Source organism: Plecotus auritus, assembly GCF_963455305.1.
Source record: "Plecotus auritus genome assembly, chromosome: 6".
Classification (NCBI taxonomy): Eukaryota; Metazoa; Chordata; class Mammalia; order Chiroptera; family Vespertilionidae; genus Plecotus; species Plecotus auritus.
This window is the reverse complement of record NC_137773.1, coordinates 35,709,243-35,779,774: the sequence shown is the minus strand read 5'-3', so window position 1 is coordinate 35,779,774 and position 70,532 is coordinate 35,709,243. Positions and strand designations below refer to the sequence as shown.

The window sequence follows — 70,532 nt, the reverse complement described above, 5'->3', positions numbered from 1 at the left end:
GCAGTTGGAATGATGACCACATAGAGGTGGATTGACCCTCTCATAACTAGGTAATCACCACCTTCCAGAAAGAAAGCTCAATGTTTGACAAGTCCAAGTCCTGTAGAAGCCCCTGCCACCACCCAGGTCTCCTGAGAAGCAACAAAGGGAAGAGCAGGATGAAAAACCCAGACCAGGGGCCTCTGGAAGACCCGACTACAGCTGGGAGTCATCTTCCTGCTTTGTAACATTTCTGTAGCCAGGAAGCCAAGAATATCCAGGTCCTGGCCACACCTGGTGGGGACATGTGGCCTGCAGTGGGCAGAGCCCAGGGGAGCCTGCTCAGGAGGGCTCTGCACACAACCTCCTCCCCACTTCCCGCTCCCTGACCCAAGGCATGCTCTGCCAGCTGGAAGGAGCCCTGCTTGTGGGAAGACAGAGTCCGCGTGCTCTGCCCCTCACCTACAAGCCATCCAGCACCTCCCCAGGCACCAGTCTCCTCTTCCGTGAAATGGGGACACAATGATGGCCCACCCACCCCACAGACTGGAGGCTGTTTTGAAAAATTTGCTGAAGTGTTTTGTAGGGTGCCGTTCAAATTCAGAAATTGAGAAATCTGGTAAAACTTTGTTTTATATTCTTAGAACTGAACTTTTATTTCAATAAAATTTACTTTGATATACGTGATTATGGTAAAAAGCATTAAAAAAAATTGGTATCCTATACTTTCCAGTCTTTTTTCCATACAGGTCCATAGAGTTATGGCTTTAATTTAATACCAAGAGCATTTCTCGTAGTAAATATTCTATGTCCGTGGTCCGCAAACTGCGGCTCGCGAGCCACATGCGGCTCTTTGGCCCCTTGAGTGTGGCTCTTCCACAACATACCACGGCCTGGGCGAGTCTATTTTGAAGAAGTGGCGTTAGAAGAAGTTTAAGTTTAAAAAATTTGGCTCGCAAAAGAAATTTCAATCGTTGTGCTGTTGATCTTTGGCTCTGTTGACGAATGAGTTTGCCGACCACTGTAATCTATGTCATCATCGCTAATGCTTTGGAGTCATGGGTTTTTCCCTCGGTATCTGGCCCCTGGTACTAGTTGATGAGTGAATACAACCAGTCTCTGCTGCTGGTGTCCCCCGCCCCCCGCCCCCGTGCTAAGCAGCTCCGAGGTGCTGTGTGTACAGACGCCTTTGCACACCTGTGTGTGGTTATTTTCTTAGCAGCGGTGGGCTCGCCTGATCAGGTCTGACGGTTTTTAACCACTGGTACAAATATGTTGCCCAAATGGCCGGTTGAATGATCCTCGAGGACTAGTCCCCGCACCCCGAACCCACTTCGGTGCGTAGGTCCCGCCCAGCCACGTCCTCCGGGCCCAGAGGAACCTGTGGGGCTCTGACTGTCGCGCCCTAAGTCCAGAGGTTTGCGGGGCTGACCCTACATTCCTAGGCGCTGCGACCCCAGAGGCGAATTACCCCGGAGCAACCCCTGGGCCGGGCCTTCCGGGGGATGAATTTACAAAGGGCGCCCAGCGGGTGCCTCGAGGCCCATTCCCATGCAAAGCGCCGGCCACAAGCCAAGGTGGGGGCGCAGCAGGGGCGGCGCCCGCGCTGGGGAGGGGGCTGCAATAGCGGCCACTTCAAAGCGCTCCGTTTGGGGCCTCCAGGGGAAGGGGCTGGGCTCGGAGGCCCACCCAGGGAAGTCACCTGGGGCTGCGCCCTTCCCCGCCGTCCGGGAAGGGGCGCTCGAGTCTGGGGCGCGCTGGGCAGGGGCACATCCTCTTCCCTCGGCCGGGGCGGGAGAGGGTGGGGGGAGCGGGAGCCGTTCTCCGCGACCCCTGGCTCAGCCCCACGCAGGGGCCGATCCGCAGACCTCGGCGCCCGCTGGCAGCCTTGGGCCCAGCCTCACCCAGATCAAAAGTAACACCCTGAGCTTTTCCACCAAGCAGAATTCCCCCAGCCTCGACTTTCGATTTTTGGGTTGGGAGCCAGTGTCTTGAAAGAAATGAGAAAGTTAAGTTTTGAGTCTGAAAGGGTTAAAATTGTCCCTGTCCCTCCCCGCAGTTCCACTATTACTGCAGAGTGCGCGAGTGCAGGCTGGTGGAGGCGTGGGTGATGGGGTCCTAGGCAGAGCGTGGCCTTGCCCTGAGCTGGAGACGCCCGACCTTGGGCCCACTCAGATCCACCACAGCCCCTCCTCTCCACACTCCCGCCCGCCCCTGGTAACCCCAGCACAGGAGGCAGAGTTTCCCCCCAGGTCCCCTTCTCAGCGGAGGTTGTGCAGAGGGTGTTCCTGGTGGGCGTGCAGTAAGGGCCTCAAATGGCTGAATAGCTGGCTCTAGGGCAGCCGTGGGCAAACTACGGCCCGTGGGCGGGATCCGGCCCGTTCGGCTGTTCTATCCCGCCGTGGAGCCGAAAGAGCGGAGGGTTCTCTTGCTCTCCCCTCCGCTCCTTTACTTTGAATTTATATTAGTTCACACAAACACTCCATCCATGCTTTTGTTCCGGCCCTCCGGTCCAGTTTAAGAACCCATTGTGGCCCTCGAGTCAAAAAGTTTGCCCACCCCTGCCTAGGGTCTAGCCTCCTTACCTCCTTACCCAGGGCATGAGCAGCCCCAGCCCATCTTGCAGGCACCTTCTAAGATATTTATTTGTTCATTTTTCATGTATTCAACAAGGGTCTGCTAGATTCTCACTGTGTGCTGGGTGCTGAGATTACAACCATGAACAAAAGTCAGATGAGACCTTCAAGACTTTAGTGTAACCCAAAAAGAACAGGCACAGCAGCCTGCTTCAGACATTTCTGCACCAGATTAGAGCTGGATCCAAACTTCGCCCTCGCTGAAGGAGGGGCCTGGAGCAGCTCTCCGGAGGCCAAAGACACTGCCATCCCCCCCACCCCCACCCCACTGTGGCCTGGCCCCTGAGGCTCCCTCCCGCCTCCCTTCTGATACCTGCCACCCAGAAGCCAGCAGTCCAGAGGAAGCTTCTTTCTGACATCAAGCTTGCTTAGGTTCATGGACAGCACCTTGGGGATCAAAGGGCAAGGAACCTGGGGAGCTGCAAGGTGTCAAAATTCAGCTCCTCCTGGGGAGGAGGCATTGACCAACTGTCCATTGGGGTCTGACCCTCAGTCTGCAACTGGACCATCCTCAGGTACAGAAGTGTCCCTCTCAAAGCCACCGGGGGATGTGTTTAGGTACCAGGTGTCCAGGTTCCCCCACTCCCACCCCAGCAATGCTCTCCCCCAGCCTCGGTGTGACCTCCTGCAGCCCAGCTGGGAACAAAGAGTGCCTCAGGGTCCTGAAACCTCAAGACCTTTAGGACCCCCTCTCTGGGGATGTGGTCTCCTGTCGTTTCTTTTATGAAAACCCCAGAGCCCTTCCCAACCACACTGTGTAAACAGCTCACCACCAGCCTCAGAGCCCTTCCTTAGGCTCCACAGGGAAGACTGGGGTGAGGTGCAGGGTGAGGGGTTGGTGCGCAGAAAGGCTGGTCCTGCAGGAAAGGCTATGTCTAGAGTCAGCTGGCTTCCAGGCCCAGCTGGAATCTCTGCCGAACAGACCTCTGGACCCATTGCTAGCCAGGCCTCTGGACCCATTACCAGTGACCTGTAGAGCCCTACCTCCCAGCAGGATACCCACTCCTCAGCAGAGGGAGGAGCCCAGGGTGAATTCTCCTGCACATTGTCTCCCAAGGGTCAGGTGACCCTTCAAGTAAGTGGAGGCTGAGCACTGATTCTCACAGTGTGGTCCCTGATCTGGCAGCCTCACCTGGGAACTCTGAGGCCCACACCAGCCCTACTGAATCAGAAACTCCAGGTGTCTGGCCCAGCAACCTGTAGCTTTAAAAGCTTGCCAGGTGATTCTCACACACAATTAAATTTAAGCATCAGCGTTCTGAAGGAAGGAAGACATTCTTTGCCCTTTGACTTCAATGCCTCCTATCCTTGAGTTGAACTAGGCTGAGGGTCATATAAAAGGATTTGCTTGTGATGGTGACAATCTGGAAGCAATGTGGCTCAGTGAAGGGATGAGTAAATAACCTATGGGAATGTATCTACTTGGGAATACTATGCAGCCATTAAAAAGAGTAAGGTGGGCTCCTCCCTTGAGTTAGTGTGCAGACGGCGCCAGAGCTGAGCCCCGCTGGTCGGGATGATTACAGACGTGCTGCTCACCATCTTCGCCAACAAGCTGGGCATGTCGCTCTTCCTGCTTGTCACTGTCTATTACTACATGGCCGTCAACAATCCCAAGAAGCAGGAATGAAAGTGGCACTTTCTCCACCCCAGGGTTCCAGGGCATAGTCGAGGCAAGACAGAGGGTGTGAGGGGCCTTCACACTTCACTTCATCCCTTCTACCCATCACAGCATATAAAGTAACTACACCTGGGTTTTTCCAAACAACTTTTCTGTCTTCAAGTCTTCCTTAACCCTATGGAACAAGAAGCTGCCACCAAGTAGGGCCCAGTATAGCGCCTGCTTTCTTTTCTACTCCTTCCCCCCAATATAAAAATGTAGATTTTTTTTTTTGTGGTCAAAAACAAAAAAAGAATAAGGTGGGTTTTCACACATTGATGTGCAAAGATCTCCAAGATGTGTACCATTAAATAGTAAAGGAAGTTGCTGAATGATACGTAGAACTCAGATTTATGTAAACAGAAACATATAGCCCTAGCTGGTTTGGCTCAGTAGATAGAACATCCGCCCTCGGACTGAAGGATCTTGGGATCGAATCCAGTCAAGGGCACGTACCTCTGTTGCAGGCTTGATCCCCCGCCCTGGTCAGGACAGATGGACTCAGTGTTCACTCGGGGTGGGGAATGAGGGAGTAGAAAGGCTAGACAAGGCCTCCAGTGTGTCTGGCCCAGGGGAGCAGGCAGAGGTGACATTTGTGAGCCGGGAACCTAGGAGGAGCTGCATCTGTCTGGGAACATATCACATTTCAATTTGGAGCAGTTGAACAAACACGTAGGGAAGGCCTACTATGTGCCCGGCCGTATGTTCCCTTTGTTTTCAGAGCCATAGATGAGTTAGCCGTTTTCCCAGCTGCTGCACAAAACAGTCTCCTAGGCCCTCCCAGTCGAAGGGTTCTAGCCAAGCATCTGCTGGTAAGCCCCACAGGCCACTACCACCCCAGTCTTCACCCCATGAAACCCACTCAACAAGAGACCCAGAGGCCAGACTAGAAAGAGAAATAAAGGCTGTTGTTGACATAAGAGGAAAAACCAGGCTTCCTGTTTGAACTCAAGCAGGTACTGGAAGCTGTGAGTAATGTCTGAATCTTGGCCTGCCCTTAAGACAGCCTGCGGTAGGGGCTTCTCACATTCGCTGTGAATCACTCACTTGCAGGGGACATGGGGCCCAGCAGGGGCAGGCTGTGTAGAACCACGCACACAGGCCTCAGGGTGGGCGGCGACAACTCAGACACCTCAGGGTGCTCACAGCTCTCAATCATCCTCGATAAGGACCCAACATCAGGTGATAAGGCATTCTCCAGTCCCAGTGCCCAGTGGCCTTGCTCCCGACAGCCAGACCATTCCCAGGTCCTTGGAGGCTGGGATTTTCCCCTTTTGTCCTGCTTGGGGTCAGGCCAGTGCAAGATGGCACAGTGCTGGGGACTCACTCAAGACTGGAAATGCTGACCTGCCCTGCACTAACTCCCTGGGAGACCCGGGCAGGGTCCTGGACCTGTCCCAGCCCCAGGCCCCTGTCTGTAATGGGACCTCATATTGGAATAAAGTCTGCAAGCCATTTACAGACGTAAAATACCAGACACCCAGCTAACGCCTTATCTCATTTCAGCCTCAAAAGAATATTCCTGGGTCACAAGCAAGGAAACCCTCCTATTCTAAAATGCACAGAGTTTTCAACTTCATTGAGGAATAATTGAAATATACTAAACGACCCAATATTTAAAGTGTACACGTAATAAGTTTGACATGTTTGTAGCCACGCCATCATTGCCACAAGGATTCCTATCACCCCCCAAAGTTTCCTCATGCCTCTTTGTAATCCATCCCCCCTCCTCCCATCCCAGGCCCAGGCAACCTGCTTGCGGTCCATATACATTCCTTTACATTTTCTAGAGTTTTATAGAAATCAAATCATACAATATGTCCTCTCTTTCGTGGAGATTTTCTCTTCCAGCATCATGGTTGTGAGATTTATCCATGTTGTTGCAAATAGCAATTGTTCATTCCTTTGACTCGCTCAGTACTACTCCACTGTATGGGACACAATGCGGTACAATCTGTTTATCCACGCACTTGTTGGTAGACATTTGGGTTGCTTCCTGTTTTGGGCTATTACAAAAGAAGTTGCTATAAACATTTGTGTGCATATGTTTTCATTTCTCTCGGGTAAATGTCAAGGAGCAGAATGTCTGGGTCGTATAATAGATATTTGTTTAACTTTTCAAGAAACTACCAAACGATTACAGTCCTATCAGCAGCTCAGTCACTTCACATCCTTGTCAGACACACCAGGTTTGGTCAGTTTTTTATTTAGTGGTTCTGATGGATAAGGTAGTGGTATCTCATTGTGGTTTTCATTTGCATTTCCCTGATGACTGCTAATGTTGAGCATCTTTTCATGTGTTTATCCGTCATTTGTATGTTATTTTTTGTGAAGTGTCTATGCAGATCTTAACACCTGTGAACTGGAGATAAGTCTTACAATTGATGGCTTAGTATAGTTTAACTGACAGGGAGTGTTTTTCTTTATGGGTGGAACCTTACAAGGGATGGAGTCTTAGATTCTCAAAATACATGAAGTCACTTGCCCTGGGTCACACAATGGATGGGGGACAAAGTTTCCAACCCTGTGCTTTTATTTATTTATTTTTATTTTTATTTATTGATTTGAGAGAGAGAGAGGTAAAGAGAGAGAGAAATCAATTTGCATTTTCACTTATTTACCCATTCATTGATTGCTCCCTGTATGTGCCCTGCAACCTTGGTGTAGTGGGTCAATGCTCTAATCAACTGAGCTACCTGGCCAGGGCTCTGACCCTGTGCTTTTAAGTAGTACATTATTCTACATGCTGGAAGACTTAGAAGTTTGTGGTCAGTGTGAGAAAAACAAACTGGGTCGTCCCACAGCACTGCTGCGCTCCAAGTGCCAGAGAGCCCTGGAATGGTCAGGAGCTGGCCCTGTCGGACCAGCTGGAACAGCGGCCGCCCCCAGGCTTGTGGCCCAGGCCTTGGCACCGCAGGTGTCTTCCCTCACTGAGCCTTCCTCTAGCAAGGGCTTACCGAGACCGACTATGTGCCAGGCAGGTGTGCGGAGTGGATGATGCCAAACAGGATACAGCCTCTGAACTGCAGGACTCAGCGCCCAGAGAGGGATGAGAGAGCCCCATAGAACACACTCCTCTGAGGCTGGGAGTGCTCAGGAAAGGAAGGGGCAGACCCCAAGTGCTTTGTGAAGGGGATAGAGGAATCAGTGTCGGGTGGTGCATAAGGTCTGGGCTTTTTAGTCAGGTGGTTCAAACCCTGGCTCCAGCCCTGACCAGCTGTGTTCTCAGGCACATGGCTTAACCTTCGTCGCCTCAGTTTCCCCCTCTGTAAACTGGGGGATAAATGATGTTACAGAGGGGATTGCTATTCCCATTTTACAGATGAGGAAACAAAGAGGGTTAAATACAATGTATGGCCCTCGCTGGTTTGGCTCAGTGGATAGAGCGTCAGCCTGCAGACTAAAGAATCCCGGGTTCGATTCCGGTCAAGGGCACATGCCCGGCTTGCAGGCTCGACTCCCAGTAGAGGACGTGCAAGAGGCAGCCGATCAGTGATTCTCTCTCATCATTGATGTTTCTCTCTCTTTCTCTCTTCCTCTCTGAAATCAATAAAACTATTTTTTTAATTTTAAATAAATAAATACAATGTATGCAGAGCACTTGGTTCAAAGGAGGGCTCCTTGACCCAGGCTTTAAGGATAGCTAGGAATTTGCTTGGCTATAGGAATAAGGAGATCCCGGAGGGGAACCTGTACGATCCATGGTATGGGGTGTGGACACACAGGAAAGGGCTGAGGGGAAAAGAATCTGCTGGGACAGTGATTCCCTGCCGTCACCTCAGAAAGCCCATCTCCTGGAATGCTGCCAGGAGTCCCTGTGTGTCCTAGGGCCTGGCAACTGGAGATGCACATGGTAAAGAGGCCCAGAGGACCAGGCACTCCAAATCAAGTCCTGAAGCTCTGGCCGGCATCTCAGTCCCCTCCAGGATGGCACAGTATGGGTCCCTGGACCAAATGGGCTGCCTACAAGAAACCCCCACAGGTCTGCTCAGGTCCTCGCCAGCACCAGCTTGCTAGGGTTTCTATGGCTAGCACTTCATCCTTTTGTACCTCGATTTCTCCATCTCTCAAATGGGGATATGAAAACATGACATGCCTGCCTGCCCACCCCACAGAGCTGTGGCCAAGATCAAATAACTTGCTGAAAGGTATGTGAAAGTACTTTGAAACCTATACGATGTTATGCTTATGCAAATCCAGGGTAATTCATAGAATCACAAGACCATGGACTGTCATGTATGGCAGGGATCCTAAAGAGCTTTTACTATGACACCTGAATTTTCCTGATGAAGAAACTGAGGCCCAGAGAGGTAGAGTAACTAACTGTTAGTCACACAGCTGGTAAGCCAGGAGTCCCCTGGGGGTCCTAGGGCCTGACAATTGGAGATGCACCTGGTAAGGAGGCCCAGAGGACCAGGCACTCCAAATTCAAGCCTAAGTTCTGATCCAAGCCAGCTCCAACATCTCTGCCCCACAGGCTGGGGATCTCAGGGGTCCCAGAGCACAGCCAAATCTAAACATGGAGTCAACAGCCAGCATGCTGTCTGCTAAGAGACTTGGGAAGCCACCAATTTTGGTCCAATGCTTAGAGGTCTTTGCAAACGCCTGGTCTCTGCAGACTAAATTATGGGACCTCCACTGAAAACCCCTCCCTTGGCCTTGGGGTATTTTCTGCTGCTGCTGCTGTAGTCACTCTTCCCTTATCCGAAAAACGGACGTTGTTCACTCCTGGGGTTTGTGCTGGCCGCCACATTGATACCAACCTTCTCCATCGAATAGGAGATGAGATAATGGACCTGAAAGTGCTGTGAAAAGGCAACCAACGCTTACACACGTGAGGGTCTGCTCCTATTGTGATGTAATGACTCCGGGTGTGGGCAGCCCTTGGTAGGTTCTAGAGACACTGATGAGCCAAAGGGACAGCTTCGACTCGACCACAGGCGACGCGGCGGCGATGGCTGCAGAGCCGCCAGGCCTCCCCAGAGAGCCAACATCCCCAGGTTGTTGACATCAGCCTCACAGAGTCTCTCCTTTTTTTGTGTTGTTTTTTTTTTCTTGCAAATTGGTTTTTATTTGGATATAGGAGATGGGTCAGGAAGTGTCACTGTGGGTGGTTGTACTCCATCAGGCTACTGTCCATTCTAACTCACAGAGTCTTTGCAGCTCAAGAAAATAGACGGACGTGCCCTGACCGGTTTGGCTCAGTGGATAGAGCGTCGGCCTGCCGACTCAGGGGACCCAGGTTCAATTCCGGTCAAGGGCACGTACCTTGGTTGCGGGCACATACCCAGTGGGGAGTGTGCGGAGGCAGCTGATCGATGTTTCTCTCTCATCAATGTTTCTAACTCTCTATCCCTCTCCCTTCCTCTCTGTAAAAAATCAATAAAATATATTTTTTTAAAAAAAGAAAACGGATGGGCATGAATGCAGACTCCCAGCAACTTTTGCCACCGGGAAAACTCTTTCTAGAACGCTGCCACCATTTTCTCCTCTCACAAAACCCCCTCCTGGTACGTGCCTGGCTCTCTTTCCTCACCTTCTCTTTTCTATGCAAAATCTGTAATACAGGCAGCAGAGCGAATTTCACAGACTCAGCACATCCCTACCCAACTTCTCATAAGTTCGGGCACCTGATTTTCCCTTGTGGTGCGCATCCGAATGGTGGGCACGAGGTACAGTGAGTGGTTTTGAAGGCAGTTCCTTATCATGGAGCGTTATCTGAGCCATCAAAGCACACTTTCAGAAAAAAGCAGTTTCAACATTAAACTTGAAGGTTTGACTGTTAAAAGTAAGAGCCTAAGAGCCGGGACAAAGCGACCACAGCTTTTATCGCACATTTCTGAGGGCGGCATGCGGTGGGAATACTATATATTTGGGGCTTGCTGCTGAGAATGCCTCCCTGGCCTTTGAACAAAAAACAAACCATGCTATGGAAATTGCCGGTAATTGTCTTTACCTACAGTTTCAGAGGGCGCACACCGGGCCTTGTGGTTGTGGGCGCCGTTTCATGCTGGGGTTCACGTCCCCTGCTCTGCTTGGCACAAAGAACGGAACAGATCAGAGCCTCAGATCTGCGCGCACCTGTGGTCGCTGCGAGGAGCAAGGCGGATCGCCATGAGATAAGGCGGCAGTGGAAAATTTCTCACCTGAAAGGAGCCAGGAGGCCTGGGCAACGCATCTGCCCCCAGAAACAGGGAGTGAGGAGGAAACCAGCCCCGCCCCCTAGGAGCCGCCCACCCCCACTCTGCACTGTCTCCCACGGTTTCTTCAACATCAACATGGAGGGATTCCTTCTACCCATTAAAGGGTGATACCCGCCTTCATCTATCGATATTCTCATTGAAGAAATGAAAAGAGCAAACAGAACTTTGAAGATCAGAGTTTTTTCTTTTTCTTGTTTTATTTGTTTGTTTTGTGTGTTTTTTTTTCAAAAAATCTTCATGTTCTAAAGATAGGCCTTTCGGCCCTTGTCGGTTTGGCTCAGTGGATAGAGCGTCGGCCTCGGCCTGTGGACGGAGGGTCCCAGGTGTGATTCCGGTCAAGCGCACATGCCTGGGTTGCAAGCTAGATCCTCAGAGGGGGGCGTGCAGGAGGCAGACGGTCAATGATGCTCTCTCATCATTGATGTTTCTCTCTCTCCCTTTCCCTTCCTCTCTGAAATCAATAAAACATATTGTTTTTAAAAAAATACATAAAGATAGGCTCTTCTTTCTCAGGAAAGGTGCTCCAGGGCGCCCCTCGGAGAGAGCTGGTATTATCAGGGCAGGCCTCCTGCCTGAGGCCCCTGGGGCCGTCCACAGAGGTCCTGCGGCCCATTCCCTTAGCCTGCGGGCAAGTCCTGCAGGAACCTAGGAGAATAAGTCCAAGCAGCTCTGGCCACTCCTGGCCTGAGGAGGGATAGTGCTGAATCTCTATGAGCCAGGGAACTCGTCCAGGGGTCCAGGGGGCCCAGTGCTGGGCTCAGCCCAGAGTGGGCCAGGGCCACTGAGAAGGGGGACCCACAGCCTCCTGAGCTTCCAGGCTCTCTGAGGGTCAGAAGCCCCCTAGCTTGTGATTCTACCAGCACCAAGGAAGGCCTGGCTGAGCCAGGCTGGTGGACACTGGGAGGGGCTGACCGGGCACGAGGGAGGAGAAGGAGAAAGCTTGCCAGGGACCTGTGAGCAGCAGTGAGCTGGAGAGAAGAGGCAAACTGGGGAAGCAGTGAGTGTCACGCTCAGTCTTTCAACGTCCCTCTGGTTTTATTTCCTTGGCTTTTTTTATGGCGAGAAATAACACATTCAGAAAAGTACATAACGTGTACAGCCTATGAGTGATTAGGGTGAATGCTCCTGCAGCCGCCTCCAGGATCAAGAACTAGGACATGGCTTGCCCCCTAAAAACACCAACACCCCACCCCATCCCCTCCTCCCTTCTCACTCACGGTTACCACCAAGCCAACTTTTAGGGTGATCACTTCCAACTTCAGTTTTATCCCCTAAGCTTACCTCCCTAACACCACAGCATCGTGTTTGCCTAGTTTTGAACTTGACATGAATGGAATCAAGCAGATGTATTCTTTCAGCTCCTGTCACTCCACACGGTGTGTTTCAGACCCAGCCGTGTTGCTGTGTGCAGCTTTGGTTCACTCATCCTCACTGCAGCCTGCCTCCTGGCTCACGTTGATGCACGGCCTCTGGGTTTGCAGGAATCAGTGCCTGGGGGTGTCCAGAGTCCTCGATCCCTGAACCAGCCTGGGGCACCAGGCCTCCCACGGGCCGTGCTCAGACCCAGTTGTTTCCAGATGGCTTTGCTCTGTGGGGACAGCAAGGCAAAGAGCAGTGTGCTCCCAACCGCCTCCGCAGAACTTGGCGTGGGGCACGCTGGAGGCCGGGAGGGCTCGCAACACAGGCTCACCCCAGCCTCAGCACAGACGCCTGGCAGGGGTAGTGATCCGTGGCTGCCCTGCCATCTCTGAAAACCAACCGGGCACTGGAAACAAACAATAAACCCAGGCCCATCCCAAATGAGAAGCAGGTGGCTTCCTGGGACCAGATTTCTTAACATTCCGCCCTCTTGATTTACCCCTTCTCCAATGTGGTTCCCATTTGAAGGAGTTGGAGCCTTTGGAGCCTATAACCCATATGAAAAATGATATAAATTATAGCTCACCATCATAGCCTGGCTGTTTGACATCTTGGCATAAACATGAAGGAAGGGCCACCCTGATTATAAGGTAGAGGCACTGGGGAGAGGTGGGGAGGGCTGGGCAACCCCCCAACGTGCCTCTCCCCACTCCCGTCTGGGTGCAGGGAGCAGCAGTTCACCTCTCCCAGGCACCTTTGAAAATGATGGTCCATAGAAGGCAGCGAGGCAGACTCCAAAGCACTGGCAGCAGAGGCAGGTCACCTCCTGTCTCAGCAACTCCCATTGCTGCTACATGTCTCCCATCATTCCCCATGGGCAGGCCCAGCTGGTTCCCACGTCCTATGCTGCTGGGCATCCTCTCACCTACCCACGTTTTCCAGACCCCAGGAGCTATTCTAACTCCCCATGGGCTATTCCCGGGCAGCTGGTTCAGAGACCCACTGATGTCCTGCCCCCAAACGCCTGGCAGTCCTCCTCCTCCTCACCACACCAATTAGCCCTGATTACAGAATGCATGCATTGTTCTCTAAGGGTTTCATGTGTGCAAGTCCCAAATTCCCACATGGAGAATGGGGAGGGGTCGGGGGTGGAGGTTGGCCAAGCCTCTGCCCCTCTCGGGGCCTCAGTGTCCCCATCTCTGAAAGAAAGAGATGGAGCCAGAGGCCAGGCAGCCCCACCCCCACCCCCTGCCTCCTTCTTGGCCCTGAAGTGATGGCCTGCGGACTCTGGTCGTTGGGCAAAGAGAAGTGATCATGGACTCTCCTCCCACCCTCAGCTTCCTCCCTGGGCCCTCACTGCCCAGAAACCCACTCCCACAGATCCTCCGAGGGAGGTTGCAGCCTCCACCCCAGCCCACTCCCTGCCACTGAAAGGCAAGCATTGGGGCAAACATCCTAAACCACCGAGTGCTTCTAAAAATATGGTGTTTTTGTCAGAGAGCAACCTTCCACTTCCTTCAGACTTTGATCTCCATGCAGCCCACGGAGGAGAAGACACACTGACAACAACAGTTGAAAGCCTTTGGGGGCTACCTCTCAAGAGCTTTGAATCCCAACTGCGGGGTGGTACCCCGCAGTCCTTCTGAGCATGCTCAGATCCGTGGGCCAGAGACTGACACAGCTGCCCCGGGTGGGTCTGTGGCGGGGAGAAAAGACCAGGACAGAGATGCTGCCAGGGCACAAACTGGCCGCCGAACCCTCTGCAGGTTTACAGGCCCCTTACTGTCTACAATCTAGAGAGAAATTCATGCTGCAGGACAGGGCGGAACAGATGAGTGAGTGCTCACGTACAGAAATGGGCTGGGAAGGAAGAATGGAGAGGCTAACGCCAGTGTGGTGCTCGCACAGAGTAGGCACTCAGTAAATATCTGTGAACTTTCAATGAATGTTTCTGACTGTGCGCTGGGCCTTGGAATGCGGTGGATGGGGATGGAGTAGTAAGGGATCTCCTGGCAAAGGAACAACATGGACAAAGGCTCGGCCGCGTACTAAACAAGAAGCGCACAAGTTCACACCATATTTGGCAGAAACAGGGCTATGGAAACTCTCCCACCAGTTCTGCAGACACATGAGCAGTTGCCACCCTGCCGGAAACACAGGTACGGGCAGAAAGAACGGGACCGTGATAAAATGATCATCCCTGAGCACCAACCGTATCCCAGGCACCATTCCACGCTCTGGACACACAGGTCCTCGCTCTGTGGCTGTTGTCATCTGCATTTATTTTTCCTTCAGGAAAACAGCCTCAGAGCGGGACGTCCTGCAGCCCCAGGTCAGTGACAGAGCTGGATCTGAACCCGGGAAGTCCAGTTCCTCATCTGTCTGAAGCCTCCGTTCAAAGTTCAGGCTGCTTCTGTGCTTGCCGAGCAAGACCCTGGCCTTCCTGCTTGATCGGGTGCCCAGGGAGTAACCCCAGTGCACACTTCCTCAGGCCAAGCACTCTCTGTTACCTCATTCAGTCCCCAGCAATCTTCGAACCAAGTGCTGGTGTGAGTTACCAAAATCAGGTGAGGAAATCAAGGCCCAGGGCAGCTAACTCACATAGTACGTGGCAGAGTGGGGATTGGAACTCAGATCCATCTGACCCGGAATCCTATGCCCTGAACTTCCTCAGCAGCCTCTCTGGGTCTCACCCCCTGCCTGGGAATTCCAGACTATGAGTAAGTCAAACATGTCTGAAAAAATCAAAATCACTATAATTTCCTAAAGACTTTAATAGAGGCAGATCTTCAAAACAAACAAACAAAAAAAATCTATCAGCAAAACTGCCAAGGGCCTCTGAGTCACTGTCTTGGGCTCTCTCTCTTTGGAAGAGGGAACTGTGTGTGAGAGGCTCCAGGCCAGGGACCAGGCTCAGAAGACTGAGGTCGGGGTCCTGTCTTCCCCATCACGTGCTGTTCAATCCCGGGGGAACGTCTTGACCGTTCTGGATCTGTTTCCTCAGCCGGAAGATGTGCAGGTTTCTCTGGGTGAACTCCAACACTGCCTTGAGACTCCCCCACTCACGACAGTTCCTCCCACTGACCCCCCACACGCTCCACCGGAAGGGCTGGAGGTACTGTCCTTGTAACATGGATACGCAGTTCAGTAAATTCCCTACCAGGGTTTAGGTTACCACAGATTTCCATTCAAGTCTACTTTCCTGGTTGCAGCCCTTGCCTCTTCTTGGGGACCAGTCCTGCTGGAATTTCCTCGACTGATGGTTCACAGCTTTGACCAGGGATTGCCAAAGACACCTGCAGCAAAGGCCTCTTTTGAGCAAATGCACAGTCATCTTTGCAGGGGATAAAGGTGGTTTATGATTCCTGATCCTGAGTCATAAATCTACTAGTGATCTGCCGGAGTTGGGAACGGCCGCCGCCTGGCCCTTGGCAAGCTTGAATGTGTCTGTGAGTCACTGGGGCACAGGTGCACCTCACTTGATAGAGCTGGATATGGTCCTGAAAAGTTAGATGTAAATGGAACCCACTTCCAACACCCTAGGGCAGTGGTCGGCAAACTCATTAGTCAACAGAGCCAAATATCAACAGTACAACGATTGAAATTTCTTTTGAGAGCCAAATTTTTTAAACTTAAACTTCTTCTAACGCCACTTCTTCAAAATAGACTCGCCCAGGCCATGGTATTTTGTGGAAGAGCCACACTCAAGGGGCCAAAGAGCCGCATGTGGCTCGCGAGCCGCGGTTTGCCGACCATTGCCCTAGGGGAAGCCATTAGCTTCTGCGGTGGGTAAGGACTTGTATGCATGCATATAAGCATAACCAATGAAGGCAAGACACTGGGGTGGGGGGAGGGTGAGTGCATGTGCAGGGCGGGGGGTAGGGGAGGCTGGGGGAAGGTCAATAGGGAAAAAAAGGAGACCTATGTACTACTATTTGTAATACTTTAAACAATAAAATAAATTTTTAAAAAAAGATCACTGCCTATTTTTAAAAATATATTTTTATTGATTTCAGAGAGGAAGGGAGACGGAGAGAGAGATAGAAACACCAATGACGAGAGAGAATCATCAATTGGCTGCTTCCTGCACGCCCCCGACTGGGGATCGAGCCTGCAACCCAGGCATGTGCCCTTGACCGGAATTGAACACGTGCCCTTCAGCCCGCAGGCCGACGCTCTACCCATTGAGCCAAACCACTTAGGGCTCACTGGCTATTTTTAATCAAGTTGGATGTTCATGTGTTGGGAGCATTGAGGCATGGTGCGGAAGATGTGCGTGGTAACAAGACTGACACACTGTGTGCGTCCCCATTAGGGCCCCGTGTGTCCCATGTGAGTGGTGCGCCCGGACTTGTGCTGAGGTTGCCCTGTGTGTGGGCCTCGGGCCTCCAGGCGGGGGCAGGCTGTCCCTGCACGAGCAGAGTGTGAATCCCATCTCAGCCCAAGCCCTCAGACCTCAGACCTGTGACTGCCAGTTGGCGGGTGATGTTTCTTCACAGGCCTGCCCAGGCCTCCCCGATAGGGCTGTAGACCTCCCAGATTGGCAGAAGGAAGCATTCCCAATTTCCCATCTATATTCCCCATGCCAGGCTCAAAGCAGTGGGCTGGGGAGGAGAGCACAGCCTCATGCAGGGCAGAGATCTGCACCCCCAGAGTTCTGGGAGGAGCAGGGTGAGGGCACTCCTTCCTGTTACCCAGAGAGGACGAAGCCTCCCCCCAACCCCCACCCCTGGAGAGGCCCTGCTGGCCACAGCCCTCCAGGAGGGGTAGGAAGTGCAGCTCCTCTTGTGCGGGCCATTTCCTACTCTGGGAAGCGCCGTGGGGCCCCTCAGAAAGTCCCCAGCTGCAGTTCCCTGCCTCCCCTGAAAGTAACTGCTCCTTTCTGCAATCCACAGCTCTAACCCCACTGGGGAGCCCCACAGACCAGGGCTGTGTGATCCGGGCCTGCCTGGGCCGGCGGCAGGTGGGTGAGCTGCAGCTGCCCCATCGCCGGCTTAATGCAAAGGTGGACAGGCTGAGCGCCGCCTCCTCCCAGCAAGCACGCAGCGTTTCCAGTTGGAGCTCCTGGATCTCCCTGCAGGCCTGCAAGTCCCAGCTGGCTCTGGGCCTCAACCTCCAAACTGGCTCCTGGGCAGGTGGAAGGTGCACTTGACAGATCCCTGCCCTGCCTCTCTTCTCTCCTCAGCAGGGTCCAGTTCACACCCTGGAGCAACAATAGAGCTCCACCCAGTCCAGCCTCTGTGGCCAGTCAACCCTGTGGAAGACTGAAAAGGGGGCAGCCGCCTCCACACCCCCCACCAAGTGGCCCATGTCCCCATGTCCTGAGCCAATGGACAGAGCAGGGAGGAGCTCTGGCCCCACAGCGGCCATGTCCAGGGCGGAGCACACAGTGATGGGGCTAGCAAAGGCCACCGCTGCGTTCCGGGGAGGGCTGGGGCACGAGAGCCCATGCGGAGTGCAGCGAGGCCCTGGGCCGGTGGAGACGGGTGTGGGTGACTTTCTGTAAGCAGCGCACTAGTGTGAGTGGGAGCCAGTCCCCACAGCACACCACCTGTGGGTGATGGACCATGCGGATCCCTGGACCCTTAAGGCTTAAGGTGAGACCCTGGAGAGCTCCACTCCTCTCCTCCAGCCCTCAGCCAGCCATTCCCGAAGGGGGGTGCTTCTAACCCTCAAAAAGGGGTACAGTGCAGTCGATCTGGCAATGAGGGGCAATGTCCACTGTGCCAGTTATAAAACAGCATACTGTGCAGCCTCCGTTTTATGAAAAAGAAAAAATGCACATATGCGTGCAAAAGAGGGTCTGAACGAAGTGCACCAAAAGCTTAACAGGGGTTACTCTGGATCCTGGAATTAGAGATTATTTTTACCTTATTTTCTACAATGAATATGCATTGTTTTCACCCAGTGGTTCTCAATTGGGGATAATTCTGTCCCTAAGATGGCATTCGGCAACATCTGGAGACACTGTTGGTGTTAGAACAGTGGGGGAGGGGTGCATGTGCTGCTGACATCAAGTGGGTAGAGGTCAGTGATGCTGCTAAACGTTCTACAATGTGCAGGACAGTCTTCGTAGCAAAGAATTATCCAGCTGAAAATGTCAATGGTGCCAAGACTGGGAAACCCTGAGAACAACATCAGAACTTATTCTAATGGAGAAACAGGGCTGGGAGGCATGTGCCACTGCAAGCAGCATTAGCCTACCCCGCCCTCCCCCCCCCCACCACCAAGTGACAACCCCTCTCACCCACCTCACCATGTGTGGATAGACGTTTTATGGGCTCAGCAGCAGGCACACTGAGGCCTGGCCAAGGGGCTTGCAGCTCCCCCCAAGGAAGCTGTGAGTTTCGGGGCCCCGCCCATAACAGGCTCACCGCCCCAGCACACATCCCACCAGCATGTCCCATCTCACCTCTTCCAAAGCACATCCCCGTTTAATAAGAAGACATCAACACCGATTAGTGCTGTCAGGTTCAGGGTTCACATCACTGCAATCAGTGAGACCTCCAAGTTCTCAAACATCCTGTTCCCAACATTTTGACAGTGGCATCCTGTTTTCTTTAGGAAGGAAATACAGGTTGGATTGATTAACAAATACAGTCATTATTTAACCTCAGAACTGGGTTTCAAAATTAATTTACAATAAGAGAAAAAGTCCATGCTAAATAATCTAATTATATGTTCAGGGCTCAGAATGGAAAACATTCAGGAACACAAAAGGCCCAACCAACTTCATTAGCTCTGTTTCGCCTCTAAAGTATCTCTATGGCAACTCGCTGAGGTCCAGGGGGGGAAGGCTTTCAAAACCAGATCATCAAAAACTTCACCCAGAATAGCCACAATACAAAACTCTCTTAAATAAACCTTCAGATGATGAAACGGTGAGCCTGTGTTCCCAGTCGCCGCTGGGCTCAGGCACAGGGAAGCCACCTCTTCCTGGAAGCCCGGGCCCTCGGTCATTCCATTGGCTGCAGGGTGCTTGGTCCTGCCGCTGTACACACCCACATCTATGGTGGAGGGGCTGCTGGTGACTGGGCCTCAGGGAGCGCCTCTGGGGTTGGGAGTTGGGGATGGACAGGAGCCAAAGTCTGTGCTTGTGCAGAAGGAGGCTGATGCCATGGGAGGTCCCTGTCTCGCTTGCCTGGCAACTGTGGGTCCATTTCCTGGGGGCTTTCCCATTGGGACCCTCACAAGACAGGTCTTGCAAACACGAGGGTTTCTTTCTCTTGGACCAATCATCTGCCAGCCTCTGACACAGCTCCCCTCTCACCCTCCAACCCTCCACGCCTGGACAGGTGGCGGCGGTGCCCTGTGTGGGCCTGCCCACAAGCCCCATCTTCGTCAGGGAAGACCCTTGGTCCCAGGCTCCGGAGGTTTCCTGCATAGCTTTTCCTGCTTTCCCCTTACCTCTTCAGCTAGGTCTCCTGACATAGAGCAGATGAACTGGAGAAAATAAAAGGTTGATACACGCACACGGGGAATTCACACAAGCATGAAAATTCTAAATATAGTGAGGCATAACTGGGAATCGATGTCATTTTGTACAAAGGAGAAAAGTAGGGAAGGGGATCTTAGCTCTTAAAAGTAGAAATGGGCAATTGCAGGCAGCTGAGAGAGTGGCAAACAAATTCCTACTGGGCAGCTCAGCAACAAGGGGACCCGGGGACTCCAGCTAACAGGCCCCTGCCTGGATCCTTCCGTCTAATGTTGGGTGAAAATGCTTAAGGTGATTATATACCAAGTACTCCTACTGAAGCAGGGTTTTCCACCTGAATCTTTAAAGAAGAAAAGGGGGCTTTAATGGATTTCTATTAGAAATAATCTGCATGTCTGGTGGGGGGGGGGCACATTCTGGGGATCCTTGTTCCCAACACCCCCACCCAGGGGTCAAACTCTGCTGCAGGGGTGAAACAGAGCCTGGGAAAGAGGGGAAGGAGGGCGGGGGGGAAGTAGACAGGCAGGCCAGAAAGACAGAACTCGTTGAAAGCTGGTATGCTTCAGGTGAGCCCAGACTCTTAGAGCGAGGGCTTCTCAGGGGAGTGCACTCGGGGCCAGCAGAAAAAGCAGCTTATGACTGGGCCTGGCTTGGGACAGTCTCACCTGCTCTCTAGTCACCACAGAATTGCCCCATTGATGGGCCTAGCCCTTTAACTTCTCAGAAGTTAAGTGCTCCCGCTTCTCAGGAATAAGGGTTCCCTCTCATCCCTCTTCTTGGCTCATCTTCTCATCTGAACAGCCTGGCATGGCCTGGCATCATGTCTGGGGAGTCTCTAGGAGCTCTGCCAGGTGTGAAACAGCCCCCACGCTGCCTCCATAGAGTCAGCTATTCCCAATCACCTTCCTGGTCGCCCCGGAATCCGTGGTCCGGGCCCAGGGTTGAGACTGAGTGAAAAGGGAGATGCTCATGTTTCCCAGGCTTTGCTGGTACATACAGCCTGGCCCCTTGGCTCACCCTGGGCCCATCCAGCAGGCCGTGTGCTCAGCCCCGTGCAGAGGCCACAAGTGGGGAGAACAGAAGTAGCTTTTTATTGGTTAATTTAGACTTTCCACCCCACCCACTTGTGAAGGATTTTGAGGCCCCTCTGGGAGTAGAGGAGGACTAAGTGCCCAGGGCACAGACCCCACAGTGGCCCGGCAGGTTTCCAGGGCGAGGAGAAACCCGACCTGCCTGAGGCCAGGGCTCTCCCAGGGGGTGAGCGGGTTGAGCATTTTCTGGAAGGCACAGAGTCAAGGCCCCTACGCAGCTTACCCATCTGCTGGGCTTTGAGGGCACCCCCTTATTTGCATACTGTTTGCATTCTATTTGGTATGATGCAAAGGATGGAAAATCACCCCAACAGTGGGCCCCAAATTACAGTCCCTAGCGCTTTGCTCGCCTTGCTGCAGCACCCATTGCAGAGGGAGGTCCTGCCCATGGTCTGGGGACTCCTGCCTCGAAATGGCAGCTGCTGTGAAGGTAGCAGCAGCAGGAACAGGCCTCACAAAACAAGAGACTTTCACATGTGACTCACACACCGAGGGCCAGAGCGAAAGTACAGTGTGAAAGCCAGAGCCGGCTGCGTCTTCTCTGGGGAACCCCCTCCAACTCCCTCTCCATTTCACCTCTGTAAAGTCCTGGCATGGCCCAGCACTCTGGAACCGTCCAAAAAAGGGCCATGCTCTCCTGCGATGGTGGGCCGGGGCCATGCCACCCAGGCTGAGTCCCTTGATGCTGTCTCCGAGGGTTCTAGGTCTGGGAAAGTCTGTCTACGCAGAGAAATAGGCAGAAGAGGATTCATCTCAGGGGAAGCCCTGCTGGGACCTCTGAGCAGTTGCTGCCTTCCAGGCCCCAGGTCTGCTTCACACTCATCTTTTCCCAGCTTGACCCCCTCCTTCCAGTCCATTCTGTGATCCAGTACATGTCCTTTCAATACACTCTTATTCTGCCCAAGACCACCAAAGCTCGTTTCTGTTGCTTGCAAGCCATAATTTCAACTGGCACATCCCTGGGATGACAGGACGGCCCAAACCCTTAGCAGAGCCACATTCAGCTCCAGGCACGCCCAGGGTTCTCTGCCACCCCCAAGGGAGCAGCTTGGCTCCAAACCCCTCTCCTGTTGGTGAACAGTGGCCTGACCTTGGGGAGACACGTCCTCCCTTTGAACCCCTGTTTCCTCACCTGTGAAATGAAGCTGTTAATTGAGAAACATAGGATTGTGGTAAAGATGAAATGAGATAAAGGAGAGCTGACATGGGGATGCCGAAGACGTCCTTTGAATTGTCATATTTCTTTGCAATTATGCCGATTTCTATTAATTGTTCTGATTGCTTTATTTTACTATTATTTTATTATTTTATTATTTTTATTTTTTTTATTTTTAATAAATCTTTATTCAGATTATTACAATTGTTTCTCCTTTTTCCCCCCATAGCTCCCCTCCACCCGGTTCCCACCCCACCTTCTGCCCTTACCTCCCCCCCACTGTCCTCATCCATAGGTGTATGATTTTTGTCCAGTCTCTTCATGAACCCCCCATATCCCTTTCCCCCTGAGAATTATCAGTCCACTCCCTTTCTATGCCCCTGATTCTATTATATTCACCAGATTATTCTGTTCCTCAGGTTTTTAATTCACTTGATTTTTAGGTTCACTTGTTGATAGATATGTATTTGTTGTTCATAATTTTTATCTTTACTTTTTTCTTCTTCCTCTTCTTTAAGAATACCTTTCAGCATTTCATATAATACTGGTTTGGTGGTGATGAACTCCTTTAGCTTTTTCTTGTCTGTGAAGCTCTTTATCTGCCCTTCAATTCTGAATGATAGCTTTGCTGGGTAGAGTAATCTTGGTTGTAGGTTCTTGCTATTCATCACTTTGAATATTTCTTGCCACTCCCATCTGGCCTGCATAGTTTCTGTTGAGAAATCAGCTGACAGTCGTATGGGTGCTCCCTTGTAGGTAATTAACTGTTTTTCTCTTGCTGCTTTTAATATTCTCTCTTTGTCTTTTGCTCTTGGCATTTTAATTATGATGTGTCTTGGTGTGGTCCTCTTTGGGTTCCTTTTGTTTGGGGTTCTGTGCGCTTCCTGGACTTGTAAGTCTATTTTTTTCACCAGGTGGGGGAAGTTTTCTGTCATTATTTCTTCCAATAGGTTTTCAGTATCTTGCTCTCTCTCTTCTTCTGGCACCCCCATAATTCTGATGTTGGTATGCTTGAAGTTGTCCCTGAGTCTTCTTACACTATCTTCAACTTTTTGGATTTTTTTTTTTTTTGCTTTTTGCTTTTTCGGTTGAGTGTTTTTTGCTTCTTTGTATTTCAATTCTTTGACTTGATTCTTGTGTTCCTCTAGTCTGTTTTTGGGTCTCTGTATAATATTTTTTATTTCAGTCAGCATATGTTTAATTTCTAGTTGGTCCTTTTTCATATCTTCGAGGGTCTTGTTATATTTATCGGCCTTTTCTAGGATATTCTTGAAAAGCCTTATAACCGTGGTTTTGAATTCTATATCCAGTCGTTTGTTTTCCTCCATTTCTTTCGTTTGTGATCTGTTTCTTTGATGCCACATTTTCACTGCTTCCCTGAGTTGGTAGGGTAGATTTGTGTGCTAGGTTTCCTATATGGCCCAGTGGGTCTGCCTCCCCAGTTAACCTGAGGTGGACACTCTTGGTGCACCCCTTTGTGGACTGTGTGTACAGCCTTGTTGTAATTAAGTCTTGATTGTTGTTGGTATCACTGGGAGGAATTGACCTCCAGGCCAGTTGGCTGTAAGGATCAGCTGTGTCTACGCTGGGAGAAGTTCGGTGCTGGAGACAGCCTTATAGGATTAGACTTGCCAAATTGTAATAGCCTCTGTGCTCAGCTTGGATGGGGTGGAGTCTCAGGGCGGAGCAGACAGTCTTGGCTTCCCGTCAGCCTTGCCCTTGTGCTCACGCGCGCGCCTTCAGACCTCTGTCTTCCCCAGTTCCCGAGTCTCCGCCCGAGAGTCCAGATTCCCCCCACAAGAGTGTGGGTCCCCAGGGGCTCGCCTGGAACTGGGGTTCAGTGCAGTCAGAACTGGGGCTCAGTGCAGTCAGGAGCCTCTGACTCCCTTCCACTAGGGAAAGCCTGTGGCAACCTCCGCAGCCTTTGTGCACACTGGCACGCACGCGCCTTCAGACCTCTGCCTTCCCTGGCTACCGAGTCTCCGCCCGAGAGTCCAGATTCCCCCCGTAAGAGCGTGGGTCCCCAGGGGCTCGCCTGGAACTGGGGTTCAGTGCAGTCATTTTACTATTATTTTAATAGTTATTGTTAGGAGCAAGAATAGCATGGTACACTCATGCATTAGCAAAGCAGTCATTACTATTCCCCACTTTACAGAGAGGGAAACTGAGGCCCAGAGAGAGTGACTTAGAAGGTGAGCTCGCAACTCGGACACCCTGGGTTCAAATACCATCCCCAGCCCTCACGAGCTGTGTGACCTCACGCCAAGTTGTGTGTCCTCTCAGAGTTTTTGCTTCCCCATCTGTGAAATGGAGGCAATTAGGGCAGCTGCCTCACAGGCTGGGGGTTAAATAACACCAAGGAATTGTTAGTCACTCTTTTTGGATACCATGCTGGCTTCGCAATTATGCAATTATGTAAGAAAACGTCTGTATTTTTAGAAATACATACAAAAGCATGCAAAGGTGAAATGACATGATGTCTGGGATTCTCTTTAAAATATTTAACTAAAAAGAGAGAGAATATCAATTGAAAAATAAAAAAAGAGAGATGAAGACAGAAAGAGAAATAGAGAGAGAAGGGAAGGAGGGACAAATAAAACAATCATGACAAAATCCTGATAATTGTAAAATTGGGAGAATGAGATAGATGTGGGTTCATCATACTATTCTCTCTACCTTTGTTTGAGATCTTCCATTATTTTTTTTCCAAAGATCTCCGTCTCAGCACTGTTATGAGGCTCTGCCCACAGAAGGCCCTCAGTCAACATGAGCCAGCATCCTCACTGGCATTATTGTGTGTTGTTTTTTTTTTTTTTAATATATATATTTTATTGATTTTTTACAGAGAGGAAGGGAGAGGGATAGAGAGTTAGAAACATCAATCAGCTGCCTCCTGCATAGCCCCCACTGGGGATGTGCCCACAACCAAGGTACATTCCCCTGACCGGAATCGAACCTGGGACCCTTCAGTCTGCAGGCCACTGAGCCAAACCGGTTAGGGTATTGTGTGTTTTTTATCCTCCCAGCTGGGCAGCTGTGCCAGGTCAGAGCCTGGATTCCTGACCCCAAGTCATTGTCAGGGACACCTTGCCCTGCCCCTCACTGTGGGGCCTCACCAGCTGTATGTCACAGCTCCGCCACCGACACTGAAGGCTCAAACATGAAGCTCAGGAACCACTGGAGGCTGCCAGGCTCTCATGAAACCTGTCAGCCCCATTAGGGTCCCTGTGAGTGACTCTGTTCTAAAAGATCTCTTCAGTGTTTCAGTTGAACACACACACCTGGCCACCAGGCCTGCTTCAGAGCCCAGGTGAGAACCCTCTCACAACTCCCTGGTGACTGATGGAGAGTAATTCTGCCAGTGACATTCAGTGCCACCATCTAGCATGCAGTGTAGCAATTATAGGGGAGATAGGGACCCAGTGCCTAAGCATCACTTGCCTCCCATCCCTGCAATTCAGATAGAGCCTTTTCCAGAGCAAGCCACTAGGGGGTGCTCTCCCTCTGAATCAGATCCTCCCCAGGACTGAGTCAAAGGAGGCTTTGCAAGGAGCCATCCTGGTCACCCTGTGAGTGAGTGAGTGAGTGAGTGAGTGAGTGAGAACTGCTTGTAATGTAACAATCTCCCAAGCCCCACCCGGCCCCCAAAGTTTTTATTTCCACCTGCATTATAAAAATAACATGGAATAGTTAAAAAAATTTATTATAAAAGCAACTTAATACACTAGATGGGTGCTTTGGAATTTTATCTGTTTTGTTTTGCTGCATGTTTCAAGGTTTCCTGAGCTTAGGACAGATGGTTTTTAAATTCGTTGGGCCATGCCAAAACCGGTTTGGCTCAGTGGATAGAGCGTCAGCCTGCGGACTGAAGGGTCCCGGGTTCGATTCCGGTCAAGGGCATGTGACTTGGTTGCGGGCACATCCCCAGTGGGAGGTGTGCAGGGGGCAGCTGATTGATGTTTCTCTCTCATCGATGTTTCTGACTATCTATCCCTCTTCCTTCCTCTCTGTAAAAAATCAATAAAACATATTAAAAAAAAAAAAAAAGTAAATTCGTTGGGCCATGGAGTAACGGAAGGAGCTCAAATATCCTCTGAGACCCAGGCAGGTTCCTGCCTCTCTGGGCCTCAGTTTCCCCTGTTTGCATGTTTGGGGTCCTGGCGATCTCCTGACCTCCTAAGTCTGAGCTCTAGTAGTCAGGCTTTCCAGGGCTGGGCAGGGAAGGTGGGGCAGGGACCACCCCCACCATTCTCCACAATACCCCTAGCTCCCTGGCTCCCATCTCACTTGCTCTTCAGGTGCAACCCTGGCCTCTCCTCCAGGAACTCTTCCTGGCCACTCTGGTCCTCACTGCTCGCCTCTGACAAGGAGAAAACTCGGAGGTGTCCTACATCAAATTACTGCAGGCCAGACGGAGCAGGGAGAGACAAGGGGTTACTCAGTTGACAGGACCAACAAAACACTGTACTCCTGGGTGTATGTGGAACTCTGAATTAGCTTCCAGGAGACTAGTTCCAGGATTACCTGAGAAGAGCCAGGCGGCCCTAAACCCCAGGCCACTGCTTCCCACATATGCATGAACTTTCAGGACTGTTGCCCACTACTAATCCTAAAAAGCAAACACTTCTTCCATAGGAACAACTGTTAAACAGAAAAACATGAACTCCAGGCTGCAAATCTTTTTTAAAAGAAAGGGTTTGTTAAGCATGGCTGGAAAAAAAAAAAAAAAAAAAAGCCAGTCTTGGGGCATGCAGTCTAAACCCCCAGCAGCATGTCCAGGTAGGAAAATAACATGTCTGTCACCCTGCAGTTGTGCAAGCACGTGTATTCATCAGGTAGGGGGAGAAAGATGTAAGCCATTCTGCAAGGATTTACATTAGCTGTAGAAAGAAGGGCCTGGAGAAGGTGAATTGGAACCAGGGTTAGTCTTGGGACAGGAGCAGAGAGTCACCCAGAAGAAGTGTCGGCCCCTGTGGATTAGCTATGGGCAGCAGATCGGGACGTTCATGTGCAAATAGGAAGCAGAGGATCCTAGGGTTCGAAGGCGCCCTGCTAGTCTCTCTTTTGGATAATCTTGGAAATAGCCACCTGGAAGTTAATCCTAAATTCCAACAGATATACAGGAATGTGAGCAGTCTTTTGCCAGAGCTGGTCCACAGCGATTAACAGGCTAACTTTTCTCTTTCCCTCACTAACTGGCCGCTGTAATTTTAATTTAGAACACTTTGGAGTTTTTTTCTTGTGAAAACTTACATCTTTCTTCCCCCTACTTGGTGTACAAAGGAGCCTGTCAGCACCATGTTGTCTTTTCCATCTGCTGGCGATTTAGACCTGGTCCCTTGCCACCAATGTGATCCAATAAATCTTTTTTTTTTTTTTTTTTTGAGAGAGAGAGAAACATCGATATGAGAAACAATCATTTGCCACCCGCACCCACGCGCCCGGACCCAGGATTGAATCTGCAACCTGGGTATGTGCCCAGACCCGGAATCGAACCCATCGCTTCTTAGTGTACAGGATGATGCTCCAACCAGCCAAGCCACACCGGCCTAGGCAAACACTTTCTTTTAAAAAGACTTTCCACCATGAAAGTTAATTTTTTTGTTGAGCACCAACCTCTGAGGGCCTGGCATGTAATTGCACCAGGCTCTTGTCCATACAGTGCAGTCCGCTAACTTCCTCCAACGCTCACTCAGTCTCTGGGGCTCTGACACCAACAGTGAATAAGACAAGCCCAGCCCTCCCTGCTGGAACATCCCTGCTCAGCTCCCCGACCAGCCTGAGAACTGGTACCTGGGGCATCTTTGGGACTTTCTGTGGGTGCAGAGGAAAGGCCAAGACAGCATTTCCCACGCTGGGGAGCAGTCGTGCTGTGGGTCTGTCTCATGTACAAGTTCCAGCAATGAAAGGGGTTTTAAGTGCTTTCCCCCTGCAGATCGGAATCTCATCCTCTAACACAAACTGTGAGAGCTCAGCCCCACAAACATGAGTAGTTCGGGTACCAGCCAAGTCCCACGCCTACTATCTTGTAGGGGGAGGAGCTTGGCCTTCTGTCCCTCCCCAGCTTGAGGTCCTGGTGCAGGGCTGAGCTGGAGACAGACCATCTCTCTGGCTCCCAGGCAGAGGCAGGAATTCAAGTTAACCTCTGAGATCTGGTGGTTCTCAGCTCTGCAGACCTGCCCTCCCAGAAACCAATCCAGCACGATCCCCACAGTCAAGATGGAAGGACAGCCTCCGCTCAGCCAGCGGCCGGGAATCCATTACCAGTAGCCCATCGTTGTGGCCCAGCCTATGGCAACCGAAGAAACCCCCACCCAAACCAGAGGGGCTGTGAACTTCAGAAAGAAAGTTTTTGGCCACAGACCTACTCCCACAATGAATCAGGAGGAGCAGAGACCCCATCCCCCACCTTGCCAGTCTCTGCCATGTTTCCCAGGGCACTACAGGCCCCCTAAAGCGAGGGGATTTGCTTGACACAAAAATAGCTTGGGTGTGAAGGGCGAGAGGCACCAGGCTCCCCCTTAGAAAAGCTGCCTACAGAGATAGGTCCACCCTGGGGGGTCCCTCAGCCTTCTGGGGGCAGGGGCAGGGAGATGAGGGATGTAGGGCAAGTTGCTTTTAAAGGCACCCCGATCCATCTCCTGCTTTAGCATCTTCCAAAACCATGGGCTGAGAAGAGAAAGAAGAGATGAGAGAGGAGAGAAGTTCTAAAATGATTCAAACATAAAACAAAGCTTGACCAGAAAGGGAAGCCCTTTAAGATGTCAGTAATAATAGAGCCGTGAGCAAAAAGTAAAAACAGCAAAGCTGACGAGGAAAACCGCAGTCCTCAGCAGCGGCCCCCAGTGACCCAAAGGTGCGGAGAAGCACTTTCACCCCTGCAGCCGGCAGGCTGGCCCCGCAGATCCAGGGACAGCAGAGCTGGGGACATGAGAAGGGCATCCCCAACAGGACAGGATGTTCTGTCTTCAGGAGCCAGAGTGCTGTTCCCCCCAGTGAGGCAGAGCTCCCAGGCCCCATCTGGGACAGTGACTTGAACCCCTGGCAGAGAGAGCTCCTGAGGGCATGGGCCTATCTCTCCTGGCTCCCAAGAGGTTAGGGGGAACTTGCTTCTTAAATCAGTGACCCTCAGCACCCCAGATCCCCCTCCCCCATCAGAGGCCCTGGAGGGTGTGGCTCTGTCCCCCTGGTGGCCAAGAGCACTACCTCCCCTGACCATCTCTGAGGAGCACTTCTGTGCGGAAGGAGGCCGGAGAGGCCTCTACCAGCTCAGGATTCCTTCTGTCCCCTCACTGTCCTCACAGAAGGAAGGGGGAGACATCTCCACAGGCGGCAGAGCTAGAGTTAATTTGGAGCCCTGAGACCAGGGTTTGAGCTATGTGACCTTGGGCAAGTCACTTCCTCTCCTCTCTCAGCCACAGTTTCCTCATCTGTAAGACGGGGTTAAAAGACCTGCCTCTCAGGGTTGTTGGGAGGATTAGATGAGATAACTGATGGGAAGGAGTTTTGTAAACAGTAAAGTGCAGTGTAAGTGTCTGGATACATTCTTGAGCCCAACACATATTTATTCAACATCCGCTTTCTGCCAGGCTCTGGCTTGGTCCAGGGGACACAGCCATGAGCAAGACAGAGGCTCCTGACGGGACAGAAGAGGGAATGGGAGTGAGGACACCCTAAGCCCACAGCGCCCAGAGAGCCTATACAGGGAACCCAGCTCCTGTCCCTTGTCCCCGGAAGCTGCCAGGAGCCGTCAGCTCTCTCAGCAGTGTCACCGCCAAGGCAAACACAGCCTGCCCAGAACTCTGGCTGCGCCCAGGACCCCACGATGGAGATTACTCAACTGAAGGAAGCAGGATCGCAGTTTGTAATTGGAGTCACCCAGCAACATTTCCACAAATTAGTCAGAGAAATCTCTCCCAGGCAGCCAGGGAGAGGGGATTCCAGCCTGAGTCAGTGGGGGTGGGGAGAGGGGTAGGGCTTCTCTGACGCCCTCTTGCCTGGTGGTCTGCGTAGCCCTGCTCCTGTGGGCACTTGACCTCCCTAGAGCTGCTGCAAACTCCTGGGGCGGTTGAGAGAGTGGTTGAGAGAGAACCCAGTTCAGGAGACAGACCATCCTGAGTTTAAACCTTAGCTCTGCCTCTCACCCGCTATGTGACCTTGGGCAAGGAACTTGACCTTCTCAGATTCATTTCCCTAATGATAGTATTTTCAATCTCATTAGGCTTTTGTGGGGACTGCACAAGGTGACTGATGTAAAGCCCCTTGCATATCACTAGGCTAGGCATAGAGGAGTTGCTCAATTAATTTTTGGCCACAAACTGTTCCAAGTATTTTACGAACACTAATCGCTTAATCCTTACAAGAAGCCAGCGAGATAGCTATCATCATCATTCCAGCTTACAGAGAAAGCTGAAGCACAGAGAGGGTGACTTGCCCAAAGTCACAGAGCTACCTAGCGGCAGAGCCAAAATAGAAACCCAGGCACTTTCCGCTCCTGCTTCTTCCCGTCGTTCTCCTTCCAGCCTCTAGTTTTAGAAGTTGAAACAAGTGAGGGGAGACTGATTTAAGAATAAGCCCCTCCTACTGCCAATCTCTGGCCTCCCCAACTCCAGCAGGCCTGAGCAGGTGCCTGGGCACAGAATGGGCTCAGGCTCCAAGCTGCTAGCCTTGCACTAAGCTCCTTCCCCAAAAGGCAATGCTGCTGTTATTGATGCCCTTGAAAGCAGCCTCTTACAGCAAACCTCCCCTCGAGCCCCCAGTTCCAATTAGGAGCCAGAGAGGCCCGAGCCTTTACCCTCACACTTACCTCAGAGCCTGTCGTTGCTCAGACACCTGCAGCGGCTCAAGTGGATCAAGTGAGGGGCAGAGCTGAACAGGAAGTACAAGGGACTGCCCACAGCCTTGGAGGAGCCTGGAAGGTAGAAACCCCCTGAGTGGCTTCCCTCCCTTGGGATCCCCCCGCTTCTGCTCTCACACGTCTGGTGACAGAGACCTCACTGCCTCGCGGCCTGGGCAGGCCACGGTTGGCCAGCTTGGACTGGTAGACGTGCTTCCTCAAGCCGAGATGAAATCTCTCCGTGTAATTTCCTCTTATTAGTCCTGTCTCTGCCCTCAGGCCCCACAGGCCAGCCGGCTCCCTCCGGCTTGTAGGCATCTGGAGATGGCCATCTCTTGGCAAGAGTTTCCACTTGGGCTGAATGCTTGGTGGCCTCAGCCTGGTCTCAGATGGCAGGGTTCCTGGTGCCTTCCCCACCCAGGTCCCGACTCTCCACCTCAAGACTAGCAGGGCTGCAGGATTGTAGGGACAGCCTCTGCTAACCAATTCTAAGGGCCTGGTCCCAAGCACAGCCTTGCTGGCTGGGAACAATAATAATTGACACTGGTCACCACTTAGCAGATACCTACTCTGCACTAGACACCACACTAAGTATTTACCAGCAGGAACTCATCCCATCTTTCCAGCTCTTTGAGACAAGTATTATTTTTGCCCTCACATAGCAGATAAGGAACCGAAGGTCCCAAGAGGGAGGGGACTCGCCCAAGGCCCCACCCCCAATGAGTAAGAGGAGAAGGCCTAGTTCACATACTGGCTGTGAGTTTCAAGCCCAGCTCTTGACCACCAGATGACAACAATAGCAGCAGAAAGACAGGAGACTTACTCACAGGAAACAGAGACCAAAGGGCTCATGAAGTTGAGTGGCTTCAATTCTAAAGGCAATGAGAGTCTGGAAAGGAGAGAGACCCCGTGGACCTGAGCAGGTGGAAAGGCTTCCTGGGTGAGGGAGAGACCAGAGGTGAGCTCGACAGAACAAGGCATCTCGGACCCTGCACAATTCCCAGCTAACAGACCTGTGGGAAAACCCTGCCCCCTGGAAGTTAGGGAACTGACTTGCATTGGACCCTTACAGAAGAGCAGCAGGCATTTATTTATGTTTGTTGTTGTTGTTTTTAATATGTTTTTCATTGATTTTAGAGAGAGAGGAAGGGAGAGGAAAAGAGAAACATCGGTGAGAAACATTGATCAGCTGCCTCCTGCATGCCCCCTACCAGGGATCAAGCCCCAAACCCAGGCATGTGCCCTGACCGGGAATTGAACTGGAAACTTCTTGGTGCATGGGAAGACCCTCAACCAACCGAGCTACACCAGCCAGGCCAGCAGACATTTACTAAGCACCACGGTATGGTTGGTTCATGCTAGCACTCAGCAAGGGCACAGATAAACTTTCCATCATCCCAAGAAGCTGAGAATCCAGCAGGGCAGGAGCGAAGCCTTATTAGAGCTGTGATGACCAATTTGGGAAGCAACTATTGCTAATTTTCTCCATATCAGGGACACAAATTGGAATATGTTTGGGGGTAAGGAGTGCTTCTCCTTGCCTCTTGAAACCAGGGACATGAGCATTCCTCAAAGACATTCAGAAGAGCCACATTCTTTGGAAAATCATATATAGGAAAATAGTTTTATGGTCAAATAAGTTTGGGAGACACTTGGCTGAAGGAGGCTAGACAGGATTTCTCTGGGGTAGGACTTCCCAGAGTCTTTAATGACTGTATACGTTGGGGCTGACAGTAACTACAGTATCTGGCACAGGTTCTCTTGGGAACCAGAACACAGGCCTCCCACTACCAAGCTCTTGGGAGACCAGTGTGCCCTGGTGGCACAGTGCTTGTCATATGCCAGCCATTCCTGGCTTACCTTTGTTCTGATACCTTGGTGCCTTTGACTCCAGACCCTTTCCTGTGGAAACCCCGGGGCTATTTATTTCTCTTGTTAAGTTAGTCCTAGCCCCAGTCATTGGGAACAGTGGCTGGCACAGTGGGAAATTAGCCCATGGGAAATTGTCATAACAAGCCCTCTGAAGCTGTGGGCAGCTCTCTTTGCCTTCTTACTACCACCACCCTCAAACCAATTTGGCCAAACTTCCTTGGGGTTTCATCAGGAATAGCTAACATCTAGTTTTATTATTAAATTTTTATTTTAAGAGCAATTCTTGGCTATGGTACAATTGGGGGTGGAGAGGTGGTAGGGGAGAAAAGCCATTGAAGATTACAAAGAGAGAGGACTCCAAACCGTTTTCGCCTCATTCTAAGGCAGCTGCCTGGTCCCTGACCCAGAGCAGTGGCATCATAGCAATTGTGTGTCTTTGCCATTCTCAGGCCAAAACCACCCACATGCACACACACACGGACACACGTGCACAAACATGCAGTGAAACTACACAGAGTCTCCAGGGAGCAAACTGTGTTTCTAGTAACAAACCACAGTCTGCCTCTAGGATGTGTGACCAGGCTTTGCTCTGAGAGAGAAGGTTCCGCGGGAGGGGAAGTGTTCCTGCCCAAGCCGGCAGCCCAGCCTCCAGGCAGCATTTGGCAAGCCCCAACAGGATGCCAGGTTGGCTGGTGGGCAGGACAAGACGCCACTCTGAACCTCTCCCCATTGTAATTTACCAAATCTATCTGGGGCTCCTTTGAGCCATCTTCTGGAAATGCCACATTTCAAGGGTCTCCCTGTTAGAAAAGGTCAGAGTTCATATGGGCCTTTCATGTTAAAGGAACTTGAAAGAAAGGCAAGGAAATATATATTTTCAGCCTTAGCTGTGATTAAGTGGGCTCAGGCCATGAGAACACTTAGATGATTTACATGACGTTACACGAAGAGCCAATTAGCCTAACAACTTCCGAAAAATTTCTAGCTCAAGAGCACCCGTTTATTAGAGCACTTGGAATGTGCCAGGCGTTGTGCTAAGTTCTTTCTTAGGATATATGATTCATCTCAGCCTCGCTCCCACAGTGTGAGGCAGGTTCAGGTGTCATACCCATTTTGCCCACAAAAACACGGAGGCTCAGTGATTTGCCTGGGGTCCCCCAGCTAGTAAATAGTAGGACAGGGATGAAATCTCAGGTCTGCCTAAATCCAACGCCAGAGCTCTCTTGCTCTAACCCTCAACCCTTGAGAGCTCTTTGTCCTGCATCCAACATCTGAGGACAGCACATGCCCACCTGGTTTATTTGCATGAAGATGAAGCCTTGTTAAATCTCCAGCTCTGACCTGGGCTTCATAAGTCCAGAAGACTCTGGGGCCTCCCTGCAGATTGCCTGGTCCCAAAACTCCCCTGGCCACAGCAGATCTTACTCACCTCCCCATGGAAGAACTCCAGGGCCCATCGCTATGGAATCTGAGTCCCTGTCCAGAGCAGGCAGTCTAGAGTGGGCCCAGGGGTGAGATGGTACTGACTGAGGTTGCTCAGACTCTAGGAGACGCTCTGGATCCTCTTACCTAGCAAACAGTTGAGCCACCCTACACAGACCGGCCACAGAGATTCCCCAGTCCTCCTGGCGGCCCCTCCAGGCAGCATGAGTCAGCCAGAAAGTAGGAACTCGATTAGCAGCAGCCCACTGACATTTGTCTGCAAAGACCACAAAGCAGAAAAGGACCCCGCTGAATTGTAAAGGTCGTAATGGAACACCAGTGAGGGTATAAAAGGGTGTGGCACAGGAGGTAGACTGCCTGGGTTTGGAATTCTGATAACCTCACTTCCAAGCTGTGAGACCTTGGGTGACTTATTCAACCTCTCTGGGCTTTGGTTTCCTTATTCATAAATGAGTACAATAGTCCCTATATCATAGGATTGGTATGATGATTAAATGAGATAATGTGTGTGAAGGTCTTGACAGGATGCCTGGTACATAGCAATCACTCAGTAATATGAAGTCACTGTGTGGATGATGACAAAATCAGTGCTAACCAGACAAGGAAGGGGCTGCTACAGGGCCTGCACTTGCCTTTTAGGGACAAGCCTGAGCTCCTTTTCCTCTATCTCTCCAGGCCCAGATGAAATCTTTCTACTCCAGGAAGCCAACCTGACCACTCTAGCCTCATTGATCTCACCACATTTCAGCTCCTTCTACTCATGGTTCATATAGACTAATCCAGCAACGAACTTGGCTCTAATAATTTCTCAGCTTCTTAACCTGCTAAAGTGGTCTCCTGAGTCCCTCCCCTCTCCACAGCCTGAGTTTAGGGCTAGGTACTCAGGTTTTCAGGCTGATTTCAGTGTGGATGTGGATATCTGAAATCAGCCTGTCTCTCCCTCCCTTACCCCTCCTCACACACCTATTTCCCTCTCACCTGCCTGCTCCCTGTTCCACCCAGCAGGGCAAGAGGTTGGAGCCATGACTCCACAGGGCAATGGTTCCCAGACTTCAGGATTTCAGAGTCCTATAAAATGCCCAAAGAAATTTGGGGGTGGGAGAGTGAACAGAGAGTTGCCAAGTTTTTCTTTTGCCAAATAAGAACATTTTTTAAAAAATCAATTCTCACCATCATTTCAGTAAAGAAAGGCTGTTTTCACACCATAAAACGAAGTTCATAATCTCTGATTAAAGGCTAATACTTTAAGCTGAAAAAAATTAGCCCTCTTGAGAAAAACAAACTCACTCACTGTTGCCTGACTTCTCTCCTTTCTCTATGGACTGGAGAAAACTTCAGCCTGTGTCTTCATGAATCTGGGCAACTTTGTCCGGGAAGAGACTCCTGCTAAGTTGGGGTCACCTGAAAATGCAGGAAGACCCTCAAAGCCTTTGGGTTAGGCAGATCCTATTCCCACTCAGCTAGGACAGTAGAGGCTCATCCCAAAGCCAGACCTTACATCTTCAGGGGTTGAGGTGGGGAAGGCCATGGGCCCCTCCTCCTGAGCTCTCCCCTGAGACTGGACCAAGGCGGGCTGGAGCCCCTCCCCCTACTCTAGAGGGGATGAGGTGAGACTGAGCAGCAACTCACACCAGAAAAGCTGACTGGTGGGACCTAATGGGCAGGGTCTTCCACTCCCTTCCAAGGCCATACAGAGCACTAGTGCCCACCCCCCACCCCATCCCTCCTCCGGAAGGGAGGAAAAGAGGGCACTCCAGCCCAGAAGTGGAGGGGGCCGAGGCGCCCCGCTGGGCGGGCGCAGATAGGATCTGAACTCGGAGAAGGACGGCCTAGCCTCTTTGATCCGCAGCCAGCCAGGCTGAGCCTGGACCCCGAGGGGCGGCGCGGCTCTCTTCCGGCCCGACTTTGCACCGTAGCCAGGGGTCCTACGAGGCTCTGAGCCAGAGAAGCGTCCAAGGCACCCTCCCTTTCCAAATATCCTCTGGCCCAGTTGTTCTTGGGAGAGGTGGGAACGTCTACACTGAATCCAGCACAGAAACCTGCTGGTGGATGCGGTTCACTGCACCGCGACTCAAAGGGGCCCAGATCCAGGGGCTGAGCCGAGGCCAAGCGTGCTGTAGAGGCCCGAGTGAACTTGCAGATGCGAGTGCCTTGTAGATGCAATGAAGCTGACGCGCGTTCCCGCTCTCCTCCTGGCTTATAGACCCGACAGTCTGGATCTTGCGAGGTCCCGTTTGCGCCAGGTTCGGAGTCAATAGGCTCCGCGGGAATGCGACTTCTTCCCGTGTTGAGGTGCCTGGCACCACCGGGCCGCTGGTTCTAGGCCTGGAACTGAGTTGGGACAGCCGTGGGAGGGAGAGGGTGTGGCTGGAGGATCCCCATGGAGGCGGGGGGAGCGAGGTCCTTCCTCCTAGTCCTGCTGCTGTATTCGTGCCTCGGAGCCGCCACATGGCTGAGAGGCCCTCACAAATGTGACGTATGAGCCTCGCATGTAACAGGCACTCAGTAAATGTGTGAAGGGTACATGCTTGTGTTCGCGCTGTGAGGGGACGACCTCATTGGCTTAGGTTTGGAAAATGGGCTTTGAGGAGGCCAATTCCTGCCGGTGCGGAGTTGGAGCACAGCCTCCGAGCAGCCCCAAGCTCTAGGAAGTGCCCAAATCCAAGCCCAGGACGCCCTAGGCTCCGGACGCAGACGCAGTTCACACTTTGGCTCCTGCTTTAAAATCCCCGCAGTTTTTCAGGGTGTCCGACGCCTCGCTCGGGTTACCCCGGGAGAGCGAGCCCTTTAAGAATATACCCCTGGGCGCGTCCCGGCCTCTCCCGGGAGAGCAGGGGCGGAGCCGGGCGACTTGGCTCCACCCACCTCCCGGGCCCGCCCCCGGCGCTCCGCCCCGCCCCCCGCACTCCGCCGGCGGCGCCTTTGATGTTCCGACCCGCCAGCTCCCGAAGCGGCTGAGCCGGGCGCCCGCGCCCAGTGCCCAGCGCCCAGCGCCCCCAGCCCGCCCAGGCGGAGTCCGCCCGCGCTCCTCCCGCCGCGCTCCGGGCTCGTAGGTCCAGACTTCGGGTTCGCCGCTCCCGGGCCGGCTTCGCGCCCCGCACCTCGGCGCCCCACGCCCCCGCGGGCGGAGCGCACCATGCCGCAGCTGGACTCTGGCGGGGGCGGCGGCGACGACCTCGGCGCGCCCGACGAGCTGCTGGCCTTCCAAGACGAAGGCGAGGAGCAGGACAAGAGCCGCGACAGCGCCACGGGCCCCGAGCGCGACCTCGCCGAGCTGAAGTCGTCGCTGGTCAATGAGTCCGAGGGCGCGGCGGGCGGTGCGGGGGTCCCGGGGGCCGGCGCCGGGGCCCGCGGCGAGGCCGAGGTCGGGGCCGAGGTGAGCGCCGGACCCCACCCCGCGCCTCCCCGCGCGGTCGCGGCCCGACTTCGGCTCTAGCGGACCTGCCCCTCCCTTCCGCGGCGCAAGGGGTCCCCATCCCTCTGAGCCCCTCTAGCCCCTGGCCCGGAGTCCCCAGCTTTTCTCGCGCCCCTCACGGCCCCTCTGGATTTCCCCGCAGGCTCTCGGGCGGGAACACACTTCGCAGAGACTTTTCCCCGACAAACTTCCAGAATCTCTGGATGACGGTGAGTTTCTGCACTGCCCGGCTGCCCTCCACCTTCCACCCGCTAAGGCCCAGGCCTCCGTGGGAGGGAGGGAGCGAACCGAGGGGGCGCCTCCCCCTTTCCCCCCCTTCCCCCTTCCCCCTTCCCCCCCTTCCCCCCTTCCCCCTTCCCCCCCTTCCCCCCTTCCCCCCTTCCCCCAACTGCAGCTCTAGGAGGCGGTAAAACCGAGGGGGTGGGGAGAGTGGGGGGCGGGTTTCCCGGGCGCCTCCAGGCTCGAGTCACTTCCGGTGCCCTGACCTTTATAGGAGTAAACAGACCCCCTTCATCTCCGCCTCCCCTGCTGCCCAGGTGACTGCCTAATCCCCTGTCTCGAGGAGAAAGCGTTGGCCAAGGTTCCTTGGCCGGCTGGGAGGTTGGGGGTCAAGTGGGGGCCGCCTAGGGAAGGCCTGGACCTAGGGATCTTCGTCAAAACTTGGCACTGGGCACCTCCATCCCGTTTCTTCTCACGAACTTGAAAGGGACCCCTTGGCAATTCTTATTTTTTCTCTCGAGAGCAGACAGCCTTCAGCCCTAGCTGCCCGGGCTGGCGTGTCTGACCCAGCTGTGGTTTTTCCAGGCCTGAAGGCCCCGGAGTGCGCCAGCAGCATGTACAAAGACACCGTCTACTCCGCCTTCAATCTGCTCATGCACTACCCGCCCCCCTCGGGAGCAGGGCAGCACCCCCAGCCGCAGCCCCCACTGGTAAGTGGCCCTATCCCAGCCGGGTGCCTGCGACCTCCTTGACCAGGTATGTGAGGCACCGGCAAGAAGTGACTTTCACTTACAAAAAAATAGATACAGGAGAATTCTTTTCTTGTCTCTCTTCCCATTCGTGCCCAGTAGGATGTGAACCAGAGGAGAATTTTGCTGAAGGAAGGAGGGATGGCCCTGGGGACGCCACTTCCCGCTGGCTGTTGACTTTTGTCTTTCTAGCTTGCTCACAAGCAGGTGTAGGCCTTATCCTGGTGCTTGGTGATGCTGGGGTGTAATCTTCTCACAGTAAATTTGAGCTGAGACCCATCCCCCTGACTCCTGAGGGTGGTGTGCATAGTATGGTCTGAGCTGTGAGCTTTGTAGTTAGTCTCCCCACTAAAGCCCGAAGCCCCAAGCCTTGGTGCTGGGAGGAACCGGTAGAAAAGCTGGTGGGCTTCAGATTTCCTGGTTGTGGATCAAGACTTGCTCTGTCCTTATTGGCATGAGTGCACCATGCAACAGAAAGAGCCTAAACACCATGTGTGGAAAGTGAAGCTGGCTTGGTCTCAAATGCACCACGAATGGTTTGTTGAGGTGTTTCAAATCAGTAATGTTGGTAAAGGGCCTGTTTGGTGAATTTGTAAATTAAGTATGTTTACATACCCAGTGGTTTGAAAAGATCTCATGATCATTACAAACCATGCTTTTCTGACCGTTGGAGCAGATGATCTCAAGTGTGAAGAGCCTGTTCTGAGTGCTTTGGAGCAGTTAAGCTGCACTTAAAAATTCAGATTAGTGTTTCAGATTGCCCTCAGGTAGCCCAAGTTGGGGTGAGGTTAGAGCTCCTAGAGTACATGAAAGGTTTGGGGGACTCTCTTTGGCGGATGTTGGGTGCATATGCGGGCACAGTGTAGGTGGGTCCCGCAGGTGCAGGCCCTATCCTGGCTCACATGGCTCATGGTGGGGGTCACCCAGAGGGAGGAGGGTGACTGCCTGGCTTGCTGATCCGGAGATGAGGGTTTCATGCTGAAGGCAGTAGGAGGTGAGATGACAGATTGAGGCTTCCCTCCAGAAACCCAGGATGGAAAACCTTGTAGACAGCTGACTCAGGAAGTGAGCTCCTTGCCCTTTGAACCCCTATTTTCTCATCTATAGAAGGAACATATTGGATGAGTGTTCTCTTTCTGCTCAGGGGTGGCTCTATCTAGATGTTTGCTTCCTTTCAAGTCTAGCTGGGAGGGGGGCTAACCACTGACCTTGCCACCTGATGCAGCAGCTCTCCTGAGAGACCTCTATCCCACAGGAGCAGATGCTTAACAAAGATGCTTTTGGGGTCCCTTAGAAGGAGCAAGCCCTTCGATTTGGGGCCAAGTTGACATAACCCACCACTGCCAAACCCCTGGCAGGTGAGTTGCTTGCTTGTATGGTCAGGGGGCTGGAGTCACTGTGATAACCATGACTAGACAAAAAGCCTCGGCCCGAGAACAAGCCTAGCAGGGCAGGCTCCCCTCCTGCTTCTTGTGATTCCACAGTGGTGCAAGGAAAAGCAGTGTTTCTGAGTTCCTTTTCCTTTCATGGCATGGGCAAGTGGTGGGAGAGTGCCCAGAGAGGGAGGGCCTCGTTCTCTGTAGGGGTGTGATGATGAGACCATTTGGTGTCCTTTAGTTCACATTGGTCAAAGAGTAGGTGGACCCACAACCAACTCCAGCCTAAGGATGGGGGCGGGGTAAACCACCACTCTCCTGGCCTGGATTTTTTTTCAACTTAGGATCCTTCTCAAGATACAGCAGATGTATTTGTATGTGTCATACCCTCTCCTATAAGGGCAGATCCGCTGGTTCTCCTCCCCACTCAGCTGCTGCCTCCCCGCTGCCTAGTTTCTGGGAACACAGGAGGAAGACAGGCTCTGACTCTCAGTGCCCTGGTGCCAGCTGCTTCAGGGGGTGTGGGCAAGGACAGAGGCAAGGGCCTAAGAAGGGGTGGCACTGTGTGAGGAAGATGTATGTGAATGTAGTGGAGCCTCTTTTAAGAAAACTTGATAGCCCTAGTCGGTTTGGCCCAGAGGATAGAGTGTCAGCCCACAGACTGAAGGGTCCTGGGTTCGATTCCAGTCAGGAGCATGGACCTCCCTTGAAGGGCACATGCAGGAGGCAACCGATCGTTGTGTCTTTCTCACATTGATGTTTCTGTCTCGCCCGCTCCCTTCCACTCTCTGAAAACTTGATAGTTACAAGCAAATAGCAAGTAAGAGTAGTTGTGTGCATTATTCGGAAGAGTTGTACGGACATTTAAAATATGGTTTAAGAAGCAAAATTAATTGACCCTATGTTTTGGGAGCATATTTATCATGTCTAGAATCAGAAAATATTCTCTTAAAGTGGGTCAGGAGGCCCTAACTGGTTTGGCTCAGTGGATAGAGCGTCAGTCTGCAGACTCAAGGGTCCCAGGTTCGATTCCAGTCAAGGGCATGTACCTTGGTTGCAGGCACATACCCAGTAGGGGGTGTGCAGGAGGCAGCTGATCGATGTTTCTAACTCTCTATCCCTCTCCCTTCCTCTGTAAAAAAATCAATAAAATATATTAAAAAAAAAAAAAAAAGTGGGTCAGGAGCACCTTGCAGGGACCCTGAGGAAAAACTGCCTTTAGAGGTTTTCTTCAAAGCGGTGCATTCCCTGAGCCCATCTTCACGGCACAAATGACAGGCTGCCCAGCCCCTGCCCATGGGCTTTAGAACTAGGCTCCCCGGCCCTTTGCCCAGCCCTCTCTGAGAGAATGCAAGTGGTCAGCCGTTGCGCTGAGGAGCTCAAGACCAATCCCTTGACTTCCTAGACAGTGGGGAAAACCCATGCCAGGGACCTTCTCTGCCCATGTGTAGATGGAATGTCCATGTGGCTACCACATTGGGTACCTCAAAACAGACAGACCCGAGCCTAGCCTGGAGTAACGGGCCAAGTAACCACCTCAAGCTCAATTGCCACAGGGCAGAGGGAGATTTTCCCCCCAAAAAAAGTTAGTTTCTCTTGGGTATGTGGTGTCTTGTAGACTCCGTTTGGGTAAGGGGAATTAGGTCAGTTTATTTCATGGCTGATGTTTGTCAGGCGGGTTTGCACAGTTACTGGCCTAGAGCAGTCGCCACTCCTTATTTTGGTTTTATTTCCTCTGCTCTGAGACCTGGGGATGGGGGTGGAGGGCAGGGAGTGGGTCCTGGGCCAGAGTTTGAGGGGCTTCTGGGATGAGTAAGGCATCATTCCTTAGGGCAGTGGTCGGCAAACTCATTAGTCAACAGAGCGGCAAACCGCGGCTCGTGAGCTGCAGTTTGCCGACCACTGCCTTAGGGAAACACGGGCTTTTGAATGTGCAGGACTGATGGTCTGGTACAAATCCTCATCTCAAAAGGAATACGAGGCCACATTGCTCTTGTGACCCCTTCCATGGGCTCCACTGAGAACCTGTGGCCTGGAAGGCTGATGAGCCTTTTGCTATTTAGATGAACTGTCCAGAATGGGCAAATCCATAGGGACAGACAGTAAGTTAGTAGTTGTCAGGGCCTGGAAGAAGAGGGTGTGAGGATGGACTCTAATGGGGTTTCTTTTTGGGGTGATGAATATGTTCTGGAATTAGATAGTGGACACAGTTGTACTACCATATGAATATACTAAAAGCCACTGAATTGTACACTTTTTAATGGTGAATGTTATGGTACATGAATTACATCTCAGTACAGGGGAAAAACACCCACCTGAGGCTCTTAGCTCTTATAGGGACTCGGGACTATTTCCCTCTGTCTGAGCACTATAGTCTTCCTGGTACCTGGGTGTGCCTCAAGCCAGGGAGTCAGGCATCAGCTCCTGGGTGGAGGAGCCCAGCTAGGCAGTGGACTCATGCTGGGGCTCCTGGCCATTTGGCTCACATTCCCTGACTCCAAGGTCTGAGGTGCAGGTGAGGGCTGTGCAGACAAGTCCCCGGGGAGCAGGAGGTGAGGGTGTGAGCAAGACGAGCATAGGAAGGAAGTGCTGCTGACACATGGCCAGCCTATCCAGGGGAGCTCTACAGAGATGCACCCACTCAGCCCTCCACACCCCGCAGAGAGAAGCCTGTTAGAAGGGAGGCTGGCACTAGGCTGGGTGCCTAGATGGACCAGAACCAGCCTCCGCCTCTGGGAACACCTGGCCGAGTGGAGAAGACTCCCTCCTGGCTGGACAGTGCTGTCACAAAAGACCCAGCTGGGAGTATCCTGGGCAGAGCTGGCGCAGGAGGAGGGTCTGCTAAGCAAATTTCTAAGGCATAGTTGTCCAACAGGTGAAGACAGGGACTGGCAGGCACCTGGGCTCCCCTCCAGATATCCCTGATTTCCCACTTCTCCACTTCAGTCACCACCCCCCAAGCCCAAGCATCTCCATCCATCACCCAGATGGCAGTAGCAGCCCCCTCCAGGGTCCCTCTGCACCTGCCCCCACCCTAACCCCTACCCTAACCGCCACTCCAGGCTCCACATAGCAGCTAAAGGAGTCCTTTAAAAACATAAATCAGCCCTGGCCGGTTTGGCTCAGTGGATAGAGCGTCGGCCTGCGGACTGAAGGGTCCCAGGTTCGATTCCAGTCAAGGGCATGTACCTGGGTTGCGGGCACATCCCCAGTAGGGGGCGTGCAGGAGGCAGCTGATCGATGTCTCTCTCTCATCGATGTTTCTAACTTTCTATCCCTCTCTCTTCCTCTCTGTAAAAAATCAATAAAATATATTTTAAAAAAAAACAAAAAACATAAATCAGCCCTAGCCGGTTTGGCTTAGTGGATAGAGTGTCTTCGGCCTGTGGACCAAAGGGTTCTGGGTTTGATCCAGTCAAGGGCACATGCCCGGGTCGCGGGCTTGATCCCCAGTAGGGGGCATGCGGGAGGCAGCCAATTAATGATTCTCATCATTGATGTTTCTATCTCTCTCTCCCTCTCTGAAATCAATAAAAACCATTTAAAAACCAACCACATAAATCAGATCCCATCTCCCACCTGATTAAACCCTGCAGTGGCTTCCCATTGCTCATGGAATAAAGTCCAAACTACTCATCACAGCCTGAGTGCCTGGGTGGCCAGCACCTGACCACCCCCCTCATCAGCACCATACTCTTCTCTCCCTAAATAGCAGCCACTTCAGTGTCATGTTAAGTTTTACAACCAGTGAGGATCTTTTCCACCTCAGGACCTTTGCACTTGTCCCCTCAGCTTGGAATTCTTTTGCAGCTCTTAACATAGCTACAACCTTTTCATTCCTCATTCATGGCTTAATTCAAAGGTCACCTCCTCAGAGAGACCTCCTTTGGTACCCTCTGTCATGGCTGCCTACCCTCACAGCCTCTCTGGCCAAAGTTGGCCCTGCTTTATGATGTACTTGCCATGCTCAGACCCAAGATAGCTCATCCGTCAAAAGTATCTCAGCCTGCTCTGGCCAGGTGTCTAAGTTGGATGGAGCATCATCCCATACACCAAAAGGCTGGGTGTTCTATTCCCAGTTAGGGCACATACCTGGATTGCAGGTTCGATCCCCTGTTGGAGCGCATATAATCGATGTTTCAATCTTTTTCTCTCACATCCATGTTTCTACCCCCCCCCCCCATTCTCTCTCTCTAAAATCAATAAACATGTCCTCAGGTGAGGATAAAAGAAAAGGGCGGGAAAAGTATCTCAGCCTTAGTGTCCTCATCTGCACAATTGGAGTGGTAAGCCCTCCTCCCAACATTGGAGTGAGGTTAGGAGGCAGAAGTGCCAGGGAGGTGCCCAGGAAAGTGCTGGTGTGGCCTGGGCTTGCGACGGTGGGGGCTGGGCCATGAATGATGCTTTCTCCCTTGCTGTCTTGGTTCCTCTGGGGCCGTTGTGGCTCAATGGTAGCCCCACGTGGACTACCATCTAGAGGGCTGCATCTTCACTTTGGGCCACAGAGGCCTGGGGATCTGAACCCTGGGGCCAGCCCTAGGGTGGGGACACAGGTGCACAGGACCCCTCCTCACTGCTCTACCTCACCCAGGGGTTCTTGGAAGAGGAAGTGCTATTCCTGGGCCAGAACAGGAGCTGTAGTTACTCAGCTTATCCTGAGAATCCTCTCCCACCACCCCAAATATTTATCTGAAAGAGGTCCCCTTTCCTCAACCATATAGAACCCCTTTACACAGTATGATAGGGGCTTAAGCTATTTTGTAAGAAAAAAAGGGAAGAGACCCACGTGGTCATTAGCCTCTGAACCATCCTGAGACCTTTTCTCACAGTCACCCCTGCATGCAGCCCTTGTGTCTTGTCACGATGCTTCCCTTGGTGTGGGGGTGCATATGTGCAGGCCCCCTGAGGGTGCCATGTACAGCATCTTCACTTGTTTATCTCGCATATTGACTCTCTCCCTCATGTGGCCTCCAGTTTGCTCACAGGTTGGGAAATGTTGCTTTGTAGAAATCACTTCTTAGTGGCTATTTTATTTATTTTCCTGGAGCACAGTATCCAAGGAGAATTATGGGACCAAGAGGGAGGAATAATCTGGCATTTGCTTCCCTGTAGCCCCAGTTCACTTTGGGGTCCTTGCAGGGCCTGAGTGTACACGGCTAACGTGGACTTTTCTCTTTCATCATTCATTTAATAGATTTGTCGTGTGCAAGTTATTTTGACTTGCATTCTTTCCTGACTTGGAAGGCCATGTGGTGTTGGCTGTGGTGTTTGGGAAATCTGCAGCACCCCCTCAGCTGCTCCCAAAATCGGACTTTGCTCTCAAGGGTTCTCCCTTGATGCCTTTCAGGACCAGGAAGGTCCATCCTGCAGACCCCTGCCCCACCCTGTTCCCAGGGACAGCAGTTTTAGGGCTGCCCTCTAGCTCAACGAGGTGGAAAGGCTAACAGAGAGCCCTGGGTTGGTTGCCAGGACCCAGGTATTCTTCCTGCATCCTTACCACAGTTTCACCAAGTCAGTTTCCACAGCCAGTAAATAGGGACATTCATACCAGCTCTGTCTACTTCCCCAGGTGCCCAGAGGCTCAGGTGTGAGTGGGTTTGAAGGGAGGTCTTGGTGATCCCCTCCCAGAGCCTGCCAGCAGACAATGCCTCCTGGGCCTCCTGAGACTCCCATGCTCTGTCCCTGCGGGAAAGGAGGTTTAGTTGAGCTATAAGAATGGGCTCCAGGGGCACTGGCTTCAAGTTATTTAACTGCTGGCGTCTGGCTGGATCAGGATGGACATAGAGCCACATGGTGAGGATAGGGGGGCCTTCTTAGGCAGCTGCGGTCCTGAAGACTTACAGTCACACTCCCTCATACCTTGTGACTGGCTGCTTCCTGCCACTGTGTACAAACAAGACTCTGTTGGAGGAAACAGGTGTTTTATCAGGTCACAGGGCCTCCCTCCCCCAACGGTAAAGTGCCCAGATCCTCGGGTAACAATCATTTTTCTGCAGGTGGGGACAGTAAGACCAGGTCAGGGAAGGGACTTGTCCAAGGCCCCTTAGGAGAGTGGAAAGGGAAGGCATTGAGTCTGGAAGACCCACCCTCAAATATATCTGCCACTTCTTGGCTGAGTGGCCTTGGGTAAGTTACTTAACCCCTCTGAATCTTAGGTTCCTCATCTAAAATTGAGGATAATATGAGTTCCTACCTCCATGGGTTTCTGTGGAATGGATTGCGATAGTGTATGTTAGATCCCTAGCACGTAGATGCTTCATGAGTGGAAGCCACTGTGGGAGGGATTGTTAACACTGTGATAATGACCCTTGTGAAGGACACTGAGCACTCCTGAAGCTGAGACTGGGCTGGAGCCGTGATGCTCTCCCTCAGCTCAGCAGCCAGCTCGCCTGGGGCAGTGCAAAGAGGACAGCTGTTCTGGCCCGCGGGCCCTCAGCTGGATCTAGAATCCTGGGCCGAGACCCCTACTGGCAGTTACTGAGCCACCTGCTCCTACCCCACCCCCCACCCCTGCTTGTATACTTGGCCTTGTCTCAGCACTGAGAGGACAGCTGCCTCTGCCCTCCCAGAGCTCAGTCCTGGCAAGGCCAAGAGACTCTCCTGTGGGCTCACAGTCAGCTTTGAGGTTATGCCTGAGTTGGTAAAGGGCACCGAGGAGGGAGAGAGGCCAGTGGGGGCAGCCCGGGAGGGTTCCAGCTGGCCAGGAACCTGCACAGTTGAGAGTGAGAGAACACTCAAGGTGTGGGGACACAGCTTGTACATAGGGTGTGAGATAGAAATTTGTATTTTCTTGACCATTGGGAGGGTCGACCAAAGCCCAGGTCTGTGGGGGCCATGAGATGAGGCTAGAGAAACAGGGCTGATACTAATGGCCCAGCATGTGACCTTGATGCCCAGGCAATGCTGGTTCCAGAGCCTGGGAGTGCCTGGTGGGCATATGTGGTGTGTTGGCAGCACGAAGGTCAGGATAGTCCCCACCAGGGCAAGGCAGACAGAGCCTGCAGCTGGCACAGGATGGATGTTGGTAGGTGCAGGGTAACTGAGGTGTGAGCAGGGCCTGGGGAGGGGTGGGCTTTGGGGAGGCCCAAGAGTGCTGGCACGTGCAAGGCAGGAGTACCTCAGAAGTGGAAGTTTCCATTTTAGTGCTATTGTATTTGACTCTCAGTCTCTCCAGGGTCATGAGTTGAGGGTTTTGGCCCCCCGTTTACTAAGGGGAACTGAACCTCAGAGGTCAGGTCCCATCCATCAGTGATTCAGCCAGGGTGTGGTGAGCACCTCTCATCAGCATTATCTCTAGCAGGACTCTGAGGTTCCAGGAGTCTGAGAAGGGGATTCTCTGAGAACCAGGACATTGTTAGCTTCTTCCTTCAGGCAGTTTGCTGCCTCAACTCACAGACCTATGATGCTTGGGGTTTGGATATGGGTGCCACCTCCCTCCCTAAAAGGTGTAGTCCATATCATCCTTCACATGCATGAAGTCTCTGAGCTGCAGCGGGGTGAGTTTGTCCTGGTCAGAAGATTTGGCCCCTTCTTGGCTCAGTCCCCTGATGGGTGAAGAGACTGTCCCTTACTGGGTAGGGACCCTTGCGTGGGGTGGAGCTGAGATGCACGTGAGTCTGGTCCTCTGGGTAGGCTGTCCCACCCATTGAGACTGCTTGCCTGGGCTGTGTCAATAGACAGGGCCTTAACGCCCAGAGGGAGACTGGTGATACAGAGCCTTCACACTGTGGCGGACTTCTACAGCCATAGCTCCCCAGAGGTCAGAGGACATGGATGTTCTGCCAAGTAAGTTTCCCCCTGCCCCCTTACCCCTCCCATTAAAACAACCAGCTCTCTCCCTCCAAGGACAGGAGAGCTCTCTGGGCCCCACTATCTGCTTCCAAATGATGGGTATACAGCTGTGGCTGTAGGCATGGGTGGGCAGGCTGTGGCCCCAGGGAACAGTGGGCTGTCCCCCTCCTAGAAAGCCCCATTTACCCATGAGGCCAGGGGGCTATGATAAGTAAGGAAGCCAAGGGACCAGGGCATCTCCTCTCATGGCTGTATGAGCTCAGGCAAATCTGTTAACCTCTCTAGGTCTCAGTTTCTTCCTCTAAAATGGGGGCAGGGGATCCCTTGCCCTGGCTGATTTCTGAGCTTCAGATTAATATTGGCTGGAGAGGCCTGCTGTATGAGTGGGCTATTATAAGGATTGATCCAGGGCCAGCCTCCCCATCAGGCAAGAAGGGATTGTGGGGAGGGAGGTACAGGTGATGAGAGCCCAGGCTTAAGGTATTCTGACTAACTCTGACCTGGCTCTGGTGGCAGCAGGCCCAGCCTCCCACTCTGCTGGGCCACCATCTGAAACGCATTACCGATGCTTTGTAAACTCTACATCATTCGGCCACATGAAAGCCTGGAATCTAAAAATAGGCACTCCCAGAAGACGCCCCGCATTGGTGAGGCTCAGCTGACCTCTGCACGAACACCCACCACTAAGCCACCTCCCTTGCCAGGGAGCCCCAACTGACAAGACCACACCCACCCATCCTCCCAGCGTGGGCAGCCACTGCCTGGGGCCACTTTATCTGGGCGCAGATCTCATCCAGCTGGTCAAAGCTTCAAGCCCCAAGGCCTCACCCAGGGCAGAATGTCTGAAAGAGCCAGGAGGAAGCAGTTCAGAGTGTGTTGGTGGCCCTAAGACCCCTTCCTCAGTGCTGTACATGCCTGGAATGTCCATGGGAAAGTTAATGGTGAAGCCATTGGAACCATCTTACAGATGAGGACACAGGGTCCTGTGGAGGGAGAATATAGAAAGGGGGCCTTGGCCACTGTCAGATCGGTGGACAGGAGGGCCACTGGCTGATGTGCTGGTGTGAGAAGGGCAGGGGCCTGCCCCGGTTCCTGTGGCGGCGGTGGAGAGCCTGCTGCAGCAGGAATGGAGAGCGGCTGTGGTTCTCCAGGCTGCTAGGCTTGACTCTTTGCCCTGCTTTCTGTGGGTTCCCTTTCCCTATAGTCTCCATGACCAACTGCAAACCACTCTTTTCCCTAAAAATAAACATGCTTATGGGATTGGGGGAAGCTTTGTAACTATCAAAGGAAATAATAGGGTGTTTAAGAAAATTACATTGCGTTTTAAATAACCAGCATGAAAGTCATTAAGTTTGAAGTTTCATTCAAATCATATGGCTCTGTGGCTGGCCCGGTGGCCAGGCAGGCAGAGGGTGGGTGAGGCAGGCAGAGGGTGGGTGAGGCAGGCAGAGGGTGGGTGGGCCCAGGCCCTCAGAGATGCTGAGAGGCAGCCTGTGGAGAGTTTTGCAGCAGCAGCAGCAGCAGTGAGGTCTCCGGTGGGATAAGCTAGCCGAGGGTCCAGGCGGCGTGGCCACTGCTTGTGTGTCAGGCTGTGGCCACCACCCTAGAGCTTGCTGGCTGGCTTTGAATCAGGGTGCAGCCCGGGAGCCACCCAGCTGTGGTGGGCAACCCCATGGGTGGGGCTGGGGGGTGACCGCAGTCCACAGGGTGTGGGAACAGATGAAGCTGGGATTGCTTAGGCTACAGGGATTGATGGCCATGACGAGTTGGGGGTTTCAGGGAAGATGGTTTGAATTAAAAAAGGCTAGAGGAGATCTACAGGGCCTGGGCCACATCTGTCCTCTTCACTGATGGAATTTCAGTGCCTTGCATAGTAGGTGTTTAGCAAACAGTTGTTGAAAGAATAATAATAGCAATAATGCCAGGTCTGTACCAGGGGTTTTAATCCCAATATCAAGATCCTTGCAAGAAGCCAAGAAAGTAGATACTATTATTGCTCTCATTTTGCAGATGGGGAAACTGAGCTCAGAGTGGTTAAGATCGTGCTAGTACCTGGCAGATCAGGACTTGGACTCAGGTCTGTTTTATCCCAAAGCCCATGCTCCTCGCTGCCCTGCCCCTTTGCTGTTGAATGTGTGGAGATGGGGGCATTGCAGGCCAAGAAGCTGAGTGTTTTCCCTACTCTTTTGGGTTCATATGTTGGATCCAGCTAGATTCCTCTGGCCCCAAGGAAAGATTTGGTCTTCATTGCCCCACTGCATGTGACCTCACAGCTCTGGGCTTGGGTCAGGGCTGGACCCTTTCCTCCTTGGATGCCTGGCAAGGTCAGGGCTCCCAGGGCCAAAGAGGTTGTACTTCTTGGTTAGAGGCAGGAGCACCGGGCTTCCAAAATAAATGCTACCTGGAAAAGTGTTTATAAATAACATTTAAAATTGAATCAGGTTTGATGCATGACATAGGACAGGTCCTGGTCCTAGCTTAGCTCGGAGCTCATTGTTGGGCTTCTCTGGGCCCAGGCGCCCTCCTCTGTGTGGTCTGGAGTTAGGCTGGAGGGTTTCCTAGACCCTGAGTCACTGAGAATGGCTGGACTGAGGATGTTGAGGGCATCCTTGAATGTGCCCCCCACCGTCAGTGGGAAAGCTTTTGTGAACCAGAGCCAACTGCCAGCCCTGCAGGGGCATTTTGAGAGCAGTTTTTTCTATTGCTACCATCCTCTGCTTCCCGCCCCTGACTTCAGTCACTGAAAGCCAGTCAGGAGCTCAGCAGTCTGAGCCAATAGCAATCCGGCAATAGTCCAAAGGAAATAGAGGGCCAGCGGCCCCAGCCTGGCACAAAGGCTGGCTTTCCTGAAAAGCCTTGGTCCAGGACGCGCTTGCGTTTGTCATTATTAACTCCCTTAATCTTGACATCAATCCAGTGAGGTATAGCGATGGTACAGTTGGGGAACCTGAGGCATGGAGAGACTTGCACCTTGTAAATGCTGAAAGAGGGATTTAAACCCAGGCATCTACTTGTTTTTACTGCCCTTAACTGCCATGCTTCCTTGCCTCCTAGACAATTTATCTCTCCACTCAGTTTTTTAAAAATGAGTTTATAGTTACAGCTGGGTCTCCTTGGCACCCCCCATTCCATCCCTCCCCACACCTCACCCCCAGCAATTTGGCATTTCACCCTCTCCCCTGTATTTTTATACTGTTACACTCAGGTGTGTTATCTGTAAGAGCTGCTTGGTGTGGTTTGGGAACCCCTAACTCAACCTCATTAGGGAGCTCTACCACAGAGGGGCCCTGTGGCAGTTGACAGCCCTGCCCTCCTCCCCCACTCACACTGGGCAGGAGGGGCTTGGGTGGAAGCACTGGGGCCTGAAGCCTCCAGCAGCTCCTTTCTCTTCCTTGCTTGCATTCCCTTCTGCTGAGTCCAGGCAGAGCCCCAAGGTCCTTAACTGGCAATAGTTAGACCTGAGTGAGCTTCCTGCCTGTGGCCCAAGGCAGAACTGTCTTGGGACTAGTACAGGCCAGGCAATTCAGACACCCTTGCTCCTCATAAGCTGGCTGGAATGAATATGGCTAGGGATACAGTGCCAAGGCTGGAGATGAGATCTCCAAGTCTGTCCCTTTCACTCTCGAGCCATTGCTGACCATCAGCCTCCGAGTTTCTGGGCCTGGCCAAGGCTCTCCTGGCTCTCACTCCTAGGCAGCACACTTACCCTTCTAGATAAGCCCTATGGAGAGCCACCCCAGTGGCTATCCCACCCCTCCTGGCACGTGGAGGGAGAGAGCACAGCCAGACCCTGAAGGAGGATAACCTCTCATTTTCCTTTAGTCCTTTATGATAGAACCAAAATCATTCAAGGACAGGGTCATGGCACTCTTCACATAAGGCTAGGTGGAGGTCAGAGCCAAGCTGCCAGTTAGTTTGTTCCAAGAAAGGTTCTTGGCAAGGAGTTGCTGGCAGAATTGGTGGTCCCAGCTCCCCAGTGGGCTAGAGACCCAGTGTGGGTGAGAGAGGAATTTGGGAACCACTGGCTCCTTGGTCTCCATGCTGGCATACTACCAGCTAATCTGTGAGGTCTGTTGCCGGGTGGTAAAGATCTTTGGCCAGGAACCGCAAAGGGCTGGATTCAAATCCAGATCTGTCACTACTTGCTGAGAGACCTCAGCAAGTCGTCGAACCTCTCTAGGTTTCCCTTTCCCCACCTGCAAAATCTGCACAGTCACAAAGTGGTTGGGAAGACTGGTGGGACTCTGGTGGGGAACAGAACTCTGCAAGGTGCTAGGCACACAGTCAGCTTTTAGTAGTGGGGGCTGCCATCTCTAAACCTGTACCTCTGCTGGTTTCTTCCTGCCTTTTCTACGAAGCCTTATGGTTTTGCTCCCAGGGGACCAAAATCTCTGAGCTCCTCAAATGTCTCCTTCCCCAGAGCCTTTTTTTTTTTTAAATACATTTTATTGATTTTTTACAGAGAGGAAGGGAGAGGGAGAGAGAGTTAGAAACACCGACGAGAGAGAAACATCTATCAGCTGCCTCCTGCACACCCCCTACCGGGGATGTGCCCGCAACCAAGGTACATGCCCTTGACCGGAATCGAACCTGGGACCCTTCAGTCCACAGGCCAACGCTCTATCCACTGAGCCAAACCGGTTAGGGCTTCCCAGAGCCTTGATGTCCCTACTGCCAAAGACAGGCTGAGCTCTTAGGTTGTGTCCTGGCCTGCCTCGGCCCATGGTGGGCTCTTGGATGACTGGGCAACTACCCAGTGAGCGACTACCTGTGGATGGGAGGTGCCCAGCCTCGGGGCTGCTGCAGAGTCCCCAGACAGTGTGTCGGTAGCATCAGCTAGCAGCTCGGCTGCAGCAGCTCCCGGAAGCTTGTATTTTCCTCTAAAAACATCCTGTCCTGAGGGGCGTTCACCTCAATGAGGAGGAAGGAAAACACAAACGAATGCATAGAAACCACTGGAGGCTGTGGGCCAGGCCACTCAGCTCACGAGGCTCAGCTAGCTCCGAGGGTGCCTCGGCTGGGCTGGGTCTAGAGCAGGCCTGTGGTTTGCCAAAGCTGCATGCAGGGACCCAGTCCTCTCCTCTGCAGTGGCAGGGCCCCGTTATCTGATGTCGAGGCCAGGCAGCTGGTGGACTGGTCACACGCACCTGGCAGGGCTCTGTGCAACCATGGCAACAGTCCTGTGCTGGCAGGCAGGACCAAGGCCTCCTGGTCCACGAGGGTGTGGCCCAGCCAACCTCCAGCCCTGTAGCTCCACAGACAATTCGGCCACGGCTCCGTGGTCTGGGGTGGGCGTCTGGCACAAGACATCCAGTATGCTGTGGGTGGGGAGCTTTCGGGCTGTCCTCTGGAGAGCACCATGTCCTGGGCAGCAGGGCTCAGAGCGGGGGCTGAGGATAAAAGGGCATGAGCCCAGCTGAGGGTATATCTGCAGAGGTGGGGTCTGGAGGAGTCCACAAATTGAGGCCCACTTGATATGCAGGGGAGTCCCCTTTGGAAGATTTTGGGGTACCTGCCTCCCTCTGGGAAGTTCATTCTCTTGGTCCCAGGACTTGGGGGAGCTTCCCACTCAGCAACCGGCCAAAATCCTTAGCACTTAATTTAAGCACCAGTGGCACTGGACAGTGGACCCCAGCTCCAGACACAAAGTCTGAGGGAGCTGTGGGGCTGCCTGGAGCTGGGAGAGGAGTCCAGAAGAACTGATCAAGGCCTGAGTAAATAGATGCTCACGGCCAGGCTATGGATGGAGCCTGGCTCAGAGCTGACAAGCCTGGCTCCTGGCAATGTGGGGAAGAGAAGTGAACTGGAGGGGGCCTTTTGAGTAGGGCTACTATGATAGAACCAAAATCATTAGGGAGTTGGGCCAAGGAATTGAAACCCAGGCTGCAGTATGCTTCCCAAATCGTGTGTCCTGGCATGGGCCTGGGTGTCTCAAAGGAAGGGATACTTTTTCTAATTAGCACAAAGGTACCATTTGAACTAGTGGTGGCCCTGGCTCTGTCTGGTCATTCTGACTCCCAGAGGTATTGCAGGCAGGCAGAAGTCAGGGTAGGAGGAGGTTCAGGGTCTCAGGTGCCAGGCAGGATGTCCCTGACTCTAACCACTGGCCTCAGCTACTCCCATCTTCCTGTGAGCTACTGACCCTGTGCCCAGCTCCAGCCAAGGTGCTCTGTCCAGTGCTGGCACATCTCCCTAAACACTGGCTCACACTGGGTGGGGCACCCATCACCGTGCTAGAGACACAACTTTGAGGGCCTAGCTTTAATTTACATAATAGTAATAGAGCAGGATACGATCTTAGACCTCAGGGAGGGCATGAAGACAGACAGGTGAATAGACACAGCAAAGTCAAGTCAGTGCTATAGTCAGTGGGCCTTAGCAGGGGACTCCTGCTCAAATGGGGAGAGTAGGAGAGGTTTCCAGAAAGAAGTCTCATTTATGATGAGTCCTGAAAGATGGATGGGAATTGGATAAGCCAAGAGGAAGAGAGTTCTCCAGGCAGAGGAAACAGCATGGCCCTCAGGGCCAGCAGCCCTCAGTGGCTGGAGCAATGAAAGGAGGGGAGAGATGAGAGTGGCTGTCTGGCATCACATGTGACATTTATACTACTAGAGGCCTGATGCACAAAATTCATGCAAGGGGCTCGGCCCCCACCACTGCAGCGGCTGCCTCTGCCTTGGCCCCCGCCGCCATAGCTTCATCCACGGCTTCATCCAGTAGGTCGTCCGGTCTAATTTAGCATATTATGCTTTTATTATTATAGATTTCTTTTCTGTGCCTTGGTGGAGAGAACAGTAACTATCAATAGCCCACCTTTCTGTCTGGTCAGGCCCTGCCATAGAAGGAACAGAGGCTCAAGGTGTGGATCTGACACTCCTTCTCAGGGCTTGTCCCCAAGGACCTCTCCCTAGCTTCACAGCAGGCATTGGGAACCCCGAGGAGCCAGGAGTTGAGAGAATGAAGTCAGCTCCTGGCAGATAAGTGAGGCATGCAAAGATTCTCAGGGGCACTGGGGATTCTAGAGGCCTTCATTCAACAAGTCTTAGTGACTATGCTCAGAACCTGGACAGGAAGAGATGTTTTTCAAGCCAATTCTGCCTTCTAGGCTCTCCAGGCTGACCTCTGACCAAGTGGGCATCTCTGCATGCTGGGCTATTGGAACCCCACCCAAGTCACGGTCCTTTCCAAGGAAGTGACCCTTAGCCTGAGGTCAGTATGAGGAGCCAGCCTGGCAAAGAGCAGAAGGAAGTACAGGAAGTTGTGAGGAGGGAGGAAGGAATAAGTAAAGGTGCTAAGAGGAAGACCTGGTAGGAGAAGAGTAGGCCTGAGCAGCAGGGCATGGCTGGGATGTGGCTGTGCCATAGTGATGTGGGCTAGGGCTCTGGGGGCCATGTCCATTGATCACCTGCAGGCAGCCAGGGGGTGTGCCCAGAACCCCAATAACAGGAACCTGCTGGAACATTTTTAGGATCAGGGAATCACTGGCTCTGGTAACTCTGACCAACCAGGCTGGAGAAAGGGGACAGTGGCTTTAGGACTGGGACTCCCTCCCTTGTTCCCCCTTGTTCTGTCCATAATAGCCATAGAACTTTTGCAGTACAATGGGTAGAATCCAAGCTCTGCCACTTACTAGCTGTGTGACCTTGAGCAGGCTATATAACCTCTCTGTGCCCAACTTTCCTCATCCATCAAATGGGAATAATAATTGTACTGATATCATAAGTTTGTTTTAGGAGTATGAGTTGAACTCTGTAAGGTGCTCAGAGCTATGCCTAGCACATGGTAAACACTCACCTGTCATTAACATATGCTTGTTCTCTCAGCCTGGAACATTCTTTTGCATGGCACACAGTAGGAGCTTAGTAAATATATCTTGATTGAATATGTCTGCCAATAGCAACCAACTAAGAATTCTGGTGTGTGTGGGGGGGGTGGTAGGGGGGGGTGTGTTTTTCCTGACACAGCCTCTGTCACAGGGAGGCCTTCTTGGGAGGAACTGGTCAGCCCCACATTCTCCTCAACCTCTGTCTTGAGGGCAGAGGAAGCAGCAACTTTCTTCACTGGGAAAGTGTTGTGGGGCTTAAGCGTTTGGGGGTTTTCAGAGTCAACCGTCAGAGGCGAGGGAGTTTCTCTGCTGGCGGTGGCAAGGGCTCTCAGGGTGCGCACAGCCTGTGAGCAGAACGCTGCGGTCTGCAGGGAAAATGCCGACTGTGTTTATTTTTCACCTGAGCCTGCAGGAAGTTAAGGGGGGGTTAGGAAGGGAGGGGGGAGCCAGCCAGGCACAAGCTCAACTTCAGAGCAGAGCTCAACTTCAACTACCTCAGGAGTCCCTCATTTCCACCTGTGCCTGCCCAGCCCTGCCCTTGGGCCCCTTCCTGCCTGCATCCCACTCAAGAAGAGAGGAGGGCATGCTGGGGCACCACAGTAAGGAATTTCTAGCCATGGGCTAATGAAAATACCCCAGAAGGATGAGGACCACCTCTGGGACAAGATTTTGAGTTCGGCGTGGCAAGAGCAGTAAGAGCAATGCAGCAGTAGGAAGGACCATCTCCGCTGAGACTGTAGCAGACATGGCCTCCCAGCCCCAGGGTCTGAGTGCTAGAACCATCTGGGAGGATGGGGGAGGGGTTCTGGGGGAAGAGCGGAATACAGGCAAAGGCAAAGAACAAGAACGGGTTCTAGAGTGTCCTGATCAAGGACTATGGACTGCTATTGAGTCTCTCATTCATTTATACAGTCTAGCCTGCTGTGAGCACTTAATGAGTGTCCCGTTCTGTGTTCAACACACTGCCCTCAGAGGTAAGAAAGATGAGGTTACACCATCATGATGCTCAGGGTCTGGTGGGGACAACTGACCCAGGCCTCCTTCCATTGGAGGCTGGGCACAGTCAACACCAGGTAGAGGAGGGAAGCTCCCGTCACTGGGCTTCCATACACAACCCAAGCCTTAGGCAATCCCACCCAGTTGTCTGGGCAGCCTGGCCGTGGGACAACCTTGTGCTGAGGCCATGGAGCGGGACGTTCCACTAGCTGAGAGGGGTATGAGACGCTGGGCCCTGTGCCAGACAGTTCCCCCTGGCTACCACCACTAGGCATGGAGGGGGTTGGAGAGTGAAGCCGAAGGGCAGCCTGCATGAACGTGGGAAGGACTGGCCAGGCCTTCAATGCCCTACCCTGGAGCCCTGGCCACCTCAGGGCCTCCAGCTGCTGGCAGGCTCTGCCCTACCCCTGCCCACCTGGCAATTCTCCTGTGCTTTGGCTGCAGGCTCCTGTTTAATGAGGCTTTTCCCTAGTTCCCAGGGAAGGCTGGTAGACAGGATGAACCCTTTGTCCACCAGACAACGCCCCACACCCCACCCCACTGCTCCTGTCACACATAGTAGGCCAGAGGCTGTAGGCCGAGCTGAATTCTGTGGTTTCCTAGGCCTAGCCTGAGCTGTGCTGCAACGTAGGGCTTAACCAGCCTGGCCAGGGAGGGTCAGCTCTAGCCCTCCTCAGGGAGGGTGGTTTGCCCAGAAACTTGCTGTGGAGCCAACACCTCTCCGTCCCAACCTTGCTCCAGGTAGAGTGGACTGTCTTCCTAGAGCTGGCACCTTGGAAGTCTTAGGCTCTGCTCCTAAGACTTCCCAGAGTCAGAACTGCCCACCCAGAAGCCAGGCTTTCAGCCCCAAGTGCCGAAGAGCCAGAGCCAGGGCTGGATGTCAGGGTCTTCTCGGAAGCAAGATCTTAGACTCAGAAGTCCCCTGTGGTGTGGAGGGTGTTCATTCCACCTTTTGGGCCAGGGCGCCAGGCATTTGTGCCCTCAGGCAGTGTAATGGTGGAATGACTGCCACCAGGGTCCCAAGTTCTTGAGGGAGTGGACCCTGAGGCTCAATCTCCTGACTTCCATGAAGCCTAGTCAGGGCTGATGCTGTATGGCTACCACTATCCTAGGAACCTCTCAGGATCAAAAGGCCCCAGAGGTTTCCAGGAAGCTTTCTACCTTCATAGGCCCTTGGCTCCAGCTCCTAAAAATTCTAGATAAAGCAGGGTTTTTGCATCTGTGACCAGTGAGGTAGGCAGGGCTGATATTTTCATCCTCCTTTTACAAGGGGAAAACTGGCCCAGGATCCCATAGTGAAAAGATCAGTAAAAGGTCAGTGAGCCTTGAGATGAGCTTCCCAACTCACTCACTTCACCTCATGGTACACTTAAAATTATCACTGGAGTAACTAGAGGAGGAGGTTGGAGGCCGAAGTACCTATGGGAAGTCCTTGGCACAGAGTGTGAGGAAGAGAGGGCAAGGTAATAGGGTTAGAGAGGGAGAGGGGGCCTAATCGTGTAGAGCTTTGTAGGCCCAGGTAAGGCCATTAGAGGCTTGAGGCAGAGGAGGATGTGATCTGATTTATGTGGCTGCCAGATGGAGGCCTGGCTGAAGGGGCAGGAGGCTGCTGCAGTCATCCAGGTGAGAAGTGGCTGTAGCATGGGCTTGGTAGGGGATCAGGAGGAAGGAGGACGTGGTTGGATTCTAGGTATATTTTGAAAGTAGAGCCATTAGGATTTGCTGACAAACTGGATATCGGTGTGAGAGAAAAAGAAGAGTCAAGGATGACTCCAAGGTATTTGGTCTGATCATCTGGAAGAATGGAGTTGCCATTAATTGAGGAAGATGGAAAGGAGCATTTGGGGCAGAAAGTCAAAGGTTTTACTTCGGACATATTGAGTCTGGGTAGCATTTTAGACCTTTGAGTAGAGTTTATGAGTAAGTATTTGGAGAGGGGAGTTCCTAGGAGAAGTTAGGGCTGGAGATATAAATGTGGAGTCATTAGATGAAGATGCTTAAAGCCATGGATGAGAGCACCCTGGGAGTGAGCTGAAGACCAATTTCGGGTCAGGTCAAGAAGAGGATGAGGAGATGGAACCAAAGCTGAGGAGTAGCCTGTGAAGTTAGAGAAAAAATCAGGTTAAGTGTGGAATTCCATTGTGGAAGACTAATGAAAAAACTGTTTCGAGGAGGAGGGAGAAATCAGTGTGTCCAGTGCTACTGAGATGACATGAAGGTAACATGAAGACTGAGAAGTGACCACCAAGATCAGCAACATGGAAGTCATGGAGACCTTGGCAAGAGTCATCTGGTGAAGTGATAGGGCAAGAGACTAGCTGGGTTGAAGAGAGGACGAGAGCTGAGAACTGGAGAAGTGAATGCGGACAGATCTGTTGAGGTTTTCAATAAAAAGGGGAATGAAACATGAGGTAGTAGCTGGGGGAGGATTTAGAGATATGAGAAATGAGAGCCAGTAGGTACCCTGATAGGAATGAGACTGGGCTTGCAAAGTGTTTGGCACAGTGCCTGACCTGTGACTGGTACTAAGTATATGAAGGATTTCACATGCATCCTCATACCCCACAGCTGTCCCAGCCCACTCCTCTTTCCAGCCTCGTGCAGGCCTGATGATCCTACATCCCACTTCCATTCCCACACATACTCCCAAACTGTCACAGTTGTGTCTGAGCTCAGTGCTGGAAATAAAAGAAAGCCTGAGATTGGCACGTGACTCCCCCAGGAAACCTGGCCTCAGAACAGCAACAGTAATGTCACAGCACCCAGGGCCTGGGAACTGCATGGTGCTATCATTACCCTCCCCAGGTGATGCTGCCAGTGGGCTGCCAGGCATGCCTGCCATCTCCAGGCAACACTCCCCTTCCCTCAGCCCCCCAACCCCACTTGGCATATTCAGGCCTAAGTGTCTGGCCTGTGTGGGGACTAGCACCAGAGGGCTAGGAAAACACTATGAGCAGCATTTCCTCTGTACCTGTGACGGCTCTGTAGGATGAAAAAGAGGCTTCCTACATGTCCCTTCCTCATTGCCTGACACCTAAGTAATTGAGCTCTTGGGTATTGTCTGTTTTTTTTTTTTTTTTTTTTTTATTGTCTGGTTTTTATCCTCACAACAACTTTCTGATCATCTCCATTTTACAAGGAAATGTATACTCAGATATTGTAATAAGTTCTTGAAGGCCACACATGTTAGAAATAGAATCTGAACATGGTTGGCACAGTCTTCCTCAAGTTCACAGCAGAGAGCCCTCCCTGGGAGTGACAGAGGGAGGCTTACCTGCCCTGCCCAAGGAGACCAGGAGGGCTCCAGTCAGAGGTAAGGCATCGAGCTCAGGAAGGTGCTATGGTGCCATATATACGCCAGTTGCAAAGGAGGAGCCACTGCTATTGGGACATCTACCTCTGTCTGCCTGAGGACAAAAGGCAGGCTAATTAGCTCTGGGATGTAAGGTTGCTCTTGGTGGACAGATGAGCAGGAGACTGATAGGTGGCAGTGTCAGTACCTTCCCCAAGCCCTGAGGGGAAGGATGCAATTTATAGCCCAGCCTCAAGCTTCCATGGAGGCAGGAATGTAGGAACGATGGAGGCCAGGACTGTTGCTGGGAGGTATGGGAGCCTGTGCCCACCTGGTAACCTCACACTTTGACTCTATGCAGTTCATACCCCATCTTCCCTGTAGCCTCACCCTGGACCCCAACAGCCAGTGCCAAAGAGACCTGTGCTGAGATGTTAAGGAGTCGGGCTAAATTCCACTAGTGGGAGATTTCACCCACAGGGCCACAACCTCTCATTGTCTTGCCCCAGAGATATCCCATTCCTTCTGTGCCATGGATCAGAAATCACTCATCAGTGCTCCCAGCGTCCCCACAGACAGACTTTTCTGAGTGGAAGTTGGGCCTCAGTTGTAGATGATGTCTCCAGGGCCTTGGCCCATACAGATGTGTGCTGAGGATATGCAGAGCTGGGCCTTGGCCCTGAGCAACAACTCCCAATGCCTGGGTCGCATGGGGAGCCCCCATCTCGGCCTGAGTCATCTCATGACAGATCCATGTGACTAGTATGAAAAGTAAGAGTCCTGTGGTGTGAGCAAACAGGAAGTGTGGGGTTGGGTGGGTTGGCCCTGGGGGAAGCCTGGCCCCACTTGGCCCCTCCCCTGAATTAGAGGGCTGAGTGGGGGCTCTTGCCTGTGTCAACAAATCCTATTAAGCCTGAGGTGGCACAGCAGGTCAGAGTCAGGACCCCTAGTCTGGGGGCTGGAGGAGGAAAGAAAGCTCCTCAGACCACATCCTGATGTATCGGCCTAGAGGCTGTGAGCAAGTCATAGGGCCTCAAAGAAACTGGAGTATCTCTGAAACTGGGAGACAGCAAGAATTTCGTGGACAGGGGAGATGTGCCTCCTGGAATTGAGTGCACACTCTCTACGAGGTGGGATAGCTTGAGCAAAGTCTGGGTAGAGGGAGGTGGGCAGGAGGGCTGGATCACTGGACACAGCCTGGTTTGGGTGGTACACCCTCCTATGAGGACTGTGGTTTTGACCACTCCCATTTTCCTTTGACAATTGGGCTGCCCCCACACACAGCTATAGCCCCAAGCCCTGTGCCTTCTTCCTGCCTCAGGTCTCCCCACAATCATCCATCCTCCTCATTTTTTCAGCACAACAAGGCCAGTCAGCCTGCCCATGGCGTCCCCCAACTCTCTCCTCTCTATGAACATTTCAGCAGCCCACACCCCACACCTGCACCGGCCGACATCAACCAGAAGCAAGGTACAGATCTGGGATGGGGAGGGGCCCAATGAGACAGGTGGCTGGGCCTTTTTACAACTAGAGAACCTAGTGCTATGCAAAATTGGGGCCCTCCTAGATGCCAGAAAAGTGGATCAGGGGACCTTGGAGGTACCAGAGGGCTGGGGAAGATGGTGCCAAGTCAGAATTTAAAGGCTTCAAGTTGAGGTAGAAACCTAAATCCTGAGTGACCTCCCAATGTCAGTATGAGAGCAGGCATCTGTGTAAAGCTGATTAACTATAAAACTTGTAGCTGTTCCCTCCCCCAGTGAGAAAATGGAAAGTGGTGGTTGTGATGGCTGATTCACCTCAGCCTCAGGCAAAGTCATTCTGAAATCAGCCACTGTCGACTGTGGGAAACCTGCTGACTCAAAGGGGGTGCTTGAAACCCTGGCTCCACAGGCCAGGTTCCCCCAGACTCGGGGTGGGAGGCGGGGGGAGATGCAGTAGAGGTCCCAGTTGCAGACTATCAGTGGCAAGGCTGGGCCTCCCATTCCTGAATGACTCCAACTCTGCCACTGACCAGCCAGTGTCCTTAGGCAAGTCACCCGTTACCCAGCCCTTCTGCCTTTGGTTCCCTAGCCTGTAAATGCAGCACTGTTATCACACTGGGGTAGTCCTGAACAAAGCCATATGTCTGGTACCCTAACATGGAGGGTGGGATCTTAGAAGGCCCCCACAGGAAGTTCTAGAATGCAGTAAGTAGCTAAAGTGGCCTCCGAGTCAGGCTAGCTCACTTGGCCCTCTCCACTGCAGTTCACAGGCCTCTGCAGACCTCTGACATCTCTGGCTTCTACTCTCTGACCTCAGGCAGCATGGGACAGCTCCCCCACACTGTGAGCTGGTGAGTGTGGGCCCAATGGGAAAGGGGCACCTTCTTATTTAGATTCTTACCTGTCCTTTTTTCCATCCTGTGCTGATCACCCTGCTGCCAATTCTATATACATACCAGAGCTGGCCAGCAGCTCTATCATTCCTCAGGTAGCCTGACATATTCCCTTTGACAAGACTGGAGACTAGGTTACGGTCCCAGCCCTGTCACCCTTGAACTCTGCTTTACTGTCTGAGACTTGAATGAGAGAATCTTGGACTGTCCATGTGAGGAAGAAAAGGTAGGCCTGAGCAGGGAGATAACAGCATGAATGGCCATAAGAGAGGTTGTTGCTTCTCAGCTACCTGGTGGGCAGAAGGATACTTCCCACGTACCTCAATGCCTACTGCTGGCTGGACCCTTCCTTGGCTGAGTTGCTTGAGAGGCAGGGTCCCTCCTTGCCTCAATTGTGCCTGCTTGAGCCTAAGCCCTGGGCCAGTCTGCTTGGAGAGCCTATTAAGGCTGGGCCAGGAAAAGCCAGCCTGGACCCCAAGTCAGTAGGCCTGTGGGCCAAAAGGCCTGTCTTCGGTTTGAGCTGTGTCTGGCAGGCTAATTGGCCCTTTGCTCAGCAACCGCACTGTGATTTGGGCAGGTCTTTAGCCTCTCTGGCCTGGGACAGTCACTTAACATCAGGAAAGCTTGGCTTCCCAGGAAGGCAGGGTAGGTCAGAGGCCCAATCTAGAGGCCCACCTGTCCCCTTTCTACTTGCCCTTCATCCAAGTTAAGCTGATTCCTCTATTTCTAGATTCTCCTTGGACAAAGTTCCACTCTGAATACAAACCATGAGTACCCCCAGGTTTGAACTTGCCAGGCAAGGATCTGGGCGCCAGAAAAGCACTGCTGAAGAAGCTGATCCCCAGGTCCACCTCCTCGCAGAATTCACTGTTAATTAGTGCACAACCCAGACAAGTGGCCAGCCAATTATAAGGCACTGTTAGCAGTGCTTTGACGGGACTGTAGGAACCCAGAGAGGCAGCTCATCTAGCTTGGGATGTCAAGGGCTTTCATTTAGGATGACCAGGAGCTGAAGCAGGCAAAGTGAGCAGGAGAACAATCCTGACAGTGTCAACAGTGAGTGCAAAGACCCTAGGACAGGTATCAACCCTGTACTGACAGGGACATTTCATTTCAAGAGGCTAGGCTGGAAGGGACCTGGGGGCCTGCTGAGCTGGCTCCCCAGAGAAAGCTGTCATTTCTGCCCCTTAAGCACCAGTACTAGCCTGTAGAGGGAAATAGGTGCAGCACAGGTTGCCCTCTGGTGGCAGATGCTTAAAGCACACATTGGAGTGGTCCAAGCAGAAGCCAATTTTGTCTCTCATCTATGGTCAGGCCTGAGCATGGAGGGAAGTCCTTCCCCACATAGAGCCAGTAGCCAGACTGCTAACAGCTGTCTCTCCCAACCACAGGCCCAGCCCTCCTCTCTATCCCCTGTCCCCTTCCTGCGGATATAGACAGCACTTCCCTGCCCCCACTGCAGCCCCTGGCGCCCCCTATCCCAGGTGAGTCCCCTACCCTGCAGCCAGGCTCCTGCTTTCTGTTGCCCAGGCTTCAATGCCCACACAAGGCCATGTCCAGGCCACTGCTTGCCCTTTGCTAGTCGTCTGTCCATCCGTCTGTCTGTCATTCTGCAGCACCTTGCTGCCTTGTGTCTGAGAATGAAGTCAAAGGGACTGCAAGAGTTCTAAACCCAGGCCAAACTGTGCAGCAGAGCACCACAAAGCAGCCAGGGACAGTACATGCACACGTATGCTTATGCTCCTGCCTCTGTGCATGTGCAAGTCAGTCCGTGTGCAGGTCTGTATGCATTCACCTCTGTTCTGAATCCTTGCTGAGGTAAGAGCTAGTCAGAATTCTCCTGGGCATTCCCTGAGCTCCGCCCAAGCTGAGGCAGCATTTTTTACTTGTGTCTTCAACCTCTGGCCTGCTCATAGACCCTACACCAGTTAAGCAGCAGGAGGCAGAGTAGTAGCCATACAACAGCAAGAAAGTAAAGTGGGAGGCGTGTGTATATGTAAGCCCCTTTATTTAGCTCAATTCCTTAGTGACAGATGTATGCAAAGTATGGAACAAGCAATTCAGACATTTTCAGCCCTATGGAGTTCACCGCCTAGGGTAGGAGGTATAGACACCACACCAGCAGTTGAATTGGGCTATGCCCTGTGGGTGATGGGGAAGCCCCAAGGAGACCTCAGCCAGATTTGATGAACTACAGAGAGCTTCATGAAAAGGGTTAACATCTCCTAAGTATCAGGGGATGGCTGGAGGTGGGAAGTGATGGGAAATGGGGGGAAAGATGGGGCTAGATATGTCAGCAGGGCTCTAGGCAAAGGGAGAATTTCAGCAAGAGTAGTCAGGAGCACTCAGGTGTTTTTAAAAGGTCATGCTGGCTGTTGGTGGAGAGAATCCTAGAAGAGTCAGGAGAATGAGGAAGCACACAGGGTAGTCACAGGCTCATGAGGCTGAGCTGGTGAGGGCAGGTGATGACAAGGGGAGACTCAAAAGCTATGTAGGGCTTAATTTAGTAACCACCTAAAGATGAATATATAGATCTTTGCAATGATGTCTTTGTGATGTGTTGGGAGCAGGTATTTGTATGTATCAGTGTACTTGTATGCAAGCCAATGAGGGTGGGGTATCTGTTCACCTATCTGTTTAATGTGCAGGGCCTCTGTGTGTGCCAGGGTCTGTCCTGCACACACCTGACTCAGTGTTAACTCTCCTCCTGCCTCTAGGTTCACCCACCCATCCCTGATGCTAGGTTCCAGTGTACCTGGTCACCCAGCAGCCATTCCCCACCCGGCCATTGTGCCCCCCTCAGGGAAGCAGGAACTACAGCCTTATGATCGAAGCCTGTGAGTGAAAAGGCACAGAATGAGGGGGTGTGGGGGCGGGGTGGGGCATTGGGGGAGACAGGGGAGCAGACTTCAGGCTCCCATCTATTTGTCAGCCAGGATACACATTTCTTCCACCAAGCCCAAGTCCTGCCAGAGGAAGCCTTTGGTCAAACTGTTTTGTAGCTACTGCCATGGACTACTGTTTTTGGAGGCTCAGAAGCAGGAGGGATTGGGTGGAGTGAGAAACAAGGCTTTAGTCTGAGCCAGGAATGGAGGGGCTGAGAAGTCCTTACACATACTTTTCTTACTTAGCTGCAATATTCCTATAAGGAACAAATTACTTAACTCAGAGGCTCACTCATTTTGGAGCAGCTAAAAAAACACACACAAAAAAAACACAAAATTTCATTTAAAAAAAAACACCCTAGTATCCATGCACTTACACATGCACTGGACACACTACAGGGTGGTAGCATTAGGTGGGCATTGTGGGGACTCCCAAGTGATCTAGACATGTGTTCCTCAGGAAGACGCAGGCAGAATCCAAGGCAGAGAAGGAGGCCAAGAAACCAACCATCAAGAAGCCACTCAATGCCTTCATGCTGTACATGAAGGAGATGAGAGCCAAGGTTATTGCAGAATGCACACTCAAGGAGAGTGCTGCCATCAACCAGATCCTGGGCCGCAGGGTGAGGCCACAGGCAGGTGGGCTGGCAGGGGTGATACAGCCTGCTGATTCCCTGACACATCCTATCTGCCCCTCCTTCCCCTTTGCAGTGGCACGCACTGTCACGGGAAGAACAGGCCAAGTATTACGAGCTGGCCCGCAAGGAGAGGCAGCTGCACATGCAGCTATACCCAGGCTGGTCAGCGCGGGACAATTACGTGAGTGGCCAACAACACACATTAGGGATGGGTAGGGGAACCTTCAAGATTCCATGCCCCGGGCCACAGTCTCAGCAAACAAGGACTATTTGAAGGCACAGATGAGGGGAGGTGGTGGACTGGAGGAGGGTCCATGGCCTCCTGTGGCTAGCTCAGGAGAGGATCAAGCAAGGGGAGTCACCCCTGAAGGCAGACCTGTGTCCTGTTTTCTACTCAGGATCTATTCCCATTCAGGGCTGTTTCCCAGTATTTGATTGGGGCACATGAGCAGAAGGGAAGGAAATGGCCTGGAAGTTACTCTTCCATTCAAAATAGAGACAAGTGTGAGAAAGGGAGAAGGAATCCCTAATTGCCTCATATTACCTAGAAAGAACTGCAATCAAGAAACTGTGCCTGGAATCCTAGCGTGAGCCAGGCTAGGCAACAGGCTGCAGGTATCCCAGCCGTTTCCTCACTGGGATTAGTGTCCACCTCCCCACATCTGAGGATCCCTCCCTTTATTCCCTGCAGGGGAAGAAGAAGAGGCGGTCCAGAGAAAAGCAACAAGAATCCAACACAGGTGAGGCCTTCCCTCAGCAGTAGTGGAGGCTCCTCTCCAGGTCCCTATGTGACAAACATCACTGCTCTAGCCCAGAGGGAGAGGCAGAGTAGTTGGCCATGAACCTTCAATGCCTGGGCCCTGGGCTCTGGATACAAAGCCTGGCATCTCACAAGTCAGATCCCTACTTTAGGAACACCTATACTAAGTCCTAGGGGTGACCAGCAGAAGCCAATTCATGTAGCAACAGTGTGGGCCCAACACACCCCCTACTGCCTTGGCTAACCCTACCCTGCTCACAGCTTGCCTGTCAGGGAAAGTTAGTGAGGAACTGATCGTCTGATCCATGTTAAACCCAAACACTGCATCCTGATTAGTTCTGAGGTGGACAGCAGATTGTCTAGAGACTGAGCCAGGCCCCATGCCTAGGCCCAGTAATCACCCAGCCTGCTGGCTGGTGGCCAGCTATTTCTCTATCACACTGTACCCAACTCCCAAACCCTGTTTTTCATTGCAGGTTCTAAAAAACACACACAAAAAAAATTTCATTTTAAAAAAAACCTAGTATCCATGCACTTACACATGCACTGGACACACTACACTGCAGGGGTCCTCAAACTACGGCCCGCGGGCCACATGCGGCCCGCCGAGGACATTTATCTGGCCCGCTGGGTGCCGCTGCCTGTTCTGCTTAGCAGCCGACTCATCCCGGGCCCGCAGTGCGCATAGAAATTTGTTCATAGTGGTTTTTTTTTTAACTATAGTCCGGCCCTCCAACCGTGTGAGGGACAGTGAACTGGCCCCGTTTAAAAAGTTTGAGGACCCCTGCTACAGGGTGGTAGCATTAGGTGGGCATTGTAGGGACTCCCAAGTGATCAGAGAAGTGCTCTATATAGAAGACCCAGGGAGCCCACACTCTGTTGCAAGTCTCTTTCCTGTAGATAGATTCCTGCCCCAACTCTGATCCACATTTATGAATGACTTTCTCAACAGTGCTGTCCCCACATGCTACAACCAGGGCAGGGCAGGCCTCAGCCATTTTTCTGAAGTTGCAGAATGGGCTTTACTTTTCATATAGAAAGGTGTGTGGAATATGTTTAAGTTACAGCACGAGGAGATATGGGTCAGGCAGATAGAGCATTTGCAAAAATGAAAAATAAAATGGGAGTTTTGGGGTGGAGGCAGCCCTAAGGAAGAAGAGGTTGGATCTGGATCCCCATGGGCATCCCTGGATTCTTCTGCCACAGCTCCCATACTGCAAGTGGCCCCTCAAGCCACAGAAAGGAGCTAGCCTGATATGGTCCCTTCTCTTCCCCACCATTCTTCCCACTGCCTCTTCTGCCCAATTGGGCACCATGCCCGCCTTTCCAAACATCTTGACTCTGGGCCCTAGGGCTCCCACTGGGGCTGGCTGTGCCATGGAGAGGCCCTCTGCCTGTGGGGGCTGTGGGGTATCTGTGACTAGCTAACACTGTTACCTCTTCTTTCTGGGCCCTGCTCTGCCCTGCTGCCTGCCTGCTCGCCCTCTGCCCTGCTCTGCCCCTCTGGCATGGCTGTGAGCAGACCCTGGCTCGCCTAAGAAATGCCGTGCTCGCTTTGGCCTCAACCAGCAGACGGATTGGTGTGGTCCGTGCAGGTGGGTTTGTCCCCACCACCATCTTCCCTTTGCTTCAAGCTGCTTCCTTGATTCTGCACATGTTCTGCTGGGCTTATATAAGCCTTCCTGTGGCCCTCCAAGCCCCATAGGATACCTGCAGATTGTAGAGCCTTTGCCTCCTAAGAATGGGAATGAATACTGACATATCTTGTAGGGTAGATCTCTTGTATCTAAATGGAAGGAGGGGGAGAGACAGAATGTTCTAGAAGGGAAGGAAAGGCAGACTCAAGAAGGTAGTTCTGGTGCCTAGGATCCTCTGGTAATGATGGTTTGGTGCTAACCAGGCCCAGTTGGTCCTCAGTAGCCAAACCTCACACCATTCAGGTGGCCTCTGCCCCTGCTCTCAGGCCTGAAAAGTCAATGGCCAACCAGCTCTATCACTTCAAGTTGAGATCCCTGTCTGAGCCCATAAATCTAAGAAAAATAAGGTAACTATAATAGAGAATATCATGAGTAACCTGGATGCCAAGTGATTCACCATTTTGTATGTACTGAGATCAGAGGGCTGGAGAGAAAGGGAGAGGAGGGCTGTCCTAACCAAAGGATCATACAAAGGTTTCACCTCATAACAGAAAATATCCCTGTGTATATGACATCAAGTGGCTAAAAGTTGCCTAGTTTAGGTTCATGCCAGGCCTGATAGGGCCAAGGCTGAGGCTAGACAGTTAGTTCACTGACTAAGGAATATTTGTGCAACCCCTCAGAGTGCCCTCATGCTCCTTTATCAAAGGGTAAAGAGAAATCTTGGGTAATATGTGTGTGCGTGTGTATGTAAACATGATGGGAGGCAACCCTGTCCTCAGGGAAGGTCCTACTTTTTTACCCATTCCACAATCTGAGACAAATTGTGGCCCAGAACTCAATAAGAATGAATGAGAAGACTCAAAGAATCACTGTTCATTTCTATTTCCCCTTCTCTACTCCTAACCTGGCTTTGAGCCCTGAGATTGCTCAGCCCAAAAAGCCACAAGCATTGGAGCCCCTTGCCTTAATGCTGATCTGAGCCCCCCAAACATACATGATGCAGAGGCTCAAAGGCTCTCCTGGAAAACAAAGCAGCCCACAGGTCCAACTACAAAAGGTCCCTGTGCCACCATGTGGTTGTGCTGGCAACTGCACCTGTCCCAGGTCTGGGCCAGGCCCAGCAGAGTTGCAGTGCTGATTCAGGTCTGAAGGATAAGCACATCCAAGTACCGTGGGGAGAGGGCATAAGAGGTCAGCTAGGCCTGTGCAAGGACAGCATTTTTTGGTTGTGGTGTGTGACTATGAATTCACCCTCTGTTTACAGATAACTCTCTTCACTATTCCTAGGAGGAAAAAGAAATGCATTCGGTACTTACCCGGAGAAGGCCGCTGCCCCAGCCCCTTTCCTTCCGATGACAGTACTCTAGGCTGCTCCGGGTCCCCAGTCCCCCAGGACTCGCCCTCATACCTCCTGCTGCCTCACTTCCCTACTGCACTACTTGCTAGCCCTGCGGAACCGGCACCTACATCACCAGGTCTCTCTGCGGCACTCAGCCTCTCAGCCCCCTGGGTCCCCACGGGCCCCCAGCAGTGCCCTGCAGAGTACACAGGTACAGCAACAGGAATTTCGGAGGCAGGCAGCCTAGCATGCACAGGACACCTGGCCTCCTCCAGGGACCCACTCTTTGAGAAGCAGCAACAGAGCCCCAAAGCACATGGAAACCGATCAGGGGCCCTATTAACTCCTTCTTAGGGTCCAGGTGCTGGAGATTTCAGAGGCTGCACAACTTCTGCCTGAATCTGGGGCCATCAATTCAAACTGCTCTGAGTGGTGCATCAGATCTGTGTTGTCATTTGATTAGGGGCATCTCCTGTGCCTGTGGCAGCCTGCATCTTTTTACCATTTGTCTTGTTAGCCAGATGCCCCTGCCTCCCTTCCTTTCCTGCTATAGATCATAGATGGACTACGCCGAGTTCAGCTGCTTTCTCTACCCTGCCTCCTCACCGCCCCCTCCACTGCCACCCCTCCCCATACCAGACACTTCATGGACCAAGAATGAGTTCATTTATCAAACATGTAAGCCTGGTCACAACCACAAAGCTCAAGACGACAGTGCTTCTCTCTTGAGGGCCTGGGAAAGCCACGTTTTACAGAAAACTAGCTACCATTTTTAAGCTGGACCAGAGGAATCCCGCCGAATTCTCAGGAGCTGATAAGTGGAGGGGATGAACAGGTTAGTTTAAATCTTATCACCCTAGGCAACAGAAAAACCTGACACTACTTTAATCTGGCTCTCTACTTCAAATTACTTGGAAATGATTCCTGAGAAACTCAAATCGCCTAAGAAGCCCTGATACCAAAGCCCCAAGGCCTGTTACTGGTGGCTGTAGTCAATAGTTCAAAGAAGTTACGGCCCCAAATTCAGTGTGCATCCCTCCCCATTCTGAGGGCCTTTGTCACGGATCCATTTCCAGCTCATCCACCGCTTGGGCAGTGGTGAGGGCAAACCCAACCTTTTGTGACAGCCAGTGTCTATCTTTCAGCATGAAACCAGGCCAGCTTCAGATTTCCTATGGTTCTGTGGAAATGAGGACTATTACAACCAAAACAATAAGCCCAGAAAACCTTTAGGGGTAGATACTGAGTTTTTACCACAGCCTAATTTAACCCATTTATGAGCCAAGCTTCAACCCTGAGCCTTTAAAAAAATCTTTTTAATTTAACCTTTTTTGCCTCCTCACTGTACATAGCCTGAATCCAAAGAAAAAGGGCTGTCCCTGTACCTACGTACATTCAACAAATGCCTTTAGTTCCTACTTTAGCCACTGGCTTGTCAGATTCCAAAGATCATGTATTCTAGTGTAGTGTTGCAGAAAGTTTTGAGAAAAAAGGACCATTGTAGTAGTCAAAATATTTTTGTATTGTTAATGCATCATCATAGAAAAACTTTAAACGTGAGAA

General features: G+C 52.3%; 1 protein-coding gene across 6 annotated transcripts; it reads left to right on the top strand.

The window, feature by feature from the left end:
* Positions 1-36,806: 36,806 nt before the first annotated feature.
* On the top strand, positions 36,807-69,032 carry TCF7 (transcription factor 7; the record flags this gene model as incomplete). Of its 6 annotated transcripts, none has more annotated exons than XM_080672844.1 (11): positions 36,807-37,034; positions 37,228-37,294; positions 37,890-38,014; positions 60,692-60,803; positions 61,578-61,665; positions 63,099-63,191; positions 64,425-64,544; positions 65,053-65,215; positions 65,304-65,411; positions 65,922-65,970; positions 68,918-69,032. In XM_080672844.1, 11 exons carry the CDS (start codon positions 36,807-36,809, stop codon positions 68,995-68,997), a joined length of 1,233 nt encoding a protein of 410 aa, XP_080528970.1. The 6 variants fall into 6 exon arrangements, with proteins under 6 accessions (XP_080528970.1, XP_080528969.1, XP_080528972.1 ...); XM_080672843.1 differs by having other exon boundaries at positions 36,807-37,046; XM_080672846.1 differs by lacking the exon at positions 68,918-69,032 and adding an exon at positions 68,895-68,917 and having other exon boundaries at positions 36,807-37,046.
* Between the last annotated feature and the right edge of the window lie 1,500 nt (positions 69,033-70,532).